At 37.9% G+C, this 67,636-nt stretch overlaps 2 protein-coding genes and 2 long non-coding RNA genes across 5 annotated transcripts; 1 reads left to right on the top strand and 3 right to left on the bottom strand.

The window, feature by feature from the left end:
* Positions 1-15,101: 15,101 nt before the first annotated feature.
* On the bottom strand, positions 15,102-16,293 carry LOC5579153 (transmembrane emp24 domain-containing protein 5). Its single transcript, XM_001664198.2, has 3 exons — positions 16,140-16,293; positions 15,615-16,067; positions 15,102-15,545 (listed from the first exon to the last, which is right to left on the bottom strand). Exons 1-3 carry the CDS (start codon positions 16,149-16,151, stop codon positions 15,324-15,326), a joined length of 687 nt encoding a protein of 228 aa, XP_001664248.2. The 5' UTR covers positions 16,152-16,293; the 3' UTR covers positions 15,102-15,323.
* A 1,289-nt stretch (positions 16,294-17,582) lies between these two features.
* On the bottom strand, positions 17,583-18,142 carry LOC110675375. Its single transcript, XR_002499428.1, has 2 exons — positions 17,860-18,142; positions 17,583-17,794 (listed from the first exon to the last, which is right to left on the bottom strand). It is a non-coding gene; the product is annotated as an uncharacterized LOC110675375 (long non-coding RNA).
* Positions 18,143-20,973: 2,831 nt separating this feature from the next.
* On the bottom strand, positions 20,974-21,561 carry LOC110676162. Its single transcript, XR_002500122.1, has 2 exons — positions 21,251-21,561; positions 20,974-21,185 (listed from the first exon to the last, which is right to left on the bottom strand). It is a non-coding gene; the product is annotated as an uncharacterized LOC110676162 (long non-coding RNA).
* Positions 21,562-21,649: 88 nt separating this feature from the next.
* Positions 21,650-61,263, top strand: LOC5573302 (1-acyl-sn-glycerol-3-phosphate acyltransferase delta). 2 transcript variants are annotated; one of them, XM_021842953.1, is made up of 5 exons: positions 21,650-21,917; positions 46,034-46,642; positions 58,211-58,740; positions 58,796-59,153; positions 59,218-61,263. In XM_021842953.1, exons 2-5 carry the CDS (start codon positions 46,459-46,461, stop codon positions 59,346-59,348), a joined length of 1,203 nt encoding a protein of 400 aa, XP_021698645.1. In that variant the 5' UTR covers positions 21,650-21,917; positions 46,034-46,458; the 3' UTR covers positions 59,349-61,263. The 2 variants fall into 2 exon arrangements, with proteins under 2 accessions (XP_021698645.1, XP_021698646.1); XM_021842954.1 differs by lacking the exon at positions 21,650-21,917 and adding an exon at positions 30,290-30,432.
* The last annotated feature ends 6,373 nt before the right edge of the window (positions 61,264-67,636 follow it).

Genomic DNA, 67,636 nt, shown 5'->3' with positions numbered 1-67,636 from the left:
ATCACTCAAAATAATCCAAACGTCATTGCTACGTGAAAACATACGTGATTTTTTTCCATCGCACTTTCCACGTAGCTCTTACGTTAATCATAGGTAGCCCAGAATGAACGCATGAACTTTTGAACTTCGTCCCTTCCACCGTCGCTAAACGTAAGAGCTACGTGGATTTTCCGGTAGCCTTTACGATGCGTTTCAATAGGACCTAGATGGTTTTGCATTCAATTTAACTGTAATAAAGACCAATCTTATTTCTAATAGGCTTTGGAAGAAAACTAATTCCCAATTGGAAAATGTAAACAAACTTAAAAGATTGTGATATTTTTATTGTCAATCTGAGCATTTTGAATCCTGTTTCCCCAATTTTGTGAGTTTGGTCTGTCTTGTTGTAGCCTTCGCGTGCTATGATTAATAGAGGTTTTAAATCACGTATAAAATATGAAGCAATGCAGGGATTCTTCGGTATTCAAAGCATATTTACCTTGAAATCAATCTTGCACAGTGTTTAACGTTCAACGCTCCGTCATCGTAATCATCGTCATCATCGAAACTTCAAAAGCAGTTTTTCTGTTCAACACTAATAAATTTTCGATGAAAATGTGTTCACTGTGTTTCTGTTGGAGAATAGAATACAGTGAACACATTTTCCTGTTAATTGTATTGATTTTGAACGAAAAAACTGCTTTTGAAAATTCAGAAATCAATTATGGATCCTGCCCCCTTAAAGCAGCAGCAGCTTCTGAAGTTCTTCCAAAATCAAGCGGGCGCCATCTTAGGATTTGAGAACAACACCGAATGTACGTGCAGATGCAGATATCAAAATGAACTTAGGCACCTACGTGAATTCCACGTAAGTGCGATAGGTAACCTTAGTAAACATTACCGAGTCACTATTTGGTGGTTATGAATGGTTTAGTGATCTTCATCTTAGTCAGGTGAAGTGGAGGTAAAATGAATTTGGAATGATCTACGTGATTTTTCACGTAGCAATGACGTTTGGAAATGCTTAGAGAAAGTTCTCATAGAATTTATCAAGGGCATTAAAAAAGAGATTTTTTTAAATGTTGTCGTTAAAAATCTTGAAAGTATTGCCAGGTACGTCACACTCGGGCTCAGATTGGGTACCACTTCTAGTACTGCATTTCGTCCCTCGGTAGTACAAAAGGTACCCAAGTTTTACAGATCGCAGTACACTTTTCACGGCATTCTAGATTACCTTATGAGCCATAAAATTTTGGGCAACTGCAAGGGACATGGAGGTCTTTAATTTGTCTTTGGTATCGCTATTACAAATCTATGAACCGATGCACGAGTTCACTATCTGACGTTTGAGCGGTGCCGTGTTATTTACGTGACCATGGCAACAAGTGAATCCGCACCGCTCAAACGTCAAATTAGTGAACTCGTGCATCGGTCCATGTTTGAGCGGTGCCGAATTCACTGGTTGCCATGGTCCCATAAATAACACGGTACCGCTAAAACGTCAGATAGTGAACCCGCGCATAGGTCCATAGTGACTGATGAACCTTCTGTAAAATTTCTGATGGATTATTGTGATGATCTCTGAAAAACGCCCTAACTTCTGAGGAATTCTTGCAGGTTTTACTAGATGAATTTGTAAGATAATGATTGAAAAAAATATAAATTGAATCCCTGGATAAAATCCTGCATGATTTCTTGGAAGCATTCCTTGAAAAACATCCCAGAAAAACTTGTGTACAAAAGGTCGGAATAATTGCTGGTAGTATTTGTAATTGAAGAATTACTGGAGATTTTACTTAGTAAATTACTCAAAAACATATTGGAAGAACTGCAGAAGTAATTCGTGTAATTTTTTAAGGAACTCGAAACAGCATAGAATCCAACTTCCAATATTGTATCAAAAGTTTAAAGGCGCTAATCTCGCGAAGGAAGCCACCACCAATAGTGCACTTTTTTTGGCTTTGTTCACTAACAGAAAGCTTGAAATAAGATGAAAATCAAAAACCTTTGGCTACTATTTCTTCAGTATAGTGCCTTCAAAATGAAACATGTCATTGTGGCCCTACTCACGATTTCAAATCTCCAGAAATATTGAACGTACGAAGTTGATCCTCGTATTTTAAACTTTTTGCTAGTGCACAAAGCTGAAATAGAAATTGCACTGTCTTCTTTCAATTACTGGTAAATTATTGAATAGCTGTTGCATCTTAATGTTGAATCACTGGTCGAATTTATTGAGTTCCTCAATAAAAAAAGAGATCTCAATAGATTTCCTAAATTATTTGTTAGCAATATTTGGGATAAACCGTTGATGAATTCTCATGAATTTCATATGTAAATGGTTGAAGAAGTAACTGAAAAATCCAGCGTAGGATCTCTTTGATGATTTCTTGTAGGGGTTCCTAACACAAACTTTAAATTCTTCAAAAACTCTGGAATAACTGGAAAACTCTGGGACTTCTGTAGGAATTTTGGGAGATCTGCTAAAGTAACTACTGGAAAATTTATTGAAAACTGAAATTGGTGGAAATATCTCTAAATGAAATCTAGGAATCGTTTTTCGGAAAAAATTAAGCATAATCCTTTTAGAAATTCCTGCATATGTATTTAGAATCAGAATTTACTGCAAGGAGGACGAAAATAGTGACTTTAAAGAAATGGTTAAAAAAGAGACAAACCATTAAAAAACAGATTATTTTAGACTTGGATTAAAATAGAGATCAAGTCTCTAAAAAGAGATATGCTACCAGTCATGTAAATAAGATGAAACTGCTATTTAAAATTTCGTTGATTAAGTAAAAAGTAAGGTAAAAAGTTGCCACTGATCCTTTCACAGATTCTTCAAAGAAAATGTTTAGGGATTCTCCAATGTTTTGTTCAGGAATAAGTTTTGAAATTCCTCAGTGACTTTCCCAAGGAACGCTTATATGGATTTCTCCAGATTTTGCCCGAGGATTTTAGTTCAGCAGTTCATCGGATTCCACAGGGATTATCCCAAAAAATCTCGAATGGGATTCCGCATGATTCCTTCCAGTAATCGTACCGATCACGTCAGTTATTTTTCAAAGATAACTTTCGAAAATTCTTGCAGAAATGTTCCCTGGAAAATTCAATTAATGTTTATCATGAGTTAAAGGAACTCGTTCAGGAATTACTCCAGAAAATTTCTACGAAAATTTCCTCGACTAACCTTTGAATTATCCTTCAATTTTTTTAAATTATTTTTTTTCTCTCCAGCAATTTCCTCTTACGACTTCTCGAGGAATTTCATTTGCAATTCAACCAGAAGTTAGTACTTTAGTCTCTTCCAAAGATTCCTTGAATAATTTTCTAAGTAACTGTTCTATGGATTTAGAGGTTAGAAAGAGCCATAAGAAATCTGGTCATTGTTTTTTTGTATAATAATTTTGTATATTAATGTATATTATTATCATCATTATTCCTACAATTGTCCCAATTATTTACATATAATTTTTTTCGAGAATTCCGCACGAGGTTTTCTATAAATTCTCCGCCAGAAAATTCTGCAGAATGGGGTTTTGTTAGGATTTTTTTCCAATAACTATTTCAGATTTGTTTTGATGATCATACAGGATTTCTTCAAAGGTCCAGAAGTCTCTAACGGTCTTTACAGGAGAATGGTCCTTACAGAAGTTCTCTCTTGAAAGAGTTTATCATGTATTTCAGCATGATTTGCCTCAGTGAATTATCCTTTAGAAAAACCTACCGAAATTTTGAACAATTCATGTGATATATTCTCTCAGGACTTTTCTGGACGATTTCAAGTCGAGCACTCGACACTGCAGAAGTTTGTAAGTCGCAGACGAAATAGGCCTATCTGTCAAGATAGGCAACACATATTATAGTTTAAAGGTATTTGCTCGCCTTACTAGTGATTTTAGTATTTTATTTTTTGCAAAAAGTGAAGTGTTCAAGTTCAATTTGTAGTTTTAAACATACTCTAATAATCTCTCCCCTTAATTTAAAATAAAAAAGTATAGTAAGAAGAAGCTGTTGAAGAACTTGTGGAGAGACCGTATGGAGGAATATCTAGAGTATTTTCGCATAAGGAGTTCGCACAAAAATTTCGGGTTGAAATCTTAATGAAATTCGCAATAAAAATTCTATTGGAAATAGTCAGAAATTTCTGGAGTTATATTATATTATTTATCTTTATTTGAGTGGCTTTTCGCCCTCAACGAGTTCGCCACTTAACTCTGTAATATGCTCAATACATCCTTATCAGAATTTTTGGTTGAACTTTTAAAATCTTAAACAGAAACCTTGACGAAAATCCTAGGATGAATTCATGATGTCTTCCTTAAGAAATTACTTGAAAATATCCTGCACATCTAGAAAATATCTGTAGTATTTTGGAGGAATTCCTTGGAATGTGCATAAAATAATCGTTTCATCAACTCCTAAGGAGTTCAGCACGAATAAAAATTCCTAAAGAAGTTTCTACTATTCCAGATCATACTTCAAAAATGAAATATAAAGTTCCGAAAGGAAACTTCGAGCAAACTCTTAAATTACGTTCCGATGATAGGTATTCCTGAAAAAAAACATGGAAAATACTTGATACATAGTAATACTTGGCGTAATGTCACAAATCCACAAATAAATTCTTAGAAATAGCCTCTGTGATATGTCTGGTCACGAGGATATAAGAGTTTTCATGAGAATTTATCAAAAACACCGACCAGGCATTTCGCTAAAGATATTCTCAAAAGTGTTTTTTTAAGGTGAAACATCTCGGAATCCACAGATGGCCGGCACAATGACCGACTTCTCCCCCTTCTCACGTTTTCGAAGGCACAAAACTGGAGAAATAGTTGGCAAACACTCCTGATCTTCTTATTTTAAGCTTTCTGCAAATGCACAAAGCCAAAATAAAAAGTGCACTGTCGTGGGATGCTTTCTTCGCGAGATTTGTGCCTTTGAAGTTCTAGTGCAATCTTAGAAGTTGATTCCAAACTGTTTCACCTTAATTCCTTGCGGCATTACGACAAGTGTTATTGCTCGTATCACTGTGTGTATTTTTTCATGATTTCTTTGAAGAATTTCATCAGAAATTAGTTCAGGTGTTTCCTCGAAGTTTCCGTTAGATATTATATAGATTTTAAAATGAGTTCATTCAGTGATGATTCTATGGGCTGCCTTAAAAATTTCTACAGTTGACTCTCCATAACTCGATATTTAAGGGATTATCGACTTATAGAATTATCGAGTTATAGAATGTACCGACGCAAAAAATCCCAAAATCGAAGGAACAAATTTTTGCATTTCCAATACATGTATGATCATTTTTGTAAGAAAGCAATATTATTTTGTTGATAGTATCTTACTTACTATTTTTTGGTAACTTTTTTTCTAAATGCTCGGAAAATCACGTTATTTTTACTGACATTTTTTTTTATTATTTTATTATTTTTCAACTTTTCTTACAACTTGCAAGTATTTATTCACATCCAAACAAGAATTGTTCTGAGTTTCCCCGTAAAAGAAGGATTTAAAAATGTATATCGAGTTATGGAGGGAGAACTACCTCTCACGTGACATCGACTAATAGAGATATCGAGTTATAGATATATCGACTTATGGAGAACACGATGTATGGAAACTTGAAGGTACCGAAAAATTCATCGAGGTATAGAGTATATCGAGTTATAGAATATCGAGTTGTGGAGAGTCGACTGTATTTCATGGAAGAAGATTCTGAATAGCTTCATAATTTCAAACTGGAACAAGAATATCTTCACTAATTATTGCGGAGATTTCTCTTATTAGAGTTTTTTCAGAAATTATTTGAGAAAATCCTCTTGAAATTCTTTGAACCATTTATCTATAGAATTGTCAAGACAATTTTTCAGAAATTATTGGAGTATTCTTAAGGTAAACTCTGATGGAACTTCTGTAAAAATTGCTAATGATCTCCTGCAAGGATCCATAAAAGAATTATTTGACCCTTGAAGAAGTCTATGAAAAAAATCTAGATATATTGCTAACAAAATTGCTTTAAAACAAATCAAATCTCTGGATAAGGGTGCAGGGTTTTTCTAACCGTCTGTTGATGCGATGGGGTAAAATTGATCCCAAATTCAAATCGTAATAACTTCACTGAATTTCAATCAATTTTCTGCTGTTTTGGAAATAATATTTAATTCAATTTTACTTGAAAATATTAGAAAATTCAAGGAGGGGGCTTTGGCGGAGACGGTTTATTGTAACAAATGGTGAAAAGCGTGAAGTTTGGAAAACTTGAACGATTATATTTTAGGAACATTGATTGGTTGGGAATTCCGCCGCATGATGGGACTATCCCAGAAAACATCATTTTCTAAACTCCCAAATTCTATAATTAAAGAAAATGTCCTTCAACATTGACCCCAGAAAACAGATATAGGGTTAATACATTCCTTAAAAAATGTGAAAAGATGATCGGAGAACTAACTGGAACAATTTATTTGGTATTTGCTGGAGTAAAACCTTGAATGAACTCTTGGAGAATAAATGAATCCACGAATGATAATTTCTAAATTTTTAATTTAAAATATTTTATTTGAAGGTGTAAGTAATACTGTTGGATATGTCGGTACTAAATCTAGTGCTAAGCCAACATGAAAAAGTTGTGTAAGCTTAAGTGTGGACTACTCAACTGATTTTTGAAATCGTACCGCATTACAATCAGACTTTTTCCTCATAAAATCGTTTATTCTTGAGGTGCTTATTTGAAAGAATTTGTCTAAATTTGGGCGTGTCATAAGATTTTTTTTATGTTAAAAACTGTTTTGTTATATGGTGACCAATTGTGCCCCAGTGTGCCATTTAAAATTTTTGATATTAAAACTAATTTAATTGAATTTTGTATGTTATTTCATAAAAAATCGATTATATAAACTGATAGCGATCAATGAAGTATTGATTTTGACGAAATTAATTCGACAATATTCAAAAAAGTTGTGAAATAGTGATTAAATAACCCCCATATTACGGTACCCAGAAGAAATCGAGGAATTCCTGGAAAAGATCTAAATAGATTTCCTGGAATGATCTCTTGAGGAATTTTTGGAGCAATAATTCTCGATTACTTTTTCAAATCGACGTAAGTAACTTCCATACGGTTTTGAGAAAATTAATTCAGAAGAATCACAACCTGTCTTCTAAAGCTGTTTTAAAATGAATCACCTTTTTGACATTTTTTTCGCCGTGTACATTGCTTAAATTTTGCATACAATAAGCTCGCATTCAAAAACTAGAGAGTTCCTGTTATTTCCCACGATTTTTTTTATTAAAAAATGATAAGCCGATTTATTCAGTTACTTTCGACGTTTTTGTACCAGTGTAAAATCGACTCAAGTAGTGTTTTGTTTTGATTCGTGGTTAAGTCACATTGTCTCTCCATACAGCGGAGCGGCAAAAGTAGTTTTTTTTTTACTTAATCATTTATTTATAAGGCTCATGCGCCATTAGGCATTACGGAGCCGAGTTCTTTTGATTTTATTTACAAATTCATGGTGTTTTCTTAATTTCTATGTTAGTTTTGGGGAACCGAAAAACTCGCGGTTTGGTCGAGGTTAGGGGTAACAATAATTTCAAGGAAGGGATAGGATAATGGGATCGTTCCGTTGACATTCAGCAGCTTTAAGTTGTGACGTGTTTGCTTTGCTGCTGGTCGAACGTTGAGTGGACAATGACAACCTGTAATGATACAAAAAGACGGGTTTCGAGAGGACACAAGGTGGACAAGTGGACCGACAAGAAAGGGGAGTTAAACAAGAATGTTAGCTTGTTTCAAAAAATTGTACATAAGCTCCATGTACACAAAGTCAAGTTTACCCAACACATCCCTAATGTCTTCCTTTTCTGGTTTCCCTTGGGCCCTGAGGGATGCACAAAAATCAGATCTGGCAAAACCGTATTCGGGGCATTCCCAAACTACGTGGTTGATATCTTGGTAACCTGCACCGCAGCTGCAGTGATTGCTATCTGTGAGCCCTATTCGATAGAGGTGAGAACCTAGAGAGTAGTGATTGGACATAAGACGACACATTACCTTAATAAAGTCTCGGCTTAAGTCCAACCCCTTGAACCACGGCTTCTTCGATACCCGCGGGAGAATGGAATGTAACCATCTGCCCAATTCTCCGGCATCCCACTTTTGTTGCCAGCTGACCAATGCATGTTGACGAGCCATTGAAAAAAATTCATTGAAGGCAATTTGTCGATCATAAATATCGCCTTCCATAGCGCCCACCTTGGCAAGCGAGTCCGCTTTCTCATTGCCCGGAATCGAGCAATGCGAAGGGACCCAGGCCAAGGTGATAGTATATGATAGATAGTATTCGATAGAGCACTCAATGTAGATCGTATTTCACCGAGGAAATACGGAGAGTGCTTTACCGCCCTCTTTGAACGAATAGCCTCTATGGAGCTAAGGCTGTCCGTAAAAATGAAATATTGATCAGAGGGAAGAGAGGTAATTCGCTCTAATGCGTAATGTATAGCCGTTAATTCTGCGACATACACGGAGCAAGGGTTCTGAAGTTTATATGCGGCGCTATGAAACTCATTATATACACCAAATCCAGTGGAATCATTTGTTTTTGACCCGTCTGTGTAAAACCTTCTATTGCAGCTGACGTGACCGAACTTGCTTGCAAAAATTTTTGGTATTTGCTCCAAACGAAGCAGATCTGGTATTCCACGGATATCTTGCTTCATGGTCAGATCAAAAACTACAGCGGAACTTGAGAAGTCAAGGAAGCAACCGTGATTGGGAAGATTCAAAGAAGGGTTAACCTCCAGAGTCATGTACGCGTAGTACAATGTCATAAATCTTGTTTGAGGATTTCGTTCTATTAGCTTCTCAAAATGTTCAATTACCAACGGGTTTAACACTTCACAGCGGATGAGGAACCTTAACGACAATTCCACGAACCGATCTGATAAAGGCAGTATTCCTGCTAATACTTCTAAGCTCATGGTATGAGTCGAGTTCATACAGCCTAAAGCGATCCGAAGACAGCGATACTGAATACGCTGGAGCTTCAGAATGTGTGTTTTCGCGGCGGATTGGAAGCAAAAACTACCGTATTCAAGAACCGACAGAATCGTGGTGCGATATAGCTTTATCAGATCTTCCTGGTGGGCTCCCCACCATGTTCCTGTGAGTGTACGCATGAAGTTGGTTCGTTGTTGGCACTTCTGATACAGATATCTAATTTGTTTTCCCCAGGTGCATTTAGAATCAAACCAGACCCCTAAATACATATGTGATAAACCTTGAGAGAGTTCCTTACCCATGAATTGAAGCTCTAAATCCGCAGGATTACGCTTCCTAGAAAAGACAACTAACTCAGTTTTCTCAGGAGAGAATTCGATACCCAGCTTTACAGCCCATGCGGACAAATTGTCCAGAGTATCTTGCAACGGTCCTTGCAAATCGTCCGCCTCTGGTCCTGTGACAGAAACAACGGCGTCATCCGCAAGCTGTCTTAACGAGCAATTTCTCATGAGACAATCATCAATATCTCTTACGTAAAAATTGTAAAGAAGAGGACTTAAACACGAGCCCTGGGGGAGACCCATGTAACTTATTCGCAAAGTTGTCGAGTTTCCATGTGAGAAAAACATATGCTTCTCAGACAACAAATTGTACAAGTAGTTGTTCAAAATCGGGGAAAGTCCACACTCGTGGAGTTTGTCTGAAAGGACGTCTACGCAAACTGCATCAAAAGCCCCCTTAATATCCAAAAAGACTGAGCCCATTTGTTCTTTTTGAGCATAGGCCAGTTGAATTTCAGTAGAAAGCAACGCAAGACAATCGCTCGTTCCTTTGCCTCTGCGGAATCCAAATTGAGTATCAGAGAGAAGGCCATTCGATTCAACCCATTTGTCCAGCCGAAAGAGAATCATCTTCTCTAACAACTTCCGAAGACACGAAAACATCGCAATAGGACGGTACGAGTTGTAGTCCGAAGCAGGCTTTCCTGGTTTTTGGATGGCAATAACTCTCACTTGTCTCCAATCATCCGGAACAGTGTTGCTCTCCAAGAATGCATTGAACAAGTTCAACAAGCGCCTCTTTGCGACGTCTGGGAGGTTTTTGAGCAAGTTGAACTTAATCCTGTCCATACCTGGGGCAGAATTGTTACATGAAAGGAGAGCAAGTGAGAATTCTGCCATCGAAAAAGTTGAGTCCATTTCATTCCTATCGTCTGGATAATCTCGTGTGATCGTTTGCACTTGGACAGAATCCGGGCAAACTTTCTTCGCGAAGTCGAATATCCATCGAGAAGAGCTTTCACGATCCTCATTTACCGATACCGCATTTCGCATTCTTCTTCCGACCGTCCAAAGAGTTCGCATCGACGTTTCCCGCGATAAACCATTAACGAAATTCCTCCAGTAACCGCGTTTCTTCGCTTTCACGAGGCTCTTGAACTTGCGGTCAAGAGAACAATACCGATCGTAGTTATCGCGCGTGCCACGTTTCCGATATTCTTTAAACGCATCTGATCTTTCGCGATAGACTCCGGTGCATTCGCCATCCCACCACGGGGTGGGCAGCCGACGTCGTACTGAAGATCCTGGAACCGGTTTACGCTGAGCTTGAAGAGCACTGTTTATAATCAACGCGGATAAGAATTGATATTCTTCCAGCGGCGGAAGTATATCGACCGATTGCTCACCTACGGAGATCGCTTCAGCGTATTTTCCCCAGTCGATATGCTTCGTGAGGTCATACGCTACGTCGATCTGGTGTGTCCGACACGAATTGTTGGTAACTGAAATTTTGATAGGCAGGTGATCACTACCATGGGGATCCTGAATTACTTTCCACATGCAATCCAATGATAATGAATTCGAACAGATTGAGAGGTCTAACATACTTGGGGGATCTGGAGGTTTTATCCGTGTTGCTTCCCCAGTGTTCAAGATTGTTAGATTGAAGTAGTCGCAAAGATCATATATTAAGGTTGCGCGATTGTCGTCCCTCGGTGACCCCCAGGCTGTACCGTGAGAATTAAAATCTCCTAGGATCAACCATGGCGCAGGCATAGCTTCGCATATTGCCGCAAGGTCTCTGCGAGATACTCTAGCATTTGGCGGTATGTATACACTGGCTATGCTGAGGCTTTTACCTCGAGCTGTGATATGACATGCAACTACTTCAATGCCTGTCATCGAGGGGAAGTCGATTCTGTAAAAGGAGTGGAGCTTATTAATCCCCAAGAGCACCCCTCCGTATCCATCCCCTCGATCCAGACGAATAATATTAAAATCGTGGAAAGGGATATTTTTATCAGAAGTTAGCCATGTTTCACAAAGAGCAAATATGTCACAGCGAGTGCTGTGTACTAAAAATTTGAACGCCTCCATATTTTTTATAAGGCTTCTACAATTCCACTGTAGCACTTCGATCATATCTCCGACCTCATTGGATAAGTTAGCCATCGAAAGATATGAACGAGTCAAGAAGCGGCCACTTTGAAGCTATTTGCTTTAGAAAAGGTTTCACCAAAGAAAGTGCCATGTTGATTAGGTTTCTCGTTTCGGGTGAAATTTGAAACATTTCGAAGATGAAATCCACTATCCCAGAAAGAGTCAGTTTTCCGGAAGCACTGTTTGGCTCCTGCTGACGAGTTGGTTGAGTTTCTGGGCGAAAAACTGGGGCAACTGGGGTTTTAGATGTTCCCGGAAGTGACGGAAATTCTCCAGCTGAAAATTTAAAACCTGGAGGTGAGGATTTTTTGGTATTTCCGCCATTTCTTGATTTTGCCAAAGGGTTTTGAGGAGAGTTTTGAACAGGAACGTTCTGAGAAGCCTGTTGCTTCAAGTGCCGTTTTGTAACCGCACGCTTCCTTTTCGTTCCTGTTTCAATTATGGTATACTCTTCCCCATCCTCAGAGTCGTCGCATTGATCATTATCCGGCAGGGATGCGAAGATATTGTTACTGGTTATAGAGTGGGCCGATGGAACAACAGTCGGAGCGATCTTTTTCAGCATATCTGCATAAGATCGCCTAGACCGTTGTTTCAGGGAGTTTATGGTATGTTTCTCCCGCTCTAGGTACTTCGGGCATGCACTGAGCTCGTGAGGAGCTTGGCCACAGGAGGTACATCTTGGCTCCATATTGCAGGAACCTTCGTCATGTTGTTCGCCACACTTACCGCAGCGTGGTTTGTTGCTGCAGTAAGGTGCAGTGTGGCCCAACTGCCGGCACTTTTCACAGTGCATAACCGTCGGTACGTAGAGACGGACGGGTAATCGAAGACGCCCAATCACAAGGACGCTTGGTAAGGCTGATCCGGAGAAGGTCACACGAAACGAATTTGACGGCTGTTTTGAGCCATCGGGGAACACTTTGTTCATTTGATTTGCATCAAGAACAGGGGCTAGCGGAACGGCACGATTTTTGAATCCACCAGCTCCTGACATGATGTCTAAGCGAGTCAAATTATGCTCCGTGACCACTCCATAACATTCGACCTCTCGACTGGGAATGTAGACTCTGTACTCCATCAAAAAGAGCTCAAAGGCAGCAATTTTATTCGCCTGGTCGCGGTCACCGACTGTGACACGCAACTTATCACGACTGGGTGAATCTATCTCGAGGATACCTCGAAACGATTTTGCCAGATCCCTTTCAATTTGAAGTTTGTTCAATGGTTTACCATTCGCTTTGGGCCGAAAGAAAACCAGAAAGGGACCCTTAGATCCGGGTGGGTAAGCTTTATGGCGGGGGGGGCGCCGGGTTCGAAGAGGAACCAGAGGGGGAAAACGCATGGGATTGGCTTAAACTGCCGAGCAGACCAGAATTAGTAACCATTTGCTTTTGAGACGAATGCGGTAAGCCATGAAGAGAGGGATTAACCGTAACATCTCCTGACAATGCAGTACCTGAGTGTACTGGAGGCACAGCTGAGGGAGATAAAGGAGGAGAAGGAGTATCATCATCGATGGTCTCCATAGCCTCACTATGCTGGGTTTTTAGAATTTGATTCATCTGACCCAAAACTAACTCATCGTCAGAAGAGACTAAATATTCCGGCGTGCCCCCGCCAGTATCATTTGGTTCCATTGCGGAGCAATTTTTGCTCTACCGCAAAGGAGGGTCAACACAGCGCTAATGAGCGAATTAACTTTACTTAATTTAATCACACTATTGCCAAAGGAATTAAATAAAAACCAACTCACGTACTACAACTAGTATGGCGAGAAATTCCTAATAGCGTTAAAAAAAAAAAATAACGAAAAAAAATTGACTAAAAAAAACAAATGAAAAAAACTTAACAAGAAAAAAAAAATATTAACGAAAAAAAAATAACGAGAAAAAAAAAGTAAATAACGAAAAAAATATTTACACAATAAATATTTTGTAATAATTAAAAAAAAGGGGGAAAAAAATATATATATATATTTCAAAAAAAAAAAAAATAAGGCGGAAAAAAAACTAATTAATTGAGCAATAAAACACTCCGAGACCACTGTGTCACACGGTGTGTGAATATTACTCCAACAAAATGTCTTGAAAAAATATCAAAAATATGCCAATTAATTGAGCGAAAGAGCACTTCGAGACCACTGTGAGAATATCAATCTAACAACGGGGATTAACAGCGACCAAATAATGCGGATGGTATGGAACTGGAGAGGAACAATACCTACAATCTCCTTTCTGCTGCTCTAGCTGCGAGGACAGATGTACCGGCGTGGTGCGATCGTCTATTTCTGCAGCTTGTTTTGATGCGATGAAACGATGACGCCGATCGCCTTTGTTTTGCCACGTGGTGCGAATTAGATGGTGCCTCTTGTGGTATTATCGCCACCGATGAATGCTGGTGGTGATGCGGTTAAAGATGTTCAGTCTACCAAACTGGGCTCGGCCAATGGTAGCTGCTCCTTGTGCGGGTGCACTATCGGCAATATGCTTTCCGATCGTAGCCAGGAAAAAACCCATATACTTGGGAAAAACACTGGTGAATTTCGGTTTCGGTATATCACTGCGCGATAGTCGACTGACTCGGGCGAGCACTCAACAAGGAATGTGGCAAAAGTAGTTGTTGGGTAGCGAAAGTTGAAAATCTTACTTTCGTCGTTTTGTTAATCCGGAAAGTAAACGTTCTAAAAGAGAAAAATCGAGTTGGTTTAGAGCAAAATGTGTAGAATTTCGTCTGCGAAACACGTAGAATCGATAAAGTAAGTTTGTAAACTTTTTGACTTGAGTCTCTTTGAATAAGTTCTCGAGAATTATTATCGTGGAAGAAATGGTTTCGTGGAAGAAATTCGAAAAAATCCGTATAAAAATGGCTAAACGAATAACTGGAGAAATCGGCTTAGAAAATCGTGGAGGAATTCTTGTAGGGTTACCTGGACCTTTGGGGATGATCTTTGAATCCAGAAAAAATATGTGGAGAAATCATTCGAAGAATTCCTGAAGCTTTTGCTAGATGAAGCTGAGAAGAAGTTCTGGAAGAAACTGTGGAAGTGTCGTGTAAGAGTAGGGTTTCTCTGTCTGTAGCCTGTAAAATTTTGCACCAGGAAAAGCTACTTTGATTAAAAGTTAGACAATTCCGATACTTGTATTGAAAAATACCCTTTTTTCATGAAATTGAAATAGTGACCAATTATCCAGAAAGAGATCTACTAACAGCCTTCTTCTTCTTCTTTTCTGGCGTTACGTCCCCACTGGGACAGAGCCTGCTTCTCAGCTTAGTGTTCTTATGAGCACTTCCACAGTTATTAACTGAGAGCTTACTATGCCAATGACCATTTTTGCATGCGTATATCGTGTGGCAGGTACGAAGATACTCTATGCCCTGGGAAGTCGAGAAAATTTCCAACCCGAAAAGATCCTCGACCGGTGGGATTCGAACCCACGACCCTCAGCTTGGTCTTGCTGAATAACTGCGCGTTTACCGCTACGGCTATCTGGGCCCCTAACAGCCTTGCAATGTATGAATATTTCCTGATCCTTATTTGATCTCTTTTCGATTCCTGTTCAGTCTCTTTCGGGTCCTTTTCACACATGAGGTCTCCAAAGTTCCTATTTACGTTCCCGTAACCAGCCCTCAATCTCAAGGATTTCTCTATACATCCAATCAAAAAGAGTCCCTTAAAACGGATGAGATTTATTTTGCGATTCAATCACTCTATATGTTGCTTTGGTATTCATAAGACTGCTCTTGCAATTCAGAGCGCGTATTAAGATCTAATTCTACTAGATGATTCAGTGATGAAACGGTAAATAGGAAGAGAAAAAATGACTGGCGTGACTTGGAGAGATAGTTCTCCAGATCCAAGAGAGAGAAGTTGGCCAAACAAATCGAGGTTTTCCCTACATCTTGGTCCAAATTTTGTGAGCTTTGGACTCGGTATCAAACAGACTCTTGACCATTACGACTTGGCAAAAGCCGACGCACAGCATAATGATGATTTGGAAAAAAGACCAAGCATTTACCTTGAAATAGTTCTCTTCGGCTACGTTTCGATCACGGGCTTCGTGTGACCGCAGGACGTCTTGGAACTGTCTGACTTTGGTTAGATTATTCCTCACACGCTAGCAGGAAGCAAATAAGTACAATGTTAATTGAAAGAGTCCGTCATGAGTCTTATTCTAAAAACCTACCTTAATGATATCCTGAACGTCCTGGACCTTCATATCATAAAACTCCTCCGGGCTAAGGCCTTCCAGAATATCAAAGTTGTTCCAACCGCCATCGTCATCCTCCCCTTCGATGATTATCTCAAAGAACACGGTTTTACTATTAACCCGGCTGAATTCGTTGCTGAAGCAAAAAGTTAGCTCGGTATCGTGGGGCAGTTTGTACCGGTGGATGTTATCGGATTTCTTGTAATCGGCAAAGATGAGCCTTCCGGACGAATCCGCCAGCTCGAAGTTTATGTCCAGATCCCCATGCGAACCGTCGATCACCTGATACTCGAGATCAACCGTTTGACCGGCTTGTGCGTTCTCGTAAAAGCAGTCTCTTCCTCCCGGGGTGATTACAATAGTAAACTCCTTCTGCAGAGCAGTGATCCCTTGCAGGAAGACCGCAAACAGTAGCGCCAATAGATGTATCTAGAATCAACAATTAAAAATGTGAACAACAAGGCCAGCAGGATGTAATAGCTAATAAGTGCTCGTATTTACCGAAAAATCCATTATTTATTGCGAATATTATGGCACTAAATACTTTTTCCTGTTTCGTTGGCTGGATTCGGACGATTGTTATGGAGAATGATGTGATGTCAATAAAAAAGCCGACTGCGGAGGCAGAAAAACTGGAAACCCTATCAATCGCTGACGTTTTTTTTTTTTTTGACGAGGGGCGAGTCATTTTTTTTTCTGAATTACCAACTGCGTCGAATCGGTCTGGTTAATAGAATTATTAGTACACGCAAAAAAATTGTGCAGTAAAAACTACCATTTTAGGGGGTTAACTTAAGCGCTCGCACCGGCAATTTTCAGCAGACCAGAAATGCGCTTGATTTTACCATGTCTGTTGTCGAAATCAGATTGTTGTAAATTATTTCTGTCAAGTGTACCAGTAATGTGGTGGGATGTACCGTAAACATAGTAAATTGGTCTGAAATTCCATGGTAGTTTCAAGAATGGGCGTAGTCAGCTACAATAGTATTTTTTACCACAGATTTTTTTCCCGTGTAGTAGAACGCTAATAGCGTAGTTGTCACAAAACTGATTTCAATTTTTATTACCTTAAATTATGTTTTTTATTGTTTGTTCTATACCATGATGTTGTTTTGGTTCTTAAAATTAATCTGACACTTTGAAGCCCGGTACTCACGCTGTCAGTTCGTGGCAAACTAGATGTTGGTAACACGAACAGCAGCGACATTAGCATTCTTAGGTTAATGCTTCTACTGTCTGGTTAAAGCCCCAAACCCAATGTGAACGGCAGCACGGTACAACGGCAAAACGGCAAGCCCATCTTGATCTATATTCTTCTTGTCAAGTCTATGTTGAGTCTGATTTTGTCGACATTGATCAAAACATTGACATGCCATTCAAATCGGTGTTGCCGTTTTGCCGTAATGCCGTTACATTGTGTTTGACACTTTGAGCCTGGTATCCACATCCTAAGTAGAGCAGTCAAGTACAATTTGTTGCTTATTACCAAAGTAATTTTGACAGTCGATCCAGTATGAGCGATTTGTCACTATTTTCCTTGCGGAAGAATTGGCTTGTTTAGGGGTATCCTGTTTTTTTTTTACATATTCTGATTCTACGTTAAAAACTGAGCCAGAATCCAAACTTTCATAATTTTCTGTGCCTTGGAACTATTTTAAAAACACGTTTGAATACAGTACACGCTAACTCGGAAGTACCCATTAATGGGTACTTTCGTACCCATTTTCGACTAAAGTGGCTTAACTCATTAAATGGGTATGGGCGACTTACTCATTAAAGAGTATTAGACATGAACTTCAAAAGATGGGTATTTTTAACTCTTGATTGGTTTTGGAATAATGGGTAAAATAACCTCATTTTTGTGTCGATATCGCTCTGGATTCGGTTGACTAACCTCGAAATTTTGAAAAAAAAATACATGAACAAGAATAAAACAAATTTATGTTCGCACATTATCGTCACAATCATATATTTTTTCAATTATAAAATGCCGATCGTTGACCTCCAACAGGTTATCTAAATTAACCACTGGGGATCACCCACTGGACCACTGATGCCTCTTCATACGGAACACTTTCCGTATAATCTCCCTCGGTACTCCATCCCAGCATATTGGAAATCTCTGGAAAATATTGTGCCACATCTGTATCCAAATTCTGTTGAATAAAAATGTTGAAATCAGTGATCAACCCAAACAAAAACTGCGTCAGAAAGTACTTACCTTAATAGATGTTTTTAAAAAATGAGCTTTGAATGCACTCCAAGTGTATAATTCCCGCATCAAAAAAGGTTTTCATTTCACTAAAAGCAAACAGAGCCGCAACAGCAACTGGAAAATGGCGGTGCTGCTCTTCAGAATACCACGCGTATTATTTACCCATTATTGTTAATCGATTAGAAGCTTCATCATGGGGATAAAGTACCCTTTTTATGACATTTGAAAAATACTCTTTTTCTGACAACTCAGTACTGTTCATAAAAATGGGTATTTGGAACCCATTTAATGGGTACTTTCAAGTTAGCGTGTATGGAAGTTTGAATCACCCCTCGGCAAATTTTACTTCGGGGCGAGCTGTCATTATGCAAATTGAAATGTCATTGACTCGGTGGAATGAAATCTGATTTAATCATTTACTATATCAAAATTAATATATCAAAGCGCAATAAAATCGTGTTACACTTAGAAAAATGTGCTCTTTTGATCAAGCTACAAAAAACTGTGAATTTTTCATCGCTAAACAACCCAATTGAGCGGAACATTCTTCCGTACGGAAAAATTAAAGCTCCATTTGATTTGCACGGCAGGCGTTATAAAACGTTACAAAAATTCACTCTACTTGTCAACTGGATACAGCTCAAGTAATTTGGACAGCTGAAGTATTTCTTAGCCATTATAGTAAATTTTAACGAAAGATTAGACTTAAATGACGAAATTGAGAAGCTGCTAATAATGTACTGATGGATTTTCAAATACCATTTACCTTTCATTCTTGATTTTAGTCACTGCCAGCTGGTTTTGGCGTGATAACACGATCAGCTGGAGCATGACAACAATGACGATGGCTGTAAACATCGGAGGACCAGCTGGTTTGTTGTGTAAACAAGACCAGCTGGTGAGTCGAGAACAAAGAGAAAATGGTAAACACTGAGCCGGCCGGAGCAAACTGTCATGAACATCAGGATCGAAAAGGGGCAGCGAAATCGAAGGCGAAATCTGAGAAAGACGAAATTCAGATCACTCAAGTCTAAGTGGTGAAAAAATCGCAATACTTGTCCTATATCCTTTTGCACAGTACTTACGAAGTGGATACTACACGGGAAAAAATTCTGTAGTAAAATTAACTATTTTAGCTGACTACGCCCATTCTTAAAACTACCATGGAAATTCAGACCAATTTACTATGTTTACGGTACACCCCACCGCATTACTGGTACATTTGAGAGAAATAATTTACAACAATCTGATTCCAACTACAGACATGGTAAAATCTAGCACATTTCTGGTCTGCTGAAAATCGCCGGTGCGAGCGCTTAAGTTAACCCCCTAAAATGGTAATTTTTACCGCACAATTTTTTGCGTGTACCCATCTGAGACGAGACTCGCGAAGACGGTCTTCTTTTTCTGTGATTGCTGAGTTTTTTCTTATTCCACTTTGTGTTCATACCAATTATGCGCAAGCCGTTCAAACTCTCACATGAACCTCTCACCAAAAAATGATTGAGTTTGCATCACATCGAATCATAAATAGCCGTTTGAGTGAAATTTCATGCCAGCAAACGTAGCAGACATTAGCAATAATTAATCTTCTGCTTAGATTTATCAGCATCTTTAGAAAAAACTGCTCCGTTGACTGAGATTTTTGATAACAATTTACTTTGAACACAATACTTTTCACTTTTTCAGCCATAAAAACGGTGGGCTGCATTTGACGTTTCGTGAGAGGGGATTCTGGGCTGTATATGACGTTGATATTTTTCCTCTTCGCGAGTCTCTCAGCTACCCATTAAAGGCCCAAACGCAATGATAGCGGAACGGCAACGGAATGCGGAACCGGTTCGCCAGCATGAATCACAACATCTCGACTAAGCTGACAACGAATGAAATTCGACCAACACTGAGCCGACAAGCTGATTATAGTTCATGCTGGCGAACCGGTTCCGCATTCCGTTGCCGTTCCGCTATCATTGCGTTTGGGCCTTAAGGCCCAAACGCAATGATAGCGGAACGGCAGCGGAAAGCGGAACCGGTTCGCCAGCATGAACTACAACAAGCTTAGCGACTCAGTGTTGGTTCGATTTCATTCGTTGTCAGCTCAGTCGAGATGGTGTGTTTCATGCTGGCGAACCGGTTCCGCATTCCGTTGCCGTTCCGCTATCATTGCGTTTGGGCCTTTAAGGCCCAAACGCAATGATAGCGGAACGGCAACGGAATGCGGAACCGGTTCGCCAGCATGAATCACAACATCTCGACTGAGCTGACAACGAATGAAATTAGATCAACACTGAGTCGACAAGCTGATTATAGTTCATGCTGGCGAACCGGTTCCGCATTCCGTTGCCGTTCCGCTATCATTGCGTTCGAGCCTTTAAGCCCCAAACGCAATGATAGCGGAACGGCAACGGAAAGCGGAACCGGTTCGCCAGCATGAACTATATCATGCTTGTTGATTGAGTGTTGGTTCACTTTCATCTGTAGACAGCTCAGTCGAGATGGTGTGATTCATGCTGGCGAACCGGTTCCGCTTTCCGTTGCCGTTCCGCTATCATTGCGTTTGGGCCTTTAAGGCCCAAACGCAATGATAGCGGAACGGCAACGGAATGCGGAACCGGTTCGCCAGCATGTATCACAACATCTCGACTGAGCTGACAACGAATGAAATTGGATCAACACTGATTCGACAAGCTGATTATAGTTCATGCTGGCGAACCGGTTCCGCATTCCGTTGCCGTTCCGCTATCATTGCGTTTGGGCCTTTACGCTTGATTTGTTTGCCAACGCATTACATAAAAATAAACCTTCGCTAAAATTGGCAAGCCCCTCGTTCTGCTCGCGAGTCGCGCGGAATCTACACGCTAACTCGGAAGTACCCATTAATGGGTACTTTCGTACCCATTTTCGACTAAAGTGGCTTAACTCATTAAATGGGTATGGGCGACTTACTCATTAAAGAGTATTAGACATGAACTTCAAAAGATGGGTATTTTTAACTCTTGATTGGTTTTGGAATAATGGGTAAAATAACCTCATTTTTGTGTCGATATCGCTCTGGATTCGGTTGACTAACCTCGAAATTTTGAAAAAAAAATACATGAACAAGAATAAAACAAATTTATGTTCGCACATTATCGTCACAATCATATATTTTTTCAATTATAAAATGCCGATCGTTGACCTCCAACAGGTTATCTAAATTAACCACTGGGGATCACCCACTGGACCACTGATGCCTCTTCATACGGAACACTTTCCGTATAATCTCCCTCGGTACTCCATCCCAGCATATTGGAAATCTCTGGAAAATATTGTGCCACATCTGTATCCAAATTCTGTTGAATAAAAATGTTGAAATCAGTGATCAACCCAAACAAAAACTGCGTCAGAAAGTACTTACCTTAATAGATGTTTTTAAAAAATGAGCTTTGAATGCACTCCAAGTGTATAATTCCCGCATCAAAAAAGGTTTTCATTTCACTAAAAGCAAACAGAGCCGCAACAGCAACTGGAAAATGGCGGTGCTGCTCTTCAGAATACCACGCGTATTATTTACCCATTATTGTTAATCGATTAGAAGCTTCATCATGGGGATAAAGTACCCTTTTTATGACATTTGAAAAATACTCTTTTTCTGACAACTCAGTACTGTTCATAAAAATGGGTATTTGGAACCCATTTAATGGGTACTTTCAAGTTAGCGTGTACGAACTGTCAGCCGAAAAGAAACGACACAAAATCACACCACCACCCATCTTTCTTCCATCTGCGGATTCAGATTTCAGAACCGATTTCCTTCTTGTGCAACACTTGCATCGCGTCGCGAATCTTTTATGATCATTTTTAATATCAGATGTGATTCGAATCCTATAGTTATTTGCGTAGGTAGGTGTATAGTGAGCCTCAGCTTCTGATTCGCGTTCGTAGAAATTGCTAGCTGCAAAAGTGCACACGTTCAAACAGTGAAAGAAAAACGCAATTTTCCAACTTCGTGCATCGATTTCACCGAGGCGAAATCTTCCGCAAGCTTCCGGATTTGTGGATTCGCAACTGTTTATGCTGATGAGGTGAATATTCTAAAATGTTTTAATATTTTTGTAAATATGTTTTAATTCTTGAGAGAATTAACGAATGTCAGCAAGAAAATGACAACATTTTCCAAATATGTATTCCAATAGTGATCATATATACCGACTTAACCATTGAATAAAGTGTAATATTGATAATTGAAATTTCAATAATAAGAATGGAAATTTCATTTTGTTTTACTTTAGTGGAAAACAATTTAAAATATTATTGAACCAAGCATTGAACGTGAACGGAAAGTATACTCCAGATCAGAAGTATAATAGTTTCATAGTGCATTTCTAGAAAAATCATTTATGTATAGACGCATAAAAATAGCATATAGAGCAATGCAAACATTTACTAGGGTAGGAGTATCTAATAGTTGAATAAGGATTTAGCATTACTATTAAAAAAAAACTTGTGATCACATTTACCAATCGTCATTATTTTTCCTTTATTCATTACTCATAGCTAACTACAGTCGACTCTCCATAACTCGATATTCAAGGGACCATCGACTTATAGAATTATCGAGTTATAGAATATACAGACAAAAAAAAATCCCAAAATTAAATGAACGAATTTCTGTATTTCCAATACCTGTATGATCACTTCCGTAAGAAACCAATAATAATTTGGTGGTAGTGTTTTAAAAACTATTATTTGAAAACTTTTTTAGCAATGCTAAAAAAAAGTAGGGTGCCGGTACCAATGGTTGTAATGTACCAGTAGATTGGACTATGGAATAAAACGTACATTTTTCGATAAAAACGACATGTGCTATTTTTGGTGGATAGATCTCCTCTAGTTTAGTCGATTTGCCAAATTTCAGCTTTTTATTTTATCAAAAAGTCATATAAATAATTAAGTTTACGCAAAAAAATCGCTCCCTTGCACCAGTAGTAGCCGTCGTGTTCCAATAGTGGATCAACGGATGGAAGCAGTTTTAAAAATGGATGTATAAAAATGGAGAAAAGTCCCAGAGATGATCTTTATGCTTCATTCGAAAGATATTAGTTGCTGTTCCGAGGGAAAAATGTTAATCCTATGTAAAAAATTACCATTTTGTTTAAAATTCCTTGTATCATTCCCGAACGTCTACTACTGGAGCACTAGCCCAACTACTGGAACACGTGTACCAATAGTGGCTCAAGCGATTTTATGTTGAAAAATTAGTTTTATCACTCTTTTTATATTTTTCCCATATAGTAGAGTTTGAAATCTTTCTGCTGACGCCAAAAGATGTCTGTTAAGGCTTTTCGTTATTTTGTTATGATTTTTAATAGCTTAGGTAGTCCACTAATGGCACCGGCACCCTACTTCCACTAACATTTATTTTTATTTTCATGTTTTTCATTTTTTATTACAACTTGCAAGTATTTATTCAACTCCAAACAAGAATTAGACAAAGTTTCCTCAAATAAGAATTAACTTAAAGTAGACATCGAGTTATGGAGAGACATTTTCTTCTCACGTGACATCGACTAGTAGAGATATCGAGTTATAGAAATATCGACTGATGAAGAGCACGATGTAAGGGAATTTGAAGGGACCGAAAAATCCATCGAGTTATAGAGTAGGTATATCGGGTTATAGAATATCGAGTTGTGGAGTGTGGACTGTACTTTTCTGCAGTTTGCTGTTTCATCCTTTCACCAGACAAAGGCGAGAAATGCCCAACTACTATATAGCGCTGGGAACAGGTTTCTTTTTAGATACTTGTTCTCTATTTTGATGCAATTTTCTAAAAACTCTAAGAGTCTCTCTTACGCGATTTTTTTTCCAGGAATTATTTTAGTGATTTCTTCAGAAATTTCTTCTGGAATACCTCCTCAAGCTCCTCCAGGCATTCCTTCAGAAATTTCTCTATCGGTTTCACATACACTCTTCTAGGAATTCTTCCATAATTTTTTTCAGAGATTATTTAAATAGAAATTAAGGAATTTATCCAGCATTACTACAAAAACTTTTCCAGATACCACACCAGGATTTTCTCCTACGATTTTCCTACCAATTTGTCTACCAATTTCTCCAGTAATTACTCTAGAAGATCTTTCATAGATTTCTATATTCTTACAAGAAAAAAAAAACAAGAATTTATTATTGATGTTTTTCTAGAATTTCTTTCAGAAAATTTTACAAGATATCATCAAAAAAAATTGATTTTCTATTATTTTTTTAACTATTTTGACAATTTATCTAGAAAATCCACAGTGACTTCCTCAGAAATTGAGGAGTTCTTTCAAAGATCCTGTCAAAAGTTCTCCAGAAATAGTAAAAACACAAGCTTCAACAGAGATCACTATAGGATTTTTTTATAAATGCCTCTTAGGATTTAAGAGAATACATCCAAAGGGATTCAAAAAAAAAATCATTGTCGATTCCCAGAGGACATTCCTAGATAAATACTTTGAGTGCTACTTGGGAAGATTTTCTGGATAACTTTCAGAAAGAACCTTGTGAAGTCTCTCTGGACTAATTTCTGAACGCTTGAGTTGTAGTTCACGCAATTCTACAGCTTAAACATCATGCATGAATTGACTCTTTCGTTTGATTTTGGCTTGTATAATACTTAGAAATGTTTTACTTTTCTCATTGGTTAGCAATGTTTCAAAATATTTTATGGTTTTTTCTCTTACTATCAAGGCTTGAATTATCTCTAACTTGTCTGACTCGAAGTTTTGAATCAGAGTTTTAAAACTACTGGCAGAAGGATTTACATATTGGATTCAAAGTTTTCTTCAATTTCTGGATGATAAATCAATAAATCCAAATATTCTTGAAGACAATCATTTATTTTAAACAGCTTCTATTGTGTCATTAGTTAAATAAACAACTAAGAATTGAGCAAGTAAAGTGAGATACATACTTCAACATGTGTGGCTTTGTTCCCTCATTATCTCAAACTTATTGCTTGAAAGAATCTAATCTTAATTATTTTTTTAAATTGCAAACTACACTGAGGCAAATAAACCTCATAATTACTTGAGAAATAATTATGATTTGGCACCACAAAGATTATTGTTAATATTTGTAAGTTTTACTTATGGTTTTGGTGAAGAATTTCAATCAATGAATTTATCTAACCAATTGATTGCTTAAGTAAAATTTTCAAGCGTTAATAATGTTTGCCTTTTACTTCAGGCGTGCTAAAAATTACATGATTTGATAACATGTGGTCAGATATCGCGTAACTTGTACCGTAAAATGAGGTGAAGTTGATCACTTTTGAACGATTCTGTTCTGTAACGCCAAGTAGGATGCATGTATTATCATCGAAATGTTTTTAAAACCTGTACTGGTTGAATGTTTATCGAATTATACAAACGAAATTTTGACGAAATGTTATCGTGATAACAAAAACATTTTTTAGAAATCAAAAAGTGGAATTTTTGATTCCGGGGTGAAGTTGATCAATTACTGTGATAGGTTTCCTAAAATAAAGAGATATGCGATTAACTTAATTTGGGGTCACTGAATCTGAATTAATTATCAAAAATCTTACAACTTGTTGATATATCTGTCAATTATAGATTTAAAAGTCGTGAATTACAGAATACACCACAATAACCGCCTGAGGGTATACAATTTTCTTTGAAATTAGCAGCTCACATATAATACATAATACATATTTTTCTCGGAAAACGAATGTTTATCTACAATGCAAATTAAAAACTGGATTCACAGAACATATCTGGAATATATGAAACAGGTTTTTTTAAATGGTGTTTTCATATAGCCTTGACAATAATCGATTGTTTGGAGAAGAACCCTTCAACAGTTCATCAAACATTTTCTAAAAAATCGGTTTTTCCATGGTTTAATTGTCTTAAATGTCAATCCGACTTTAGGAACATCAAGAGGAGCCATCAGGTAATGCGACATCGAAGAAATTGTGCAAATTGGAATCGAATTATAGCTTTCTTGCCAGTTTTTACATGTTGGTACGTGAATGATCAACTTCTCCTCATTGATCAACTACACCCCGGATTACGGTACCCTACTTCTGAAGTGGAACAGTTCTTCTAGCGATTGCTATGAAAATTATTGCAAATTATAATACTCAAAGAATTCATAGATCTCACTTATGAATCTTTGGATCCCTATTCTATTCTAAGCGCTTGCACAGCCAATATTGAAAAGCATTCTGGAAATATTAGAATTTCTTCTGGTATTTTCTTGTCAACATCAATATTTGCAACACATCGGTAATGTAATACAAATACAGTTAAACCTCCATGAGTCGATGTTCCATTACTCGATATCGACTCATGGAACCATACAAACAATCATATTTCGTGGTTACTATGAAGGTCCCCTTAAACGGCTATCCACAGCATTGCTGTTCCATGACTCGATATTTACATGAGTCGATGGTCCCTTCAATATTGACTCATGGAGGGTTGACTGTATAAAAATGGGAAATGGTTTTCGTCATGATTTAATTTTGTACTTTAAAATACGTTGTTGGTGGAGCAACTATGTTGGTAGTAGTGTCCGCACTCATTTCTATTGGTATTCAAATATTCATTTACTATAAAAACCATGAAAAGTTGAAAAATGGCTAAATCATTATTTTGCCATTAAATTCGTTATTGGAGGTTTGCCTGTATTGTCCAAACCATTTCATATTCGCTCGAAAATTAAATATGAAGTTATTAAATTCAATATTACCCAATAATTTCAAGCCTTTTACACTAATGCACGGTAATAGGAACCATTCATATTGAAAAAGGTTCATTCACCGTGCATTTGTGTTTCGACTGAAATACAATAAATCATTCTAATTTGCATAAAATCTCATAGTTTATACGATGAAATACATATTACTAGAAATACATACAGCTAAATAAAAATTGTTGAAATCACGACAAATTTGATACTCTAACGTTAAAATGACAATTGTGAATTGTTGGCGTTTCTATTAAGAGTGTTGAAAAAATCCCGTTATTGAACAGAATTTACTTGATTTTAACTAAATTAACCAAGTTTTTCAAAATGCTTTGTTACATTTCATCAGTTTTATCTTAGTTTGCTGACACAAGAATAATTTGTGAAAATTGTATGAATATTCTGTAGGAATCTGTATATGTGCAAGGTGAATGGAGGCCACACGGTGACCGGAGACTGAACGGTAGGGGAAGTGGTGGCAAAATGAACAGGGGTGGTAAAATGGATATCGTGACTTTTACCGACAAAAATACAAATTTCAATGAATATTTATACTACACGGACGATTTAGAGCATAAATTGGAGTGTTTGGGTTGATGCGAAGGTCAATTACAGTGGAATTATAAAAAAACTAAGATTTTAGAAAACCTCGTTTGAAAATTAGATCTGACGTAACTTTTAGTTCGGAGATCTAGAGGATTTTCAGTGAGGTGAATATCGAAATGATATGATGTTAAATATAATACCTTCAAATTTCTTTTTGAATGGGTTACAATCATTAATTGATATATTTTCGGAAATGTTTGTTTTGCTCACGTTTTTTGCATGATGTTCATTTTACCACCCGCAACTGTTCATTTTACCCACGTAGTGCAGATGAAATGAACATTTGCATCCTTTTTTACTGGCGATAAAAATATGTGATAATCTAACTATTTTAGTCTAAATTTGTATCTCAGCTATAGATATCATCCTCATTTTCGATGTTACGCGAAAGAACTTTTCAAATTCCTCGTTTTTCTATCAGAAACAAAATTATATCCTTAAGGTGTTCATGTTACTACCCCTTCCCCTAGTTATGTTTCTAACTGAACAAATTTTGAATAGACGTTGTTATTTTAACTGATTTTGTTCTAAATGTGTTATATTTTCTTCGACTTACTCAATTTTTTACTATAAAAATGAAACAAAATTTGTTATTTGCAATTTTGAAGACGATCAGATTATTCACTTATGACAGACGACAGTTTTTAAATTTTATGAAGGATGAAACGGGGACAACCATACCCACCGTTTCATTTTAGGAAATAGGTAAAATTTCGTTGAGAACGTTAGTGTACACTTCATTGTTGTATGTTATCCTTTTCCTGGGATGAGACATAGGTATTTAGGCGCCATTACTCGCTGTCTGAAATGAAAATAAAACTATCCCGTTACGCCAGTGGCGCAACCAAGGGGGGGTTTTGGGGGTCAAAACCCCCCCCAGAGAAAAAAATCAATGACTTACCATACTGAATTCTACAAACACCGGAACTGTAGGTTGTATTAACAGTCATATTATTCTAAGTTGTGACAATCTCAATAATAAACCCCGAGAAGTTTTATGGAAACATAATTTTCTCACTATTTCTGATAAATATACAGCAGATTTTTGACGATATGCTTGTTGAACATACAAGTAGATATCTTGGGATTCTTAACAGTTGAGTGATGTGACATCCGAAGCTTCAACAATCTTTAAGTTAACGTGAATTGTTGAAGAAGCAAATCCTTGTCCTAGAAAAGCTCGAAGGGGATGACTGTTCCATTTCTAAGCTGAAAAATCACAAATCGACACTGTTTCTTCATAAGTGCTTAACTGACATGAGCGATTTTTCTTCATTGAACTTCTATTTCGCTAAAAACTTCGCCAAATAATAAAAAAGAAATCTGTAATGTTTTTTGTTCATGAAGCACTTTATTATTTAGGTTTAGTAATTATTTATTCTATAGCACAAAAACATGTTACGAGAAGTGAATCAGTTTTCCATCTAATGCAAAAAAAGCAGCGATGAAGGGAAATCGATAAATACAGATAAACGCTTATGAAAAATCAATGTTGAAATATTCGTTGCAAGCTGGAAATAGTTCAATATCTGCAATGTCAATTGGATTTCGACCAGTTGCTAATAATAGGTAATCGCAACGTTCCCTACTGCAAGATAATTCTCGTCGTTGAAAAACTTATTTAAGGCACGAATCAGGTGGAGAGTGATTGAACACTATCTGTCTAATGTTTGTGCATCCAAATATAACTATAAGTGAAGAAACAATTTTGAATGAACTTTCGAACAAATCACAGAAGTTGGAGATTTGAACAGTTATCAGAATATTTGAGTTTCATATAAACTTTGTTAAATATTCATAGTTAAAAAGTAAAATCTATGCTAATTTTTGAAAATAATAAAATATCCTGCGGAATACGAAGCTTCCATCATCCACCACAGGCGTATTTTGGAAAATTGCAAAAGTTGTTTCGTTTTTTTGTAAATGTTAGTCTAGAAACATATTTGAATTTGTCTACATTGATTCTCATTTATTAATTCAAAACCCCCCCTACAGCCGAATCCTGGTTGCGCTACTGCGTTACGCAATATATTGTATGGAAATACAGGGACTAGGGTTAGCATTGAAACATAGGCCAAAAAAACAGAATAATAGAGATCTCACTTATGAATCTTATGTTCCGAAACAGCGAAACTGTTAAGCGTTCAATGAAAGCATAATTTCACTGGTTTCGTAAGTCGTAATTTATGAAAAACTCAAGTATTTTTGCCTATTTGTAGGTATTCGGATCAAAATCAAAACACTGATCAAATTTGCTAATAGGACGGTTTGTATCCTTGGCACATTTGATTCACTTCGACAAGGGTTTGTTTTAGGAGCTACCAAGCCCATCTTTTTTCGATTCCCGGTCGATCCAGGATCTTTTCGGGATGGAAATTTCCTTGACTTCCCAGGGCATAGAGTATCTTCGTACCTGCCACACGATAAACGAATGCGAAAATGGCAAGTTTGGCAAGGAAAGCTCTCAATTAAATAACAGTGAGGACGTAATGCCAGGAAGAAGAAGAAGAAGAATGTGAAGATACCTGAATAATTGTCTGATAAAATTCCTGAAATAAAAATCATGAAATACTGCATATAGTAATATACTTGCGCGATTAAGCTAAAAAAAATGTCATGCAAAGTTTCTTTAAAAAAAATCTTTTAAAAATTCTTATCTTCTGGTTCTTGTATGGTTCCTTTTTAATGTTCAAGAACCTGTTATTTTTATCATCGTTAGTATCGAAACTTTAAAAGCAATTTTTCAGCTCAGCTCAAAACTAAGAATTTTTCGATATGTGTTCACTGTGTTTCGGTTGGAGAATAGAGTACAGTGAACATATTTTCATGTAAGGTTTTTAAAGCCTACTTCATGACAAGACAAAGTTTTCCGGGACTACTAGTAGGTCATATAGAAATAGATGATTTGAAAGGTGTATTTTGTATAAAAAAACCCCTTTCATATAATCTCATATAGTAATATTGCCAGCATTGATAATAGTGGAAACACATTGACATGTACCCTAACGACCAGACATAGATAATCAAAAGTTCTCGCATTTGCACCCATACTTTCGCGAACTAAAACCTCTCAACCATTGAGTCAAAGTCGCGCAAAAGTCCGCCAACAGTCGCGGACAAATCGGGCAAGTGTTCGGAACGGTTTTCTGTTTGCCGGCTCGTTTGGCGTGTTTGTATAAATTGTTACGTGGTTAGTGTACTCTTTCGAATCGACTCGGCTCGGCACTATACCTACATGTGAGTTTCTTTATCAGCGATGTGAAGAGCTGGGTGCACTACCAAGTTGAACTATGAACCGCTGGCAATTTTCACTAGTGGCGTTTGCTAATATGTACATATATAGAGTGAAACAGAATGCATCAGTGGCACTGTCCTGTCAGTGGTACATTACCTGTTGATTGAATAAAATTATTGAGTACAGCTTATGCAGCGTTGAAAATCATCGGTGTTTTGACTTTTGAGTTGGAGCACGAAGGAGTTAAAATTTTTGTACCAACTGTGATGCGATTGTAAATAGTGTTGTGTAACTAGGACTCATTAATGTAGTATTGGTACACTATATCCAAAATTTTAGCATATTAAAAGGATTACTTCTGTACGTTTGTTACAACGTTAACTGTAAAAACTGTGAACTGCTTTGTGCCTGATCTGATTTTTTAATTCCTTTGATAGTGTTATTTCAAACATTACATTCATTTATTATATCTAGGTGTTGAGAGTTGGGCAACTTTATCATCCTAATTGACCATTTTGTTAATAACATATTACTTTTCATTCGCCGTAGGTATTCAGATTTTTTACAGATGAATTGATTTCACCTACCTATAAGAGTGCTTTCAATCAACTTAACCATACTTAATCTAAATATATAACGCATTTGTCATGCCAATAGAACTCTGCAGTGATTTTTGTGTAAAATTATTTATTATTTTATTCGACATTCGTTCCAATGATTCAACATTGGATATTCTATGTGACTCATTAGCACTTCAGTCGTCGTGCTGTTGTATTTTGTACAACAATGGTGAAAAAACCTCGCTTTACGTTCACTAGAGCAGCGTGGTGGCTTTGACGGGTACAAACCGCGTGACGACTGGTAGGTCCAGCAAGGAAGCTTCAGAATCATTTTAAATATTTTATTCTTGATCTGATTTAATTTGAGTATCATATAGCAATCAAACATTTTCCATTCTACATATCTATAAACTGGGAATTTTCTTCGATAAATAATTTGACAATCCAAATTAAAGCTTCAACATTTTTCTAATAGAATTATTGACGTATAAATTTAAGTTTGAGATAAAAATAATTACCGCCACACAGAGAAAACGGAAAACTCATATTAGAGTATTTTTTTTACTTATTTTTGAGTTATTTTTCTCTCCCTATTTCATTCGCTCCTTCTATTGTTGTCAGAGAGCGAAGAGTAAAACAACCCAAAAACCGAACCTTAGTGCGTTACCTCTAATTTTAGTAAGTTGCATATTACTGGAAGTTGAGTTATTTGATCTGCCGGTTGAGTGAAAAGAACTTAGCCAGCAGGTATTTTTTCGCATGGCTTCAAATGAAAACAACTTCTACCCCATCAACTCAAAATTAGGTTAACGCACGATCCTCCCGAATTGAGTTGAGTACTTCATGAGTACTTCATTTTCTCCGTGCACATTGAACTTATTAGGTTCTATTTTGGTCTCATGACAACTGTGCAACATTTCGATCGGTAAAACTTTAATTTAACGTCAACCATTTAGAGTTTAAATGCAGGGTGTCCATCCATCCGAGTAGAACGGGAAATATCTGAACAATTGTAGAATACACCGGGAAAAGTATGTATTTCAAACATAAAAATACCGTTACGATTTAATTTTAAGTACTACGCTTGGAAATTTTTCTTCTAGAGATGTTGGTTTCGGCAATCTAGGTGATAATTAACCTGTTGCTTGAAAGCTTTTTGGAAAATCAGTGAAAAGGTAATACATTGAATGCTAAAAGGTTTTAGTGGATTCTATAAAACAGTGGTTTCCAGCCTTTTTAGAGCTGCTTTAAAGTATTACAAACAACCCGCGGACCCCAACAAATGAATGCTTTTGAAATTAATGTTCATGCAATCCTTTTATTCAATTATTTATCAGATATAAGTATAAGTACGTTCAAAATAACCACAGATGATATAAAGATTCTGTTATGATTCTTTGGAGTAGTTTGATAAGATTTTCACAAATAGTCTACCAAACATCTTTTGAAGTATGATTAAGTCTTTGTTCACTATATTGGGATGCACTCTGTATGTACGGAGATCGAGACGTGTAAGGAAATTAGGGAATATTAGATAGTTTTCATGCACCAGCATATTTCATTTTTACATTGAGGATAGTTGCAAAATCAGAGTTCAGTAGGTTTCAAGAAATCTTCAAAAATCTTCTGCCAAAGTAAATCAAAATTGCCGGGAATAGGTAATAAGATATTCACAGGAGTTCATTAGAAAATTGTCTCGAGTTTCACAAGATTGTCTGAAAAGTTCAACAAGATTAAGGTGACCAGACGTCCCGCGTTTCGCGGGACAACGCAATTTTCAACATGATATTACTGCGTCAAATCTAATTGTTTGACTAAACTGAGCAGTTAGATTATGATTTAGACCTAAAATGTTTGTAGAATACACATCCAATACGAATAATGTTTAATTGGGAACAAGATCCGACAGGGTGTCCCGCGTTTCGCGGGACATATATGGTCGCTTTAAACAAGATATACTCAAGGCACGGTGTCTTTGTGGAGCAACTTTATTACAAAAAAATAGGTAAGTCTGAAATTTCGAACTAAAAACAATTAGACTTTGCTCTTTCATTTGCGACCAAAATCAAAATAATCGATCGGGGGGTCCAGAACATTTTTTTTTATTTTGTGTGAAGTATTCATGGATATGTGTTTTTGTACCGACACACATTGCGTTGAACATAGATACGGGACAAACTGCAAGATCAAACCATTTGAACACCTTGGCTAGGAAGGTAAAGTTATTCTTGCTCAAAAGAGCTGTAATAAGCATATATGACATATGATATACGCATAATTGCAAAACTGTCTCGAACGTCATTTTAGTTATTGTCCACGAAAAACCTTGAAAATCGTACTTAAATTGGTCATAATGATGTAAGAAGTTATTAGGAAATATTTTTAATAAGTGAAGATGCATCGATATTAAACCTCAAATTTTCAAGAGCTTGTTTGTAGATTTGTATCTTGAGAACCTGACAACCTTTTGCGTTGAACATTTTATTGATTAGTCGCCACCAGCGAGTGACCAGAGAGTTATCGGTTATCTGCTTCTCTAGACTTGTGCTTTTGAAAATTCGAGGTTTGGCTTCTATGTATATTCACCCTTAAAACCATTGATAACCGAGTGTGTAGCTCTTTGTCATTAAGCAGATAAGCGGACCAAAATAAAAACTGTCACCGCTGGAAGACAAAGGAGGATCTTCTCTTCGTCGTAGCATTGTGAAATAAAGTGTAAATACATTCGTTTGCTCAGTAATAACAAGCTATGGCTTTTAGGACGAGATCATAAATTATGCGAGATTTCTCTTTTTATTCGTAGGGGATGGTACACAAATTATGTCACGCTAAATTTCAATTTTTTCGAACCCACCACCCCCCCCCTGTCACACTTGCTGTATGAGTCCTCCGATAATTTTGTAAGGCTTGTCACGCATGGCTTAACCACCTCCCCCCCCCTTGGAGCGTGACGTAATTTGTGCATGACCCCTAGATACAAAAATGACTTATCCGCCTTTCAAACAACACAATTTCAGTTATTCGAACTAACTAGTAGAGGGCTTCGCATGAGATAAACCAAGGCATGTAATATAATTGCCCCATGGTGCTGAAAAATACGCTTATATGGATGGTATTTGAGAAGTTTCAAATCTTATATTTTTATGTTATTTTCTTAATGGCACAGTGCTTATGAAAAGATCAGAAACTAACATCATGAGGCTAAAATGGGTTTGGGATTTTTGTACTTGTTTGCAGTACCATAACCCCGTAATAACCCCCCTACCGGCAGCTTCATTTTTTCAAATTATTCAAATCGCGATAACTTTTTTGTTTCTCAATATTTTTGAAAAAAATTTCCACAACTTCTCAAAAAACTCTCTTATTTTCAGAATCTGTATCGGTTTTGAGCATTGGTCATCTATATTCGGAGATATTCCAAAATTCCTTGGGGGACCGACGCATAGCCATAACTCTCGTAATTATCTCTGGCTACAGATTTTTTCTCATATTCGGTTATTCGCTTTTCAAAACTAAACTTTGATGAAAGTCTATTGTGAAGAAATTAAACAAATCGGTGTAACTGTTTTTGAGCAATGAGCTTTTATGTTTTTGGTACCACTCTAGCCGTAACGAGATCTTGAAAACTTCTTAAAACATCATATCGAAATTTTATATGGGAAGTGTCGGTCCCCCAAGGAACACCGAAATATTTTTAAAACCAGTTGACCAATGGTCAATACCGACATAGATTCCAAAAGTAGAAGAGTTTTTTGAGAAGTTGTGAAAACATGAAGGAAAAATATAGAGAAACAAAAAAGTTATCGCGATTCAAATATATTTTTGTGCTTAAAAAATGAAGCTGCCGGTAGAGGGGTTAAGCTAAATAATAGAAAACAAACTCATGAATATCTCTTCTGCTAACTGTCGAATTGAATTTCTCTCTTCAGCAAATTTCTTTTTTATGGTTTGAAGAATGAGCTTTTACAATGGTATAATAAGTTTGTACTTACATTACAGTACAAGCGTGTTTGGAACATACCTCAAAATTTCTTCATAGTAATTTCCGTATAAACCTACATTGTCTTTGGGCCACCTTAAATCACCACCTAGAAAGCTGCGAATTTCACAGAACACTATTTTTATAGTAAGGATAGTAAGGAACATATGTGAGATTGAATTCTCAAACATTTTTTAATTTTGAACCGCCCTAATGTACATAAACACATAGATAGGCAAATTCAAACATATGTGCAAGTCTCTCGAAATCAAACAAAAAAAAAATTACTCTGGACCCCCCGACCGATTATTTTGGTTTTAGCAGCAAATTAACGCGAGAAACCTAGACTTTATTGTGGAGAAGTTTCAGACTTACCTATTTTTTTGTAATAAACTTGTTCTACGAAACACACCGTGCAAGGACTTCATCAAATACTCAAGAAGAACCCGCAAAACAAGGTATCTATTGATGTTTTAAAAGACTTTCTAATTGGCTTCTCGGCTTAGTTTATCGTCCGTGGGATGAACTCATTAAACAAAATTCTCCAAAAACTGTATGCACGGTGCTCCCCTGACCGTTATTATCAGAAAAAAAAAATTTCCTCAAAGATGTGCCCACCAGTCTTTTTTCTATGTCTAAGCTGCATGTCTGGGCAAAATTTAAAAAAAATCGTAGTGCTCGTTTTGGAGTAACGCCATTTTGATTTTATTAGTCCACAAATTCGAAGGAAATCTGAAATATTTAAACGGGTTTTTATTGGCCGTGATTATCGAAAGGCATATATTAACAAAATTTGGTTCAAAGTTGGTTCGTTTAGTTATTTGTAACCTTTTTGTGGAGTTTTGAATGAGAAGACGTCTTTTTTTGGGTGTAACCATTAAAAACACTAATTTTGTATAAGGACTGTTTTGTTTATAAAGTGGACACCTTGTTTATGCTATGTCTTTTTTATTTATTGATAAAATCGCAATCGGTTTTCTGTGCATCGTTCAACTATTATTCTACAATGTTATAAAAATATAAAAACTTACAAAATGCTTTTGGTTGAAGAACTTAAAAGTCTAAACTAAACTAAAACTCCTAAGAAAAACCGATAGTCAAAGTTAAGCATAATTTTTTGCATGAAAAAAATCCTAATTTTAATAAACAAATTGTATGCTGGTATCCTTCACTATTCTACTAATGGTAGAGCTTCAAAAACATCAGTAATATTCCACCATTCTCTGACACTTACTTACTTACTTATTTGGCTTTACATCAATTATCTTGATAAAGCCTCGCCAACAATATTTCGCCAATGCCCTCGGTTCATGGCCGCTTCTCTCCATCCTCGACTGTGACCCACGCTCTCCAGGTCCTGGTGTACCTGGTCAATCCACCTAGCTCGCTGCGCCCCACGCCTTCTTGTTCCGACCGGATTCGTGGCGAACACCATCTTTACAGGGTTGTTGTCCGGCATTCTTGCAACATGTCCTGCCCAGCGTATCCTTCCAGCTCTAGCTACCTTCACGATACTGGGTTCGCCGTAGAGTTGAGCGAGCTCGTGGTTCATCCTTCGCCGCCACACGCCGTTCTCCTGCACGCCGCCGAAGATCGTCCTTAGCACTCGGCGTTCGAAAACCCCAAGAGCTTGCAAGTCCTCCTCGAGCATAGTCCACGCCTCATGCCCATAGAGGACTACCGGTCTTATGAGCGTTTTGTACATCGTGCATTTGGTGCGGGGGTGAATCTTTCTTGACCGCAGTTTCTTCTGGAGCCCATAGTAGGCACGACTTCCGCTGATGATGCGCCTTCGTATTTCCCGACTAACATTGTTGTCAGCCGTCAACAAGGATCCGAGGTAGACGAACTCGTCCACCACCTCGAAGGTATCCCCGTCTATCGTAACACTGCTTCCTAGGCGGGTCCTGTCGCGCTCAGTTCCGCCAACCAGCATGTACTTTGTTTTCGACGCATTCACCATTAGCCCGACTTTTGTTGCTTCGCGTTTCAGGCGGGTGAACAAATCTGCCACCGTTTCAAATTTTCTCCCAATAATATCCATGTCGTCCGCGAAGCAAACAAATTGTCCGGATCTCGTGAAAATCGTGCCTCGACTGTTAAGTCCGGCTCTCCGCATGACACCTTCAAGCGCAATATTGAACAACAGGCACGAAAGTCCGTCGCCCTGTCGCAGTCCCCGCCGAGACTCGAACGAACTGGAGTGTTCGCCCGAGATCTTCACGCAGTTTTGCACACCGTCCATCGTTGCTCTGATCAATCTTGTGAGCTTCCCGGGAAAGCTGTTCTCGTCCATGATTTTCCATAGCTCTATGCGGTCGATACTATCGTATGCCGCCTTGAAATCGATGAACAAATGGTGCGTAGGGACCTGGTACTCACGGCATTTCTGGAGGATTTGCCGCACGGAAAAGATCTGGTCCGTTGTCGAGCGGCCGTCGATGAAACCTGCTTGATAACTTCCCACGAACTCGTTTGCTATAGGTGATAGACGACGGAAGAGAATCTGGGATAGCACTTTATAGGCGGCGTTTAGGATGGTGATTGCACGATAATTTTCACACTCCAGTTTGTCGCCCTTTTTGTAGATAGGGCATATAACGCCTTGCTTCCACTCCTCCGGTAGCTGTTCCGTTTCCCAGATTCTGACTATCAGCCGATGCAGACAAGCGGCCAACCTGTCCGGGCCCATCTTGATGAGTTCGGCTCCGATACCATCCTTGCCAGCGGCTTTGTTGTTCTTGAGCTGTTGAATGGCATCCTTAACTTCCCCCATCGTGGGAGCTGGTTGATTTCCGCTGTCCGCTGTGCTGACGTAGCCATCGCCTTCGCTGTCCTGACCTTCTGTGCCTGTGTTCTCTGCGCCATTCAGGTGTTCATCGTAGTGCTGCTTCCACCTTTCGATCACCTCGCGTCCGTCCGTCAAGATGCTCCCATCCTTATCCCGGCACATCTCAGCTCGCGGCACGAAGCCTTTGCGGGATGTGTTGAGCTTCTGATAGAACTTCCGCGTTTCTCGAGAACGGTACAGCAACTCCATCTCTTGGCATTCCACCTCTTCCAGGCGGCGCTTTTTGTCCTGGAATAGGCGGGTTTGCTGTTTCCGCTTCAGTCTGTATCGTTCCACGTTTTGCCGCGTACCATGCTGCAGCATTGCAGCCCGCGCTGCATTCTTCTCCTCTAAAACCTCTTGGCACTCCTCGTCGAACCAATCGTTTCTTGAGCTCCGTTCCACATATCCGACAACGCTTTCGGCAGCGTCGTTAATGGCTGCTTTGACTGTCCTCCAGCAGTCCTCAAGAGGGGCCCTATCGAGCTCGCCCTCATCCGGCAACGCTGCCTCAAGATGCTGCGCGTACGCATTGGCGACATCCGGTTGTTTCAGCCGCTCGAGATTGTACCGGGGCGGGCGTCGGTACCGTACATTGTTGATGACGGATAGTTTTGGGCGCAGTTTCACCATCACCAGGTAGTGGTCGGAGTCAATGTTGGCGCCACGATAGGTTCTGACGTCGTTTATGTCGGAGAAGTGCCGTCCATCGATCAAAACGTGGTCGATTTGCGATTCTGTCTGCTGAGGTGATCTCCAGGTGTACCGATACGGGAGGCTGTGCTGGAAATAGGTGCTACGAATGGCCATGTTCTTGGAGGCGGCAAAATCTATCAGTCGTAGGCCGTTCTCGTTTGTCAGCCGGTGGGCGCTGAACTTTCCAATCGTCGGTCTGAACTCCTCCTCCTGGCCAACCTGAGCGTTCAAATCTCCTATGATGATCTTGACGTCGTGGCTTGGGCAGCGGTCGTACTCGCGTTCGAGCTGCGCGTAAAATGCGTCCTTGTCATCATCAGTGCTTCCGGAGTGTGGGCTGTGCACGTTAATTATGCTGAAGTTAAAGAATCGGCCTTTGATTCTTAACTTGCACATTCGTTCATTGATCGGCCACCACCCGATCACGCGCCTTTGCATATCACCCATCACTATAAAAGCTGTTCCCAGCTCGCGTGTGTTGCCGCAGCTCTGGTAGATGGTATGATTACCTCTAAACGTTCGCACCAATGCTCCTGTCCAGCACACCTCCTGCAGCGCTACGATGTCGAAACCGCGGGTCTTCAGTACATCGGAGAGTATGCGAGTACTTCCAATGAAGTTGAGAGATTTGCAGTTCCACGTACCGAGTTTCCAATCGCTAGTCCATTTTCGTCGCTGTGGTCTTTGCCGATTGTTCCGGTCCGTATTCTCTCGTTGACGTTCCTGTGCTGATGTGTTTTTACGGCTGGCTCGCAGGGCCTGACACCAACCCCCTAGATTTCCGGAGGACCATTCCCCCTAAATGTTCGGAGGGCCATAGTGCGCAGTTTAGCTTAGAGTCCTTCTCTGGCACTCGGACGATGATCAGCCGCCCCTGACATGGGGAACAGACGCTGTTGTGAGCCGCTCCTAACGTGGAGTACAGACGCTCCAGGTTTGCAAAAGCAAAAGCAAACCCCCCCTTCCCTGTCAGCATACGACCAAAGTTCCCACCGGGGGTTGGTTACCCGATCTTCCCCAAGGTTACTCGTACCCCGGCCAGTACCACGAGGAGGTAGGGATAGGAGTTGCTGGGCAAGAGGCTAAGGACCGCACAAAGGGGTCTATTTTATTCCTGCAGGTACGCGAGGTACCAATGGTACGCCATGCCCAGCCATTTACCAGCCTTCTCTGACACTACGTCATTTTATTGATGTATTCCTTATGGACAAATTTGCTGATATATTGATTCTTTTACTCCCAGCAAAAAAGTAAAGTAAAAAGCATGTTAAAAATTGGTTTAGATTACTAAATAAACTATATTTCTATGCAAGAGAGCTAAATCTTGAGTTTTAAGGACTGTTCATTTTATAAAGTGGACACCTTGTACATGTTGTATCTTTTTAATTTATCAATGAAATTTCAATCGGTTTTTTGAAAATCGTTCGACTAGTATTGTACAATGTTGTGATAAAAAAAAATCTCCAAAATTATGAAATTTCACACGAATATGGAACAACGATTAAAACGGTCGATTTTTGAGGTTATCAAAATCAATGATTGTTAGAAATTGGCTGGAAAATTCGATAATTTATATTTTTTATTTTCAAAAATGGCTTGTTCTTCGAAAGCATCATCAATCAGAAGCCTGATGGAAAAAATCAAATTATTTATGAAGCAACAATTTTACATATACAATAAAATCATTTTTCCCGTATATTTTCAAAGAAAAATGTTTTGAATTTGAAGGTAATTGATATGAGTAGATTTTTTTTGGTTAAAAGAACGTCCTGACGGAAGTGCTAATATGGTATTGATATGAAAAATAATTTACGCCTTCATAGAGTTACTTATTAAGTCCCGACGTCACATTTAAAGCACAATAGAAACACAATTGCTTTATTCTTAGAAAACCATTTTCATAATATGTTATTCTGAGATTAATAATTGAAGAATTCGGAGAAAACCTTTCACAATTTGCTGTACATCGATAAATATGCGTACATGATTTTAAAAGTATGAGACTTTTTAGTAAAACTACCATAAACAGTAAAATGTATACCGGGTACCCCCGTTGGTTTGACCACATTTAATCTGAACACTTTTTAATCTGTACCCCGCTAATTTGCACATCGTTCAGATTAAAAATGGTTCAAATGTCATTTGGCTCATGGAACGGAGTGATGTGAAATGGAACACTGTGGAACGGAACGCAGAATCAAAACAAAACAGTGAAAGAGGTAACCAGAAATACGATTCTAGGGTGACTAGATGTTCAAATTAAAAATGAACCCCGATAATTTGCATGAGGTACCGTTCAAATTAGCGGGGGTACACGGTACTGAGGACTGTGGTTCAAACTCACGATTAAGCTCTCGTTTATACAAATATAGTTTCTTTAGCAATCCAAACTAGTTTTGAACACGCTTTTTACTTTTCTCTTTTGCTGGGAGTGAAAGGATGCCCGAGCAAAGTTAGATAATAAAATGATAACATTTTTTGATATCTGGTTATCAAAGTTTTGATAACTAAATTTCTTATCAGTTCGGTTGAATAAGCAGGCAACATAACAAAAATGATAACAACAATTTGCTTACTGTATATCATAGAAATATCTCATTTTGTTATCATTGAAAACATAATGATAACTAATCCTGTTATGTTGATTAATATACAGTCGACTCTCCATAACTCGATATCCAAGGGACCATCGACTTATAGAATTATCGAGTTATAGAATATACTGCTCCAAAAAATCCAAAAATTAAAAGAACAAATTTCTGTATTTCCAAAGTTTATATGATCACTACTGTAAGAAAGCATTAATATTGTGTTGATAGTATTTTAAAAACTTTATTTGAAAACTTTTTTGAAATCCTCGTAAAATCAAATTGCTTTCACCAAAAATCAAAATTTTCATTTTCATGTAATTCATCTTGTTTTATAACTTGCAATTTTTTTTTTCACCTCTAAACATGAATAAGTCCAAGTTTCCCCAAATAAGAAGGATTTTTGAATAGATATCGAGTTATGGAGGGAAATTTACCTCTCACGAGACATCGACTAGTGGAGACATCGAGTTATAGAAATATTGACTTATGGAGAGCACGATGTATGGAATTTCGAAGGGACCGAAAAATCCATCGAGTTGTAGAATATATCGAGTTATAGAATATCGAGTTGTGGAGAGTCGACTGTATTTGATAACAACGTTTGTTATCATTTTGATATAAAAATCAAACAATGATAACAAAATTTGTACCACGCTGGATAACAAAACGAATTATCGAAGTTATATATTGAGCCCTCTTAAATGTATATAATTTTCGTGTTAATAAATAAAAACTGCAAGGATATGAATATTTGAACCTTTTTATTGGTACAATTTTTAAAAAGATATAAGCATGATTTGCAACATTTGCAAAATACAGAAACAAATACCTTTGAAATTGAATATAAAAAAAGTTGCCAGCTGAGATAGATTAAAATTCATACGGCAACATGAAACAAATTGAAACAATTGAAAAAGTATATGAAGTCAAATACAATGCAGTGACTTCTTCTCGAGGAGTTACCGTGAGGTATTAGCGATCACTCGTGACGACCTGCATTTCTGTAGCAAGCATTTGCCATTGCACAATCATCGCGGAGAAAGATACGACGGTCATATAGTCTTCCTGCAAAGAAAAAAAAAACAATAATAGTAAAAGTAATACAAGTACATACAATCGATGTAATCCTACTTTTTATCCATCTGACCTTAACTGGATCTAACGGCACTTTCGATGCTTGCTGCTCCTGAGAATCATCACCAATATCCTCAGCTGTATTTTCAGCATCCTTTTTCTTCGGACGGCCGGAAGGGTTATTCGAAGATCGGCCAGTCACTGAATGCCCAACGAGTCCCTCCGGAAAGAGCTTCACCATCAGGAATTTCAGGAACAAATAATCTTTGTCCCCAGCTTCATGGGACATCCGTTGCAGGGTCTCACAGTCGAGAAATGCTTCTTCTTCCTTAAACGGCTTCTCTGGAAGAAGCTGCGATGTCAATGATTCCAAAAGCTTTCCGTTTTGAGCTTCTAGCTGTGAATTCTTCAACACTAAAGCGTCCTTCTCTCTCTCTCTCTGTAGGGAATCTGACAACATCTTATACTTTTCTGCTTCTTCGGCCTTTCCACAAGTGCAATCTAAAAGTATATTAACACAATATATAAAAAAAGGCTTCTATACAGTCAAAAACCTCACGCACTTGTGGAGCACTCATAACACCTTCTTCCCCCAACTCATCTACTCTGATGTCCGCGCTGGAATGTATCTCAATACAACCGTTTTGAATAGAACTCTCCTGGTTAGTGGATCCTAGAGCTATCTCCCACTCCTGGATCAGCTGATCGATGGATCTTTTCCAGATGTATGTGCGTGGTGTCTGCGGCTGTGGTGGCGGTAAAGGCTCTCCCATATCTACGTCTTCAGCATTCAAAAACTTATTAAAATCGTATGTTGCGATCGTGACCGCTTCGCCATCTGCCGGTTTCGGCTGTACATCGATAGATTTTGAGTATCAACAATTTTCTTCCAAGAGTTTTGTGAAGAAATGATGAGGCTGAGCAAAGACTTCATCATTGAATCTGATGTATACAATGTAGTAGTCGTTCAAAACTGCTTGGATTCCGTTGCAAAACCAAAGCTTCAGAACTCTACCCAATTCAACGGAAGATTCGGATGTTCAGTCTGTAATCACGAAGGTAAAGTTGTTAATGGTAACCAAATACGATACCCATTCAAAACGACCGACAACAGAGATCATTCTGAAACTCGCCAACTAATGATAGAGGCACATAACACCGGAACATCCATAAAAGGAATCAAAGGGTTATCGGTATTTTTATCAATTCCACATTTTGACAAATTCGGAGTAATATTTTTTGCTAGCTATAATTTTTTTTTAAACCTATATTTACTTTAAAGGTTTCCCACCGGATTATATGCATTCCGTTTTGCTCGGCGTTGTCAAACAATTGTGGGAACTTTTCACAGCATCATCGAACCACACCAAGCCGTATTATATTGGAACGCAGATGTCTGAAGTCGAAAAAAGAATGTTGAATATCAGAACACCCAGCTTATTTTCACGATATCCGGGGAAAATCGAGGATATGAAAAAAAGGCTAGTGACTGAGAAAACATGTTATTCCACTATTTCTATCCAATTGTTATTGGAATTCTTCCAAAAACGTATTTGGATAACTTCATGCTGCTCTCCACATGTATTTTCCAACTGCTTGACACTAATTTAACAGAAAAAACCATTGACATGGTCGATATCCAACTAAAAAATTTCGTTCGTAAATTTCAAAAGTTGTTCGGCGAAGAGAATATGTACTTTAATGTTCATGTACTGACGCACTTTCCAAGCAGTGCTAAAAATTTCGGTGCTCTGTGGAACACATCTCTTTATCCTTATGAAAATGGAAACGGGATGATACTAGGATTTAGAAACGGTAATAATCATCCAGTTGTTCTAATAGCGCACAAATTCATGTTAAATAGCATTTGCCATAACAGAGAGAGAATTCAGTCACCACAACAAATTCACTTACGACGGTGTTCAATATTGTACCAGAGAAAGTTGTAAAGAGCTGGGTTACGATGATTCCTTCATCAAAATAGGGTCTCATTTTTCTCATATCGAATATGTGTTGGTAGATTGAAACGATAAAGCTCATATCATTGGCAGGAAATTGAACACAACTCAAATTTTTAACAACATGTTTTCTTATAAAAATAGTTTTGAGTATCATTTGAAATAAATTACCCATCACGTTCGACCTTGTGTTAGCATTTCAATCCAAAAAGAAAAAAACACGGTGCATTATATTTCAGCTTGCAAACCAAATACACAAATAAATTAGCATTTAGACTATAGCTGTACCTATCTCTAAGATTTAATCGAAATAAATACGTATATCAATATAAAACTCTTTTTACATTATATGATAACAAATCAAGTTATCATGCACTACATGCAGTTGATAACAGGGAATAACTAAATGATTTCTGGATAACAAAACTTGTTATCATTTTGTTATCTGGTTGTTATTCTACCTTGCTCGGGTAAACATTTAGTTTTGTCTCCAAAATTGAATAAAATGTGCCTCTAATTTTCAAGATGCTTTTGAAGTAGTTTGCGATTTTTTTGGAACAGATTTAAATTTCGCAGATTTATTTATTGATTCATCTATGCTTAACATTCTACGGTTCTACATATGCGAATTTAAACTAGAAAATTAACAAGTTAAATTAAAACCCAACAATAGTCTAGCGTAGGTGGTGAATGAACCACGCATAGAAATAAACATATCTTAAAATGAGCTTTGATTCATGTACGTATCAAAAAATGCTCATGACGTTGTGATAATCTCGATTCGTACCTCGGTTAAGAAGTTTGACCGTGTTGCCAAGACTGATAGCGCTGCACGATATATTTCGTTTTCCTTATCACCGCTATCAGCTTGACCTGCTTCATATATAGGAAGCAAGCGTGTACGCCTTAGATTAGGCGAATGTCTGGTTGAACGTTGATCTCTTTGTTTGAAATTTACTAATATGAGCAAAACATATAAATTAGATATCGCAAATCAATGCCAGGTTTACCGTTGATATCTGTTGATTGTGGCGATGTTTTGATTGGATGCAGTGATATTATGATAAGAGTTCTGCGAGTGGAAAGGTACTTAAGTTACCGTGAAACGGTGTATCATTGATAATCCTTTATCATTTACGTGTAAAAAACATAATTTTCGTTAAAACATTTCTAATGGTAAATCTGAGTCTCATTTCTGTATATATTTTTTTTTACAAATAATTCGTATAATAATCATTTATTCTACCAATTATTCATGTCCTATTAAACATAATATTTTATAAGTTTGTACATCCTATTCAACAAATGAATAACTACCATAATTAATGGTATAATTTTGCAATAACTTATAAATTTAATTCCATTCGGGTACCTTTTGGCATATTCTGTAGTTTATGGCATTTTTAGTAACTCTAATATTACATGACTTCTTATAATTTGGCCTCCATAAGCGGCTTCAGAGGCCATGTGTTTAATTAGTTATGTTGGTTACAATATTTGCAAATTAATATATTAAATAATGATCTATTATTTATTATCCAAATTAACCCCAAATCAGTAAAATTGAAATGTATAAAATTGTAAAAAAATCAGTAAACATTAAAATATATTTGAAAATATGTTGGAAATTTCCAGATAATACAATATAATATCTATTCTTCCACTTTGGAGGCCAAAACTTGTTTAACTAGTAAAAATTATCCGGAGAACGACCGGACTGACTGATGATCAATGCCACTCCGAATTACGACATTTTCTTGAATAAACATTTTGATTGATAGTTTGCCATTGTCAATCTAAAATAATTGTACATATACATTTAATGCTTTTGGCGCTGTGAAATATGTTCAAACCCGTAAAATAGCTAATATTATTTCAATTAACTCAGTTTTATACGTTGGTTTTCTCATTACAGATGAATCTTCGCTAACCAGACCACATCTCTTCATATTTATGCACGAGCTACATACGTATATCAGTGAATGGTGATAATGTAAGTGTGGTGTGTAGCCTGAGGATAATGACTGCGCCCGTGGCTTACCTTTGAGTTGTTTTCTTACGTATACGCTCCGTAAAGCCATTCAATCAGCACACGCAGTTCGTTGGTCCAGTCCGGTTCGAGTGTTCTCGCAGTAGCCGTGCGGTTCTCGGGGGGTGTTTTCAACACTTATTTTTTAAGGTTGCTTGTAATTGCGAGAAAGTTGTTTCCAGTGATATCGAATGATAATAAGCGCATACAGTGTAATTTGTGTCGCGTAAGAAGTTCAGTGGTGCTAACAGTTTGTTAGGATAAGATATATTCATATTTGAACAAACCAAAACATAACAGTGCACAAAAACATGGCTGGGTTTTGGTCGACTGTCAAACAATCAACCTTGATGCATCTGTGCTTTGCGATATCATATTTCACATCCGGATTGATCATCAACACGGCACAATGTATACTCTATTTTGGACTTAAGCCATTCAACAAGCGACTCTACAGAAAGATTGGATACTATCTGTGTTATTCATTTTACTCACGTAAGTATTATCATATATTTTTTATTATTATTTTTATTATTATAACGAGAATTTCAGCCTGAGACATAATACATTTATTTTTCAATATATTCTTAAAAATGTTGAATATAAAAATATTTGAACAAAAGTTGCTGCAAAAGTAGGCTATATTAAAAAAAATGTGAATCAATTGGCGATCAAAAGTGAGGTTAGGTTGCGAAAGTTTTTCAAATTGAAATGACTATTTACAGTTTCCTGTGCCTTAAATTGCAAAAATCTTGTCAGTTAAATGATTGTGGTGATTTTTCTTCCAAAGTTATCACAAGAAATTTTGATAGAGAAGCACTAATCTCTATTCTAGAAAAGCGCCATCTATGCATTTTAGCTTTGCGTTAGATCACCAATAGTGATATATCAATATATCAATAGTTTATGAATCAGTTACATGTGGTTTCCCAAGGCCACACATTTATGTTTGAGCCTTCTTTTTACAATCAATTTATATGTCAGAGACATTGATGATTGTCTCGTGTAAAACATACTCGCTAAGACAGCTTGTAGATTATACCGTTGTAAATATCTGTAACAGGCCTAGCTGCGGATTATCTGCAAAGATCTAAGCAGGTTACTTTATCAAATTAAGCTGTTAAGCTGGTTATAGATTGTTTTCAGGAGAAAACTGAGTTAGTTGTCTTTTATAGGAAGCGTGATCAAGCTTCAATTCATGGATGAAACTTACTTAAGACCTTTCGCATATGTCTATAGGGATCTGGTTCAAATTATGTACCTGGGGAAAGCACATCAAGTATATGCACAAGAAATGTAATTAATAAATTAATTAACAAATAATCAACTTCATGTGTACACTCACCGGAACAAGGTAGCGAACTCATCCGGGAGATCTGATGAAAATATGTCGTAGAACAATTTTCTCGGTCCCCGTCTTCACACCGTCCGGGATATTATGTTTTTAACGAATTTCATAGCGCCACCCCTAGGCGCCGCCCATAAACTTAAAAGTGCTTGCTCTGCATATGTCGCTGAATTAGAGACGATACACAGCTTTTGTGAGATTGACTGGCAGTACTACTGTTGGGTTGAATTCCAGCAGCAGAGGCATTCTTGACGAGTTAACAGGAAGTCCCTAGAGCAATCCCTTAAGAAATGCATTGAAACATCCTTGGAGCAATCCCTTGAGTGATACTTTATTCAATTTTTAAGGAAAGGCCGGAAGGAATCGTAGGCCAGATTCATCTCCATGGAGTACTTGGAACAACATTTTTGAGAAACACCTAGATAGATCCAAGGACATTTCAATACCATGTATTGAAATATCCTTGGAGGAATCCCTGAAGTGATTCTTGAGTGATTTTTTAAAGAAATCTTGTAAGAATTCGCTAACAAGATTTTCTTTGAATACTTCAGGTACAACTTTTTTGAAATAACCTTGACAATGTTATTTTTGAGTTATCTTTATAATAACCCCATTTGAAAATCGATTTAATCGTACTAATCCAGTGAGTTGATCGAAGAAGAGAATTCAATCACTGCAGATACGCCTGTATAAACGCGAGAATTTTCCATTGTTGTTTGTCGCTTGCCGTGTTACCGTACAGTTGAGTGTGTGCTCAGAAGAGATGTCAATCCGCTTTCAGACGGTCATAATCTTGGACGAATAGGGCTCGTGTTACTCTTAAGCGGCCTGACGAAGTTTTTTGGTTGAGCGACTGGGAAAGAAACCTATGACCATATGTTCATGAAGCGAATGTATAGCCACGTTTACCCAAATGCTTTCTTCCAACAAAACCTCATATACCATATAGGTATACGGTAGTATTCGCGCGTATGGTACGAAATTATTGTAGGGTGTTCATCCTTTTGGAAAAAACATGACCCGGGGAATTCCAAATGATTTGGAAAACTACAGGGAACATCCGGGAAATTGTAAAACGTACCGGAAAAAAGAAATATGGGTAAAATTATAAAATTTTGCTAGGGCATGCCGAACTGTTTGACTAATTGATTTTGCAACTTAACTAACTTTTGATGAGTTACTAGAGAAATAGTTAACCGTTTCTAGTTATTTTCAATGAAAATCCAAGCAATTTTTCTCAAATTTTTTGCCATATTTTTGTGAAATGATTTATGATTATTTGGCTGCACTGCCCTTCCTATAATCACATATTGTAACATTCGATAAAAATAGGGATTGAGGAAATGGAGTACTAAGTGTGAATTTTTGGTCAGTATGTGAAGTAACTGAATTTGCTAACTATTATCTAGAACTTAAAAACGCGCGGTTGACCACCGACAGAAGCGCTGCGCTGCTGCAGTGTACGAAAAGCGAGGCTTTTCCACCTGTGTTGTACAAAATACAACTGCGCGGCTGCTGCAGTGTTAAGTAAGTTCAAGTAGATCTTCTGGATCTTGGAACCTATGGTTCTTGATGAGATGGTTGATAGATTTCTATATTGATTCATAGCAATTTATTGATTAAATGTGTTATGACCTTACGCAGAAAAAATAAACTATGAGCCCACTAGAGGAATTCCCTAGAAATTTTGATATTTCGAAAAGAATTTTGGGATTCCGATAGAGAATTTTTAATTTATTTGAGAGATCTGGTATTCTTTCTGGTGTTATGTCCCAACTGGGACAGAGTCTAATTCGCAACTTATTGTTTTTATGAGTACTTACACAGTTATCAACTGAGAGCTTTCAATGTCAATTCACCATTTTGCATGTGAATATCGTGTGGCAGGTACGAAGATACTCATTACGATAATTATTTTCAATCTGGCGATAATTATATTGTTTCTTAGAAATTCTCGAATGTCCGATGGATTTCAGCTAATTAGACAGTAATTTTTAATTTTATGTAACAATTCTGCCATCCAGATTCTCTGATTTCCTTTGGAATTCTGAAATCCCTATAGTAATTATGAGTTTCCGATAGGCATTCTAGATTCGTTATAACAATTCTGGGATTCTGGAAGCCATTCTTTTGGGAATATTTTAAATCTGGTATTTGATCTGGCTATTAATCTTTTGAAATTATTCGGGTATCTTCAAGACGGTATTTTGTAAGAATCCCTGAGATTTCAGTGAGATTCCTGCAAACTCTGGTCCGAATCTTTGGAATTCTTGTAAACTTTGGATCCCTTTGATTTACAGTTCCGTTGGGATTTCAGAGGATATCTTCAATTATAATATAAACCTTTGAATGTCTGAATATAAAAATGTAAAAGAAAATCCTTAATTCAACCACTATTGTGAGAATATATGTTTATTTCTAAGAATTCCAGGGTTACTACCAAGAAACATACCGAAATAACTAGAATACCACAGAAATACTACCTACCTTGATACCTTGATGGCTACAGCGTAGCATCACGCCATTGCAGGGCGTATTGTAGAGCTCCATCTTCGTCGGTCTTGTGCAAAACATCTCCAGTTGCCCCGAACGTTTAGGGTCGCCAGGTCCTCTTCCACTGCGTACAGCCAGCGTATTCGTGGTCTTCCCCGAAGCCGCCGACCTCTACCTGGTTCCCTGCTGAATATTCTTTCTTCCGACATTCGCACTAAGTGACCAGCCCACTGAAGTCTGCCGTATTTTACACGCTTGATAATATTCGCATCTTTGTACACTTGATACAACTCGTGATTCATGCGTCTGCACCACACACCATTTTCGAGTTTCCCACCGAGTATTGTCTGCAGCACTTTGCGCTCCAAAAACACCGAGAGCTTTCCGGTCCGACTCTTTCAACGTCCACGCTTCGTGCCCGTAGAGAGCCACCGGAAGAATCAATGTTTTATACAGGGCGAATTTGCAGGGCCGTTTGCAAGCTGCGGAACCTAAGCTGGTTACGTAGTCCATAAAAGGCCCTATTCGCAGCCGCAACACTTCTTTTCACTTCGCGGGAAACGTCGTTGTCACATGTCACAAATGTTCCAAGGTAAACAAATTATTCAACAACTTCAAACACATCCCCATTAAACACTACCTCAGCACCTACACCACCATGCCTGACTCTATCTCAACCTGCAACCATGTACTTCGTTTTGGTAGAATTAATGGTCAGGCCTATCCTCGCTGTCTCCCTCTTCAGAAGCACGAAGGCCTCTTCCACTGACCTGCGATCGATTCCAATTACAGTCAGTGACATAAGTTAGTAACCAAATGCTGTTTTTCCATACAAAATGCCCAAGTTTGGGGTGCTGTATCTCAGCTTCTGGTAGTCCGAATTGGCTGAAATTTGGATGACGAACTACAAATAACTTGAAATTTTGCCTATAAGGGAATTATTACATTGCAGTCATTTTAGATTGAGTTTCAGAGGGTTGTTCAAAGACAAAAGTAAGTAACCAAGAGGCTTTGTAATTTAATTCTAAAACGGTAAGTTGGTCTGTTCCATAAAGTTGTTCAATTTCAGAAGTCACACAAATTTGCAGAACACACCAACTTTCCACGACTTACCGTTTTCAAATTAAATTAAAAAATCTCTCGGTTACTTACTTTTGTCTTTGAACAACCCTCTGAAACTCTATGAAAAATGACTGCAATGTACTAATTTCCTTTCAGGCAAAATTTCAAGTTATTTGTAGTTCGTCATCCAAATTTCAGCCAATTAGGACTACCAGAAGCTGAGATACAGTACCCCAAACTTGGGCATTTTGTATGGGAAAACAGCATTTGGTTACTAACTTATGTCACTGACTGTAGGTCTATATCGTCCTCAAAGCCAAGGAGCTTGTGATAATAGTGCCATTTCTTTGCACGCCAGTTCTCCTAATAGCACCCTCGAGTGCAATGTTGAAAATTCGAAAGTGCGTCTTCCTGCTTTAATCCGTCTAACGTCACGAACGAGGTTGACATCTCGTCTGCGATTCGAACACTTGATTTCAAACCATCCAGCGTAGCACGTATCAGCCTAATTAGTTTCGCCGGAAAACCATTTTCAGACATTATCTGAAAAAGCTCATTTCTTTTCACTGAGTCGTACGCCGCCTTGAAATCAATAAACAGATGGTGAGTCTGCAAGTTATACTGCCGGAATTTGTCTAGGATCATTCGCAAGCTAAACATCTGGTCCGTTGTCGAACGGCCCTCACGAAAACCAGCTTGGTATTCGCCGACGAAGGACTCCTCGAGCGGTCTGTTAAACAGGTTGCGCGACAGAATTTTGTACGCCGAATTCAGCAGTGTAATTCCTCTGTAATTGGCACACTCCAGTCTGTGCCCTTTCTTGTAGATAGGGTGGATGAGGCCATCCAACCAGCCGGTGGGCAATTCTGCTTCCCAATCACTAAGAAGCCAACTCCACGTTCTGCTCTGTCGCCACCGCTGTAGTAGATGTGGTAATGAAGTGTTGGCGATGGGGTCCACCGCTCGGAATACGCGTTCTCCGGTTCTCGGCCAGCGTATTTCCTGGATAGCTGCCACGTTGACGCCGACATTCCGCAGTTCACGAAAACGCGCGGGTTTATTCAAAGTTCTCACGTTCCAACTTTTCAATCGTTGTCCTTTATTAGTTGCCAGGTCTGTTGCCGTAAAAGCAATCCGTTTGCTCTACTTTTGCCTTTCTTGGTTGGTGAAGAGTCTTCGATAGACCACCTAACCAGGGTTGCGCTACCTACATCGTGCTAGAGGGGCTGCCTCCTCGGTGCTGACACGATACAGCATTGTCCGCTTGTTCTTTACATGATGACCACGGTCATAGCCATCACAACCATCTACCTTTATCAGGGTTTGGACCTGTACCTCTGGTTCTCAATAGTTTCAAGTTCTTTCGAACATGCTTTCGGTGAGCCGTCATGCGCTAGCGGTGTTCCTAGAAATCCCATATCCATTATCGAAGTTCAACATGCTGTTTTTTTAATTCACAGAGGAAGCTCAAAATTCTACCGCTATTTCATAAAATCTTGGAAATGTTAGGAAGTTTATAATTCCACAATTGCAGTAATCTCAAGATTCCTTCATAGGATACAAATTTCTAGCTAAAATTTCAAAATTCTAAGAAAAATTCTTGTTGTCAAATCATTATACAATTCACATGCACATAAGGGGAATGCTAGATTTATCGCAAATTTATACTTCAAATCGTGTAAAATTACATAATTTATGTACATGAATTAATGTCCATGCTCGATTACGCGATATATTACTACATTAATATTCATATTTTCACATAATGTGTCGTGTGAATAAGCGACAAATTTGGCATATATGCATGATTTTATTGATTTTGAGTGTCACTATGAACTTAATTTTTTTAACGTGCAGCATCACTCTACACTCTGAATAGAATTTTCTTAACGTGCAGCATCAGTCACTGCACATGTTCGAAAGTAGTAGGCACTACTTGTTCGAAAGGTTTTTTATTCATACCAAAAGTGTAGTAAACTTTGTGGATTTTGTTTTTGAGTAGATGCTACATGTAGTAAAGTTCAACGCTTTTTATTCATATCGCCCATTGAATCAACAATTTCACGCCGCAATACTCGATTCGTGGCCGCATCTTCATCCTCGGTTCTGCTACCTAGGCGAGCCCTGTCGCCCTCGGTCCCATTAACTAGCATGTACTTTATCTTGGTCGCATTCACCACGAGTCCAATTTTCGCTGCCTCGTGTTTCTAGCGGGTGTACAGGTCTGCCACTTTATCAGATGTTCGGCCAACAATGTCCATATCATGCGCGAAGCAAACAAATTGGCTGGATCTCGTGAAAATCGTACCCCGGCTGTTAAGCTCGGCTCTCTGCAAAACACCTGCCCGCGCAATATTGAACAACAGGCACGAAAGTCCATCACCTTGTCACCTTCACACAATTTTGCACACATTCCACCGTCGCCCTTATCAGTCTCGTGAGCTTCTCGGGAAAGCTATTGTCGTCCATGATTTTCCATAGCTCTACGCGGTCGATACTATCACATGCCGTCTTAAAATCGATGAAAAGGTGATGCGTTGGGGCCTGATATTTACGACATTTTTGGAGGATTTGCCCTACAGTAAAGATCTGGTTCATTGTCGATCGGCCGTCAACGAAGCTGGCTTGATAGGTTCCTACGAACTCGTTTAGTGACAAACGACGAAAAAATATTTGGATAATACTTTGCAGGTCGCATTTAGAATGGAAATGTATTCTTCAGTACTGCCAACGATGGAAACCAACCAGCCCCCAGTTTGAGTCGCCCCCAAATTTTAGCACATCTCGGCTCGCGGCACGAAGCCGTTGCGGGATGCATTGAGCTTCTGATAGAACTTACGTGTTTCTTGAGACCGGTACAGCTGTTGCATCTCTTTGCACTCCGTCTCCTCCAGGCGAGGTTTTTTCTCTCGAAAGAGGTGGATCTGCTGTTGCCATTTCTGCCCAGAGCCGTAGCGTGGTCTCATGGCGCCCTTGGCGAACCGACATTTGAGCGCCCCTTGTTTGAAGCTCAAGTTGTTTTTAAATATATTAAGAAAGCATTATATTACCTGTAATACACGAAATTCTAGCGCGACTTCTGTAAAAATGGTTCATCAAAATTCTCAAGGATTATGATATTGCTGTTTATTAAAAATTTGTATACAGATATTCAATGATGAGATAAAGTTCTGTAAGAAGTCATACACAGTATACCAAATTTTATTCTCAGGAGGACTATCTGATAGCCCGGAAGTTATTGAATTTTCTATTACATTTCCTGTTAAGACCATGGGATCTATTGAAATATCAGTATAGTGTATATTCCCTAAGAAATGCTTGTTGACAATTGCTGACCCATATACTTTTGCTTAAGTTTTTTAAATTCTTGTCCAATAGAGTAAAACTTAGTATTATGGCTTTTCACTACTGTTCTCATTTCGATGTCAAATATTTTTTTAATGACTTGATTCGGAATGTTGTGAGAATTGTTCTGAATATTCGATCTGATTCTTGAATAATATGCTATTCGATTCAGAATCACGCGAAAACGCCCTCCAAATCTGACTAGGGATCCTACTTAAAATTTTGTCAAAAACTCGCATGGTATTCTGTCAAAGTCCCACATACATGATACATGTATACCTATGTGGAAATTTTAAAAGAGATTTTGTAATGGACATTGTGGCCTGGTTTGTGTGATAATATGAATAATAATTATGTGGAATCCTACTGCTTCAATGTGAATCAGCTCAGAATCCAATTATTGTTGAAATCTATTTACCCCAATTATCGTTTTGAACGCACTTTACTGAAGAAATTGACCAAACTTTTTTTTCTGCTAGTGCACAAAATACTTAAATTAGAATTTCACTGTTGTTCGCGGCTTCTTTCAAAAGATTTGTGCATTTAAAATTTTGGTCCAATATTTCATTTGTCTTCTTAACTGTTTCGCCTTAACTTTGAATTTTTGTGTCGGGATCTCCAAATCATTGCTGGAATTGGAAAGTTTTTATTTAATGTACATTGATAAGTCTGAGATTTGTCACAGGTGTTACGTCTTAACTGGGACAGAGCCTGCTTTTCAGATAAATGTATGGTGACTCGTTCTTTGTGAGAGGAATGGTTTATTGGAATGAGCAACCAATAAAGGCAAAAAAATCACTTGGAAGGATGTAGAAAATGTCTTCACTAGAATACTTTATCAGAGACTAGTTTTATTCCAACTTGCTTAAAAATCTTTACGTCATGTTCCAATAAAACTAAACTAAGTGGTGTTCTTATGAGCACTTCCGCAGTTTTTACTGAAAGCTATACTTGTCAATTGACCATTTTTTGCATTTGGATTGGATATCGTGTGGCAAGCACGAATATATTCCATGCCCAGGAGAATATAGGTTTTGAACTAACAACCCTCATTGTAGCTGCGCGTTTTTCGCTAGGACTATCTAGGCCCCATAATTTGCATTGTCATGTTTAGAGTTTTTTAACTGTCTCTTTCTCGAGCAGAAGAAAATATCTACTGAATACCAAATTGAGGTATTCCATATCAGATAATTTCCAATACTTACAACCTTACAACCTTACAAATGAGGTATGAATGAGCCCTGCATAAGAGGTAAAATACCTCAAATAATACCTTCATCATATTCTACAAATACCAAGCTGATAACTAGATCAGGTATTGTAATACCTAAATAATACTTGATGGATTTTCATATAAAAGTGAAATTTTTCAATACTAGTTCAATACCTCCAGCAGTCCTCAATAGCTGTCGAATACCAAAATGAAGTATTTTCAATTGTTTTAAACATTTTTTTTCAAATACCATTATAATACCAAAATGAGGTATTGATAACTGAACAATACCTAATTGTGGTATGATACCAAATTATGGTATGCATAAGTTATTGGCGAGTTATTCTTTCCTCCTCGGGTTGAGTGACCCCCTAATGAAATATGTCTCTTCTAAAATTTTACAAATTATGGCACGCATTTTGGCGCCCCCTAAAGGCTGGCGCCCTTGGCGGGTGCCAACCTGGCCAATAGCACGCTACGGCACTGTTTCTGCCTTTCCACGTTCTGCCGGATCCCTTGCTGCAGCATGACCGCCCGCGCTGCATTCTTCTCCTCCAGCATCTGCCTACATTCCTCGTCGAACCAATCGTTCCGTCGAATACGTTCCATGTACCCGTTACGTACGTTGTACGTTGCTCTCAGCTACATCGTTGGTGGCTGCTTTCACTGTTCTCCAGCATTCCTAGGGAGGGGCTTCATACAGCGCACCCTCTTCCGGTAATGCAGCCTCGAGGTGCTGCGCATATGCAGTCGCGAAATCCGGTTGCTTAAACCGCTCTAGGTAACACAGGGGCGGCCGTCAGTACCGTACGCTGTTAAGGCGAAGTAAGCCGTCATAGAAATTTGTACACGTCGTTGATGATTGTTGCTAATTAATCTCACGATTTCGAATCAAACTAAATCAGTTGGTTTTGCACTGACACAGCTGAAAATACATCAGCATATTTTATACATGTTAGCGCATACAGTGATACATTTTCAAGTCAATATAAACTATCAAGACTGATTTTTATCACTTTGAAATGTCATTGTTGCCAAAATAAATGACGGACTACTTAGCCTTAACGACGGATAGTTTTGGGCGCAGTTCAACCATCACCAGATAGTGGTCAAAGTCGATGTTAGCGCCATGCTAGGTCCTAACGTCGATAATGTCGAAGAAGTGCCGTTCATTAATCAGTACGTGGTCGATTTGTAATTCTGCCTGCTGTGATGATCTCCAAGTGTATCGGTATGGAAGGCTGTGCTGGAAGTAGGTGCTACGAATGGCCATATTATTGGAGGCGGTGAAATCAATTAGTCGTAAGCCGTTTTCGTTCGCCAGCCGGTGAGCGCTGAACTTAGTCTTAATTCCTGCTCCTGGCCAACCTGAGCAGTTGGATCTCCTATGATGATTTTGCCGTTATGGCTTGGACAGCTGTCGTACTCGCGTTCGTCAATACCATCATCAGTGTTTCCGGAGTGAGGGCTATGCACGTTTAGTATGCTGAAGTTGAAGAACCGGCTGAGGTGCCTCAACTTGCACATTCTCTCATTGATCGGCCACCACCCGTTCATGCGCCTCTGCATATCACATATCACTATAAAAGCTATTCCCAGCTCGTGTGTGTTGCCGCAGCTCTGGTAGATGGTATGGTTACCTCTAAACGTTCGCACCATTGATCCCTTTCAATACACTTCCTGCAACGCTTCGATGTCCAATCCGCGGTCTTTCAGCAAATCAGCGAGTATGCGTGTGCTCCCGATGAAGTTGTGATTTACCGTATATTCACGTACCGAGCTCCTTTTACGTCGCTGTGGTCTTCTCCGATTGTCCCGGTTCGTATTCTCCCGTTGATTATTCGTTGCTTGACTTTTTACGGCTGCCCTGACACCAACCCCCTAGATTTCCGGAGGAGCACTCCCTTTAAATGTTCGGAGGGCCATAGTGCACAGTTTAACTTATAGTCCTTCTCTGGCACTCGGACGATGATCAGCCGCCGCTGACTTGGGGAACAGACGCTGTTGTGAGCCTAATAACGGAGTAACGCTCTAGGTTTGCAAAAGCAAACCCGCCTTCACTATCAGCATACGACCAAAGTTCCCACCGGGGTTGGTTATCCGATCTTCCCTAAGGTTGCTCGTACCCCGGCCAGTATCACGAGGAGGTAAGCATAAGAGTTGCTGAGCTGGAGGCCAAGGACCACACAATTTCTTCAGATACGCGATGTACAAATGGTACGCCATGCCCAGAATTTACCAACCGAGGTGTTGCAATATTTAGTATATAGAGTTGCAATAGTGATTCTATGTTTATGACGAGAAAACCACAAAATTTGTGATTTGACTGAGGTTAATGAATAGTATTACGTTTGGGTAGGAATTTAAATTTAGGTTTTTTTTTCTGGGACTTAGGGTCGATAGCAGGGTCTTATTAGAGACATGAAACAGATAACCGTGTAAAATGACACATTCTGAAATACTTTCCCAATAACAATAATAATTACGGAAAAACAAAACTCATGGTGATATGGTACAAATATCAAATTTGTGTACAATCTATTAGATTAAATAATGACATGTCTTATTTCAATTGCATTCAATGTATTCTAAATTATTCTAGAACTGGTTTTCTTGGCTGACTGGTGGTCTGGTTCAACTCTCTACATCTACATCAGTGATGAAGATCTCAAACATTGTGGCAAAGAACATGTTCTATTGTTAATGAATCACACCTATGAGGTTGATTGGCTGGTAGGATGGATGTTCTGCGAAAAAGTAAAGGTCCTTGGCAACTGTAAAGCGTACGCCAAAAAGGTCATTCAGTACATTCCAACCGTCGGATGGGCATGGAAGTTTGCAGAGTTTGTTTTCTTGGAACGCTCATTTGACAAGGATAAAGAAATCATCGGGCGCCAAATCAAAGAAATTATGGATTACCCCGATCCTGTATGGCTCTTGTTGAATGCAGAGGGAACCCGGTTTACTGAAAAGAAGCATGAAGCGTCGATAAAGTTTGCTCGCGATCGTGGAATGGTCGAACTAAAACATCATTTGATTCCAAGAACCAAGGGATTCACTGCCAGTCTTCCGGAGTTGCGAAACAAGAGTACCATTCTAGACATTCAACTGGCGATCAGCAAAGACTCACCTGTGAGTATATATTGGATTTAGGGTCAGTACAGATTATGAATTGACTATGTTTCAGGTTAAACCAACGATTTTCAATATTTTAAACGGAAAACCAATCGAGGCACATATGCATATACGCCGTATTCCCTTCGATCAAGTGCCGGAAGATGAGGGACAAGCGGCTGAATGGTTACAAGAACTGTTCCGTCAAAAGGATGTTATGCAAGAAAGCTTCCACAAACATGGTGATTTCTTTACCGGTTCCAACGTTACCAGGAAAGTTCCCGTAAAGTTGCATCCCAGGTTGCACACTTTAATCAATATGGTAGCTTGGAATGTACTAACTGTGGTTCCAATGATCTATTACCTGATCCAGCTGTTGATTAGCGGTGAAATCATGTACTTTTCCATAGGAGCTTCGATCCTCATTGCTTGTAAGTTGGAATTATGCACATTAATAAATATTCATAAATTCATCAATATTTCTTTCTGATTCAGTTTACGGCCTCATGGTAAAAGCAATTGGAATGTCCAAAATCAGCAAAGCATCATCTTATGGTTCGGAGAAGAAGAACGGACAAAGTGTCCATAACGGACCATCCAGCAACGAGACCACCAAAAATAAATAGAAACGGTAGCTCTTTATACTTATGTACTTGTATGTAGTAGTATGTACATCGTTGTATACCTTATTGGGCAATTTGGCCTCTCGAACCCGAACCGTAGCTTAGCTAACCTTTTTCCAAAAACATATTTTTTTCAACTTTTGGAGTTGACTATTTTGCTCCGGAAATACTGCGGAATTAAGGCTTCCGAAACGCACGATCATGCGTTAGGCAACCAACACCGTCATGCCAAATTTTTGCTAGATATTTTTGTATGTATTTGCTTTGAATGGACCCGTTAATAAGCGATGATATGCTTAAAGTAGTGTCATCAGAAGAAATCATTATTTTTTAACGGCATACGAAGAATCAGTGACGGATGTACTGGTTTTACTCATTTTGTCCTTGACATACCTAGGCAAATTTCCCTATACAAAAATAACGTAAGTAACGATTGTGTGGTTATAAACTCGAGAAACAGGAAACCCGAACAACTGAGAGAGAATAATCTATTTATTACCATTTTTCGGTGAGATATAGTTTATTTTGTGCAGTGCACTTGTACACTGCAAGGTATTGGAGAAATAATACAGACAGGCAGAAACATTGTAGTCACTGGATATATCGACTATTCAGCCAGTGAGAATAACTCAGTACAAATTTTACCACCTACCCATGCGATTTCAGTTGCAATTGTTAGCTTACCACCCTGAAGAGCAGATATTTGATATTAGTTCTCGCATAAAGCTGTATCGCTAACGTACTAAGTTCGAAAAAAAAAACGCAGAAAACTTTTACAACCATACAAAATGCAATCTAACAACAATATTATTATTTATGCAATTCATTAATAAGCAACATTTCTTCCACAATGGACAAGACTAGAATTGAAAGCCAAAACAGGCACAAATGTTGAGCTTCATTATCAAACACAACTGTTACGCACAAGTTCAACGTCATAACTACCATTAAAATAGAGAAGAATTTTCAACAATGATTATCAATGATATTATTGAAAACTTGGAATAGAATTTTCTTAGCTCAAATTATGGACAATAATCGAAACCTATTATTAGAAATAAGTACCGTAAAGGGGCGTGATTAAGCACAACCATGACTCTAATTCCGCGCATTTGGAAAACAAAAAATTCCGAGAATTTAGAATATTGTTAATTTGATTTAATTATCATAAATTTCGTGGAATTTTGGGCAAATTGCGTTGAATTAGGCAACGTGCTGAATTATAGCAATCAACGGTAGAAAGACAAATTCCAAAAGCAAAACGAGGGCTTAATAGGTCGGATCCCGGTCGGAGAACTCCCATAAATGTTCGTATTTTTTCCTAATTACTGTCCGTTCGGTCTCTAAATCTATTAATACTACGGTCCCAGACGAGTTTTATAGTTCGTAGTCTCAATATGCTCAACAAAGTGACAATTCAAGTTGACGGTTATTCGTTTGACAGAACAGATCATGATTTTGTTTTCATGCAAAATTTTTTGGGTTGTCTTTATTTATGCGTTCATTTGTAGTAATTTCCCAATTGAGTTACATCAAGTTATGCCACATCGATTACAAACGAACTAACTTTGGAAGGCTGATAAAAACAATAAAATTAATCAATTTTGAATAATATCTTATTACCATTGTTGATTATTCTGCTCCTAAACATAAAACACACCATAAAAGGTCATTCGTGCAAACCATGAAGCCAAGCTTCCTTGTTAATCGTCATTGTTTGCAAAAAGAGTTGAGGGAGGTTTTTAAATTACATAGCTTACTTTAGTTTTCCGTACGTACTGTTAATTAAGCACTCTCTTATACATAGCAGCTAATACCTGGAATCGGCCAATTACAGCGACAGAGCGTAAACCAAGAAAGTGAATGTCTAAGGTTGGCAAAATAAAAACAATGTTTTAATCTGTTAGTAGAAGTCGAACATGGCGTTTTTCAAATACGTAGAACAAAAAAAGAAAGCTATAAAAAACAATGTCAATTAATTTAAAAAAATATATATAAAAAGTCCATTCTGTTTGCTTGATGATATGGACAAGTATCCTTACACAGTATTACAATGAGAAAACTTAAGCTGGCCTGGCTGACCACGGGTTTGTATTTGTGTTTCGTATATCATCATAATTAACTTAAACATAGTTCATTAATCATTACATTCGATTTGAAGGGCTCAAACGCAAAAGGGTGTAAGGTGACATTTTGATCGGTTATGAGTTAAGTATACAGTTAAACCTCCATGAGTCGATGTTCCATGACTCGATATCGACTCATGGAACCATACTAAAAGCGAAAGTGCATGGTTACTGTGATGGTCCCTCGAAACAGCTTTCCAAAGAATTCCTGTTCCATGACTCGATATTTCCGTGAGTCGGATGGTCCCTTCAATGTCGACTCATGGAGGTTTGACTGTACTTAAGTAGGTTGACTACTTTGTAGATGTGTATATTGGTTGTACAATCTGTATATATCGAAAACTTTCACTCTTCCATCTTTCATTCCTGGAACCAGAAATCGACATTAAACCATTCCCCTCTCTTCGCATTACATTATGTATTATTTTGATTTCCAAATACTATAGAATAGGACAAATAGTATATAATGGGCAGACAATTCGTGGGCTGGATGAGGAAGTCGTGGATACTAGTTCGGACCTGGAGAATCATTCATTCTTCCCCAACAGCTCACGGCGTCTGAAAGTCAAACCACTAGACAGAAATCCTAATATCAATAAGGAGAAACCGTACGACATGGCAAGTCCTGCACTGGTGGTGACTCTAAATTATAATACATACATAAGTACAATTGTTGTTCAATTATGAGACTATGGTAAAAATTCCAGATTGAATACACTTACTTAAGCCTTTTGTTCTACTAATTTTGACTCTAAGTGATTTTGTCAAAAAATTTCTGAAATTTATCAAAGGAATCTGCCAATAATTATTTAAGGGGCAGGATCCGTCATTGTTTTCAGGATTTTCAAAAGTAGTTTTTTCGTTCAATATCAGGAAAATTAAAAGAAAAATGTATTCACTGTATTCTGCTTTCCAACCAAAACACAATGAATAAATTTTCATCGAATAATTTTTAATTTGGAACAGAAAAACTGATTTTGAAGTTTTGATGATGACGATGATTACGATGACGGACCGTTGAACGTTAAGAGAAGTCTTCCATGCTATCAGCCATAAGTGCTTCTGCTTCATAAGCAGAAGTTCATGACTTCAATCCCAGGCCCGTCCCATTCCTCGTACGTACTTGTATCTATCACTTGCTTCTATCTTCCGCTCCTAATCGATCACACATAAACTATTCGTTCATAGCAATCGTTAGAACCAGAAGCGGACAAAAAACTGTTTCCCTTCGCTTCTATTATTCCATCATTATAGCACGCTTTTCCTTACGCTTGATGCATAGGCAGCCTGCTAACCAAGAACAAACCTGCACTTTGCTATAAAAATACTTTGCCCCTATACCTTTCCGTATGAGCTGGCGTAGATGCAGGGGTATATCCGGTCTACTGTGTACCAGTTTTAATGTAAAATCGATTCCTCCCATTCCCCTCATTGATCTGCATTCTGATGTGGCAGGCGCAATTGTTCCACAAAAATAAAAGATCATCAGCATTTATACACTGAGGGTGTCTGTTAGTCCCAAGCAGTCATCTGGTTGGCTCCTTGTGTAAGTATAGCTGATTTGGTGATATTGGAGTAACAATTACAGGCGGCCAATCAACTTCAAGCTCCTATAGAAGTTTCCCCAAAAATTCCCTAATTAATTCATACAGGATGTAGACTAGACTAGATTCCCTGAAGCATTCCTTTACGGATTCTTCCAGCACTTCATACAGAGATTTCTTCAGCAGCTTCTCTAGTAATTCTGTCGGTGGATCATTCAGTAAATTATTTTGAGACTCTTACAGGAGTCGCTTTACGGTTTCTTCCAATAATATTCAAAAATTTCTCTTCAAAATCTTGTTGGGTGTTCAATTTCAGAAATGGCTTCCTCAAAGATCCAAGAATTTATGAAGAGATCTTTGCGGGAGTTGTCTCAATGGTTTTTGCAAAAAAATGTTCAGTTATTGCTCTCAGAATTTCTACAAAGATAGCATCAGATTTTTTTCTAATTTTTTCCTTAAATTTACTTGAATACTTATAAAATGCATTAAAGCACAATCCCTAACGGAAAACTTGTAGACATTCATTAAGAAATCCCATGATAATTTCCTTGAAGCAATCCGTGGAGGAATGGAAATGCTGGAGGAAGAAACGCTGGATGATATCTTATATCTGGTAGAGAATGCGGACAAATGTATACATTATTTTTTTGAGTAATCCTTGAAAGGAATTCAGATTGAAAGTAACTGGAATAAGTTCATAAGACATTGTAAAAGAAAATTTGAAATACAATCTTTAAGCAATTTCTGGCCTGTTTCTCTGAAAAATATTTCCAGAAGTTCCTAAAAACTCAAGTTTCTATAGTTTCGAAGATATTCCTGGAATTCTGGAAGGGATCTTATGAGGAACTCGTGTAGGATTCATTTGAATAATTTCTGAAAAATTTCCTTTTGGAATTTTATCAGAACACTTACACAGCGTAACAAAAATGACATTTTTGCGTGTCTCAAGGATCAAATTATGTGTCTCTAGTAGATTTGGGGTTGCTGAATCTGGTGCCATTCTCCGAAATGTTCCAGCACGTCACAATTTTTAGCTACGGGTCGCCAAAGTTGTATAAAACACTGGTTTTATTCATGTTTACATGAAATTTAAAGTACGATTTATCAATTTTTTTGTGATCTAATCCGCCAAACATGCAAAATAGAACTTGAACTTTCATTTCAGACATAATTTGCTTGAAATTGCGCGATTAAATTTCGCCTCAACCGATTTTTTCAACATGCTTGCAGTCTCCATACAAAATTCTTCGTTTCTTCTATATGGCAAAATACAACAATTCTCTAAACCATCAAAAAATAACTTTTCCGCATAGAAAGTATTACAAACTTTGATAATAAGTATTGTTATACACATAAATTTTGAATTCTGTGGCAAATTAAGCCAATATATTACCTTAAAAGCTGGCAAACTTGCATGCAAGTTGGCTGAAATAGTCATTTTTTTGCATTTTCAACAGTCAATATCTCAAAAATTAGACGTGCTATGATATTTATGAAAACGGCAATGGATTCAGCAACCCTTAATTAAGTGAATAGCGGTATTTTGGTGCTGGAGACAAAAACGTGTTCCGCAGTGTTATATTTTAATAACAATTCTTTCTATTCGATCAGGACATTTATTTCTAACGAATCCGTGTTTGCATTCCCGCAGAAATCCTAAAAACAAGCACTCGAAAAAACTTGGGGCATATTTTTGGATAGTATTGCTGTGTGTGTTTGAAATGCAAATATCAAAAGCGGGAACACCAAACTCGGTAAGATTTTTAACAAGGAAGGCGAAGTCAAAGATGGATTTTCTTTGCTAGGTTGGCGGTGATATGGATCATGATTACTAAGTATCCTTGGTAACTGTGTTACCGCGATTGAAGCGCAGTTAGACTTGGTTTGCACGTCAAACGCAAACAGCAATACAGTGAGAAATGAATACTCGGAGAATAAATTTTGGGGAATTCATAGACCAATAATTGAAGGAGTGTTCAACAAAATCCTTGACTCTCTGGAAAATTTTGGGAGGAATCCTCAAAATTGTTCGTGAAGGTGTTCTTAGCTAAAAGACACGGACACCGCCTTCAGCCGTTTAGCTGCACAGACTGTAACTTAACACTAAACAAGGGACAAGCATGCTCCGAATAACATTCCTGACGAAAAGTTTCATTGGCAGAAGCGGGAATCGTACCCGATACGATGACACGATGCGCTTAAATGCCTGACGACACTAACCGCACGGTCACGAGGCCCACACAAATTCGTGAAGTGAATGTAAGAAAATCTTCAAAATAGTTTTTTGGGGAATTCTTGTAGGTATTTTAGTGAAATTGCTTATAACTTTATGAAAAACTGATGAAATTTAATGGAATCTAGATCTGGAAGCATTCGCCATTTTGTCTAGTTTTAGAAACTTACTTGGCCCTGCAAGTCGGCCACCGGATACCGGAGATGTTCCGAATTTTTCGAGGTCATGTCCACATCACTTTTTTTGTCGCTTGTATTTTTCTGCGGTATGAAGTTGTATAGATATTGATAATTTTCCTTTAAACTAGAACCAATCAAAAATTTAATGCCAGCGGATGCATTAAAATTCGTTTGAAATCTTCCGAAATCTAACTATTTTCGTAAAACTGGTTCCAGAAAATATGGTCAATCTTGTCTGTATTCCTAATCATGTGAATATTATCCGAAACTGTAAATAAGTGGGCATCAAACTACAAAATGATGCTTCTAGGAGCATACTCAGAATCATTACATGCACTGATCACTCTATAGTAGGTCCCAAATGCCCTGGGGGAAATGGCCAATTAGGAGCATATCTGGAACCATACCAATATAGGTAAGGTACCGCGGGGCAAGTGGGTAAATGGGGTAAGTGAAAACAATTGATATATTTCACTGAATATGTGAAATAACGTTTTGAACTCATGCGTAAACCTTTGAGGCCATTGAGAACAGTACGATAGGTAAGATATTTCTGAGATTTTTCAGCCATTATTGCATAATAGAGCGAAAAATTGTTAACCTGTCAACTGTTACTCCGTAACAAGTTGGCAGCGTACAATCTTATTTTAATATTTTCAGTGGAAAATAGTTGCGGAAAATAATTTCCTGTACCACTTCTTAGTTGTCCTCTGTGACAGTTTCAAACTGCAATAAAAAAAGTTTTAGAATTAATTCGACGTAGACCTAAAAATAACTAAATTTAAACACCGTCAATTTTCTTATCAGGTGGGGCAAGTGAAAAGTTTATCATTAGAGATTGAATTTGTGTCTTCTCTTTAAGTCGCCATAAGTAAACATGGTTCGCAATTATCATAGAAAAACGTAACGTGCTGATAATTCAAAAAACACTATACTCAAGCGTTAAAAGCTATTAGAAATCATGGAACTTATCTAAAAGATATTGCCAAACATTACAATATTAATATGTCTACTTCGGGCAGCCAATTAAAAGGAAGACGTTGACTGAAAAGTTGCAATATTAGAGAACACACGGAAATCTCGTGGAATGTCTATGTAAAGCTAGTTCAAAACATAAAAATGGGATATAGGTCTATCCACATAAAAAAGATTCTAAATACGTTATTGAAGGATTCCGTTTGATTTCTCCCGAAGAGTTATCCGACGTCATATCCGACTTTCTCAAAAACAAATAACGAGCGGTGGGAATTATACAGAGCATAAATGCTGTCCTATAATGTAAGAACTAATATTGGAAATGTTGCAGTTATAATGTTGTCGAATCATTTCAACTAACATAACTGAACAGAAGAAAATTCAAGTGAAAAGAATAACATTTTCTTTGTTTACATATTACTTATGTTATTGTTCATTGGGAAGCCTTAACAAATGTTAAAGCTTATAGAAATCGTGGATATAACTGTTTATTTTTGAATTGATTATTCAAAACGGTAAACTTTTCACTTGCCCCACTTTTGGGGCAAGTGAAAAGTAAAGAGACATTTCTCGAAAACTTATTCAAACAGACTCAAGTCAAAAAAAGTAAACAAACTTACTTTATCGATTCTAAGTGTTTCGCAGACGAAATTCTACACATTTCGCTCTGAACCAACTTGATTTTTCATTTTAAGAACGATTAATATCCAGATTTACAAAACGACGAAAGAAAGATTTTCAACTTTCGCAACCTAACCACTACTTTCACCGCTCCGCTGTATGGAGAGCCAAAGTGACTTAACCACGAATCAATACAAAATACTACTTGAGTCGATTTTACACTGGTACAAAAACGACGCATGTAACTGAATAAATCGGCTTATCATTTTGTAATAAGTTTTTTGTGGGAAATAATAGGAACTCCCTAGTTCTTGAACGTGAGCATATTGTATGCAAAATTTATGCTATGTACACGGCGAAAAAATGTTAAAACTGCGATTCAATTAAAAACAGTTTTAGAAGACAGGTTGTTATTCTTTTGAATTAATTTTCTCAAAATCGCATGAAAGTTACTTACGTCGATTTGAAAAAGTAATCGAGATTTTTCAAAAACTTTTCTGTATTTTTTTCTTTAATTTTTCATAAAAATCAATTTCAGCATGCTGCTTATATTTGGTGGGAGTCAAGCTAAAAAATATACATGACCTCATTTGTTTCAATTTAAAGTCTCTAG

Source organism: Aedes aegypti, chromosome 2 (assembly GCF_002204515.2).
Source record: "Aedes aegypti strain LVP_AGWG chromosome 2, AaegL5.0 Primary Assembly, whole genome shotgun sequence".
Classification (NCBI taxonomy): domain Eukaryota; kingdom Metazoa; phylum Arthropoda; class Insecta; order Diptera; family Culicidae; genus Aedes; species Aedes aegypti.
The sequence above is the reverse complement of the archived record's forward strand: the minus strand, read 5'-3'. Positions and strand labels throughout refer to the sequence as shown.

Coding starts and splice junctions, on each gene's coding strand:
- LOC5579153 (XM_001664198.2), bottom strand. Junction 15,546..15,614: donor ACGTTCAGGATATCATTAAG/GTAGGTTTTTAG, acceptor GCTTCCTGCTAG/CGTGTGAGGAATAATCTAAC.
- LOC5573302 (XM_021842953.1), top strand. CDS start 46,459: ATGGCTGGGTTTTGGTCGACTGTCAAACAATCAACCTTGATGCATCTG. Junction 46,643..58,210: donor GTGTTATTCATTTTACTCAC/GTAAGTATTATC, acceptor AAATTATTCTAG/AACTGGTTTTCTTGGCTGAC. Junction 59,154..59,217: donor AGCTTCGATCCTCATTGCTT/GTAAGTTGGAAT, acceptor TTTCTGATTCAG/TTTACGGCCTCATGGTAAAA.